Below are 71,746 nucleotides of genomic sequence, written 5' to 3' on the forward strand. Positions count from 1 at the left end.
TCTGATACGGTGTGTGAGTGTGGGATTCATTTCGTATCTGTCAGTCTCTGATTTTGTATCTGTCAGTCTCTGATACTGTCTGTGAGTGTGGGATTCAATCTGTATCTGTCAGTCACTGATACTGTGTGTGGGTGTGGGATTCATTCGTTATCTGTCAGTCTCTGGTACTGTGTGTGAGTTTGGGATTCATTCAGTATCTGTCAGTCTCTGGTACTGTGTGTGAGTTTGGGATTCATTCTGTATCTGTCAGTCGCTGATACTGTGTGTGAGTTTGGGATTCATTCTGTATCTGTCAGTCTCTGGTACTGTGTGTGAGTGTGGGATTCATTCTGTATCTGTCAGTCTCTGATACTGTGTGTGAGTGTGGGATTCATTCTGTATCTGTCAGTCTCTGATACTGTATGTGAGTGTTGGATTCATTCTGTATCTGTCAGTCTCTGATACGGTGTGTGAGTGTGGGATTCATTCTGTATCTGTCAGTCTCTGATATTGTATGTGAGTGTAGGATTCATTCTGTATCTGTCAGTCTCTGATACGGTGTGTGAGTGTGGGATTCATACTGTGTCTGCAAGTCTCTGATACTGTATGTGAGTGCAGGATTCATTCTGTATCTGTCAATCTCTGGTGCTGTGTGTGAGTGTGTGATTCATTCTGTATCTGTCAGTCTCTGGTCCTGTGTGTGAGTGTGGGATTCATACTGTGTCTGCAAGTCTCTGATACTGTGTGTGAGTGTGGGATTCATTCTGTATCTGTCAATCTCTGGTGCTGTGTGTGAGTGTGGGATTCATTCTGTATCTGTCTGTCTCTGGTCCTGTGTGTGAGTGTGGGATTCATTCTGTATCTGTCAGTCTCTGGTACTGTGTGTGAGTGTGGGATTCATTCTGTATCTGTCAATCTCTGGTACTGTGTGTGAGTGTGGGATTCATTCTGTATCTGTCAGTCTCTGGTGTTGTGTGTGAGTGTGGGATTCATTCTGCATCTGTCAGTCTCTGATACTGTATGTGAGTGTGGGATTCATTCTGTATCTGTCAGTCTCTGGTACTGTGTGTGAGTGTGGGATTCATTCTGCATCTGTCAGTCTCTGATACTGTGTGTGAGTGTGGGATTCATTCTGTATCTGTCAGTCTCTGGTACTGTGTGTGAGTGTGGGATTCATTCAGTATCTGTCAGTCTCTGGTACTGTGTGTGATTTTGGTATTCATTCTGTATCTGTCAGTCTCTGGTACTGTGCGTGAGTGAGATTCATTCTGTTCCTGATACTGTGTGTGAGTGTGGGATTCATTCTGCATCTGTCAGTCTCTGGTACTGTGTGTGAGTGTGGGATTCATTCTGTATCTGTCAGTCTCTGGTACTGTGTGTGAGTGTGGGATTCATTCTGCATCTGTCAGTCTCTGATACTGTGTGTGAGTGTGGGATTCATTCTGCATCTGTCAGTCTCTGGTACTGTGTGTGAGTGTGGGATTCATTCTGTATCTGTCAGTCTCTGATACTGTGTGTGAGTGTGGGATTCATTCTGTATCTGTCAGTCTCTGATACTGTATGTGAGTGTAGGATTCATTCTCTATCTGTCAGTCTCTGATACGGTGTGTGAGTGTGGGATTCATTTCGTATCTGTCAGTCTCTGATTTTGTATCTGTCAGTCTCTGATACTGTCTGTGAGTGTGGGATTCAATCTGTATCTGTCAGTCACTGATACTGTGTGTGAGTGTGGGATTCATTCGTTATCTGTCAGTCTCTGGTACTGTGTGTGAGTTTGGGATTCATTCAGTATCTGTCAGTCTCTGGTACTGTGTGTGAGTTTGGGATTCATTCTGTATCTGTCAGTCGCTGATACTGTGTGTGAGTGTGGGATTCATTCTGTATCTGTCAGTCTCTGGTACTGTGTGTGAGTGTGGGATTCATTCTGTATCTGTCAGTCTCTGATACTGTGTGTGAGTGTGGGATTCATTCTGTATCTGTCAGTCTCTGATACTGTATGTGAGTGTAGGATTCATTCTGTATCTGTCAGTCTCTGATACGGTGTGTGAGTGTGGGATTCATTCTGTATCTGTCAGTCTCTGATATTGTATGTGAGTGTCGGATTCATTCTGTATCTGTCAGTCTCTGATACGGTGTGTGAGTGTGGGATTCATACTGTGTCTGCAAGTCTCTGATACTGTATGTGAGTGCAGGATTCATTCTGTATCTGTCAATCTCTGGTGCTGTGTGTGAGTGTGTGATTCATTCTGTATCTGTCAGTCTCTGGTCCTGTGTGTGAGTGTGGGATTCATACCGTGTCTGCAAGTCTCTGATACTGTGTGTGAGTGTGGGATTCATTCTGTATCTGTCAATCTCTGGTGCTGTGTGTGAGTGTGGGATTCATTCTGTATCTGTCTGTCTCTGGTCCTGTGTGTGAGTGTGGGATTCATTCTGTATCTGTCAGTATCTGGTACTGTGTGTGAGTGTGGGATTCATTCTGCATCTGTCAGTCTCTGATACTGTATGTGAGTGTGGGATTCATTCTGTATCTGTCAATCTCTGGTACTGTGTGTGAGTGTGGGATTCATTCTGTATCTGTCAGTCTCTGGTGTTGTGTGTGAGTGTGGGATTCATTCTGCATCTGTCAGTCTCTGATACTGTATGTGAGTGTGGGATTCATTCTGTATCTGTCAGTCTCTGGTACTGTGTGTGAGTGTGGGATTCATTCTGCATCTGTCAGTCTCTGATACTGTGTGTGAGTGTGGGATTCATTCTGTATCTGTCAGTCTCTGGTACTGTGTGTGAGTGTGGGATTCATTCAGTATCTGTCAGTCTCTGGTACTGTGTGTGAGTTTGGTATTCATTCTGTATCTGTCAGTCTCTGGTACTGTGCGTGAGTGAGATTCATTCTGTTCCTGATACTGTGTGTGAGTGTGGGATTCATTCTGCATCTGTCAGTCTCTGGTACTGTGTGTGAGTGTGGGATTCATTCTGTATCTGTCAGTCTCTGGTACTGTGTGTGAGTGTGGGATTCATTCTGCATCTGTCAGTCTCTGATACTGTGTGTGAGTGTGGGATTCATTCTGTATCTGTCAGTCTCTGGTACTGTGTGTGAGTGTGGGACTCATTCAGTATCTGTCAGTCTCTGGTACTGTGTGTGAGTTTGGGATTCATTCTGTATCTGTCAGTCTCTGGTACTGTGTGTGAGTGTGGGATTCATTCTGTATCTGTCAGTCTCTGGTACTTTGTGTGAGTGTGGGATTCATTCAGTATCTGTCAGTCTCTGGTACTGTGTGTGAGTTTGGGATTCATTCTGTATCTGTCAGTCTCTGGTACTGTGTGTGAGTGTGGGATTCATTCTGTATCTGTCTGTCTCTGGTACTGTGTGTGAGTGTGGGATTCATTCAGTATCTGTCAGTCTCTGGTACTGTGTGTTAGTTTGGGATTCATTCAGTATCTGTCAGTCTCTGGTACTGTGTGTGAGTTTGGGATTCATTCTGTATCTGTCAGTCGCTGATACTGTGTGTGAGTGTGGGATTCATTCTGTATCTGTCAGTCTCTGGTACTGTGTGTGAGTGTGGGATTCATTCTGTATCTGTCAGTCTCTGATACTGTGTGTGAGTGTGGGATTCATTCTGTATCTGTCAGTCTCTGATACTGTATGTGAGTGTAGGATTCATTCTGTATCTGTCAGTCTCTGATACGGTGTGTGAGTGTGGGATTCATTCAGTATCTGTCAGTCTCTGGTACTGTGTGTGAGTTTGGGATTAAATCTGTATCTGTCAGTCGCTGATATTGTGTGTGAGTGTGGGATTCATTCTGCATCTGTCAGTCTCTGGTACTGTGTGTGAGTGTGGGATTCATTCTGTATCTGTCAGTCTCTGATACTGTGTGTGAGTGTGGGATTCATTCTGTATCTGTCAGTCTCTGATACTGTATGTGAGTGTAGGATTCATTCTGTATCTGTCAGTCTCTGATACGGTGTGTGAGTGTCAGATTCATTTCGTATCTGTCAGTCTCTGATTTTGTATCTGTCAGTTTCTGATACTGTCTGTGAGTGTGGGATTCAATCTGTATCTGTCAGTCACTGATACTGTGTTTGAGTGTGGGATTCATTCTGTATCTGTCAGTCTCTGGAACTGTGTGTGAGTGTGGGATTCATTCTGTATCTGTCAGTCTCTGGTGCTGTGTGTGAGTGTGGGATTCATTCTGTATCTGTCAGTCTCTGATTCTGTATCTGTCAGTCTCTGATACTGTGTGTGAGTGTGGGATTAATTCTGCATCTGTCAGTCTCTGATACTGTGTCTGATTGTGGGATTCATTCTGTATCTGTCAGTCTCTGATACTGTGTGTGAGTGTGGGATTCATTCTGTATCTGTCAGTCTCGGGTACTGTTTGTGAGTGTGAGATTCATTCTGTATCTGTCAGTCTCTGGTCCTGTGTGTGAGTGTGGGATTCATACTGTATCTGTCAGTCTCTGGTACTGTGTGTAAGTGTGGGATTCATTCTGTATCTGTCAATCTCTGGTACTGTGTGTGAGTGTGGGATTCATTCTGTATCTGTCAGTCTCTGGTGTTGTGTGTGAGTGTGGGATTCATTCTGTATCTGTCAATCTCTGGTAGTGTGTGTGAATGTGGGATTGATTCTGCATCTGTCAGTCTCTGGTACTGCATGTGCATGTAAGATTCATTCAGTATCTGTCAGTCTCTGGTACTGTGTGTGAGTTTGGGATTCATTCTGTATCTGTCAGTCTCTGAGACTGTATGTGAGTTTGGGATTCATTCTGCATCTGTCAGTCTCTGATACTGTATGTGAGTGTAGGATTCATTCTGTATCTGTCAGTCTCTGATACGGTGTGTGAGTGTGGGATTCATTTCGTATCTGTCAGTCTCTGATTCTGTATCTGTCAGTCTCTGATACTGTGTGTGAGTGTGGGATTCAATGTGTATGTCAGTCTCTGATACTGTATGTGCGTGTAGGATTCATTCTGTATCTGTCAGTCTCTGGTACTGTATGTGAGTGTGGGATTCATTTCGTATCTGTCAGTCTCTGATACGGTGTGTGAGTGTGGGATTCATTTCGTATCTGTCAGTCTCTGATACTGTGTGTGAGTGTGGGATTCATTCTGTATCTGTCAGTCTCTGCTACTGCATGTGAGTGTGGGATTCATTCTGTATCTGTCAGTCTCTGGTGCTGTATGTGAGTGTGGGATTCATTCTGTATCTGTCAGTCTCTGGTACTGTGTGTGAGTTTGGGATTCATTCTGTATCTGTCAGTCTCTGATACTGTGTGTGAGTGTAGGATTCATTCTGTATCTGTCAGTCTCTGATACTGTGTGTGAGTGTGGGATTCATTCTGTATCTGTCAGTCTCTTATACTGCATGTGAGTGTGGGATTCATTCTGTATCTGTCAGTCTCTGGTACTGTGTGTGAGTTTGGGATTCATTCTGTATCTGTCAGTCTCTGATACTGTGTGTGAGTGTGGGATTCATTCTGTATCTGTCAGTCTCTGATACTGTGTGTGAATGTGGGATTCATTCTGTATCTGTCAGTCTCTGGTACTGTGTGTGAGTTTGGGATTCATTCTGTATCTGTCAGTCTCTGATACTGTGTGTGAGTGTGGGATTAATTCTGTATCTGTCAGTCTCTGGTACTGTGTGTGAGTGTGGGATTCATTGTGTGTCTGTCAATCTCTGGTACTGGATGTGAGTGTGGGATTCATTCTGTATCTGTCAGTCTCTGGTACTGTGCGTGAGTGAGATTCATTCTGTTCCTGATACTGTGTGTGAGTGTGGGATTCATTCTGCATCTGACAGTCTCTGGTACTGTGTGTGAGTGTGGGATTCATTCTGCATCTGTCAGTCTCTGATACTGTGTGTGAGTGTGGGATTCATTCTGTATCTGTCAGTCTCTGGTACTGTGTGTGAGTGTGGGATTCATTCAGTATCTGTCAGTCTCTGGTACTGTGTGTGAGTTTGGGATTCATTCTGTATCTGTCAGTCTCTGGTACTGTGTGTGAGTGTGGGATTCATTCTGTATCTGTCAGTCTCTGGTACTGTGTGTGAGTGTGGGATTCATTCTGTATCTGTCAGTCTCTGGTACTGTGTGTGAGTGTGGGATTCATTCAGTATCTGTCAGTCTCTGGTACTGTGTGTGAGTTTGGGATTCATTCTGTATCTGTCAGTCTCTGGTACTGTGTGTGAGTGTGGGATTCATTCTGTATCTGTCAGTCTCTGGTACTGTGTGTGAGTGTGGGATTCATTCAGTATCTGTCAGTCTCTGGTACTGTGTGTGAGTTTGGGATTCATTCTGTATCTGTCAGTCTCTGGTACTGTGTGTGAGTGTGGGATTCATTCTGTATCTGTCAGTCTCTGGTACTGTGTGTGAGTGTGGGATTCATTCAGTATCTGTCAGTCTCTGGTACTGTGTGTGAGTTTGGGATTCATTCAGTATCTGTCAGTCTCTGGTGCTGTGTGTGAGTTTGGGATTCATTCTGTATCTGTCAGTCGCTGATACTGTGTGTGAGTGTGGGATTCATTCTGTATCTGTCAGTCTCTGATACTGTATGTGAGTGTAGGATTCATTCTGTATCTGTCAGTCTCTGATACGGTGTGTGAGTGTGGGATTCATTTCGTATCTGTCAGTCTCTGATACTGTGCGTGAGTGTGGGATTCATTCTGCATCTGTCAGTCTCTAATACTGTGTGTGAGTGTGGGATTCATTCAGTATCTGTCAGTCTCTGGTACTGTGTGTGAGTTTGGGATTCATTCTGTATCTGTCAGTCGCTGATACTGTGTGTGAGTGTGGGATTCATTCTGCATCTGTCAGTCTCTGGTACTGTGTGTGAGTGTGGGATTCATTCTGTATCTGTCAGTCTCTGATACTGTGTGTGAGTGTGGGATTCATTCTGTATCTGTCAGTCTCTGATACTGTATGTGAGTGTAGGATTCATTCTGTATCTGTCAGTCTCTGATACGGTGTGTGAGTGTGGGATTCATTTCGTATCTGTCAGTCTCTGATTTTGTATCTGTCAGTCTCTGATACTGTCTGTGAGTGTGGGATTCAATCTGTATCTGTCAGTCTCTGATACTGTGTGTGAGTGTGGGATTCATTCTGTATCTGTCAGTCTCTGGTACTGTGTGTGAGTGTGGGATTCATTCTGTATCTGTCAGTCTCTGGTGCTGTGTGTGAGTGTGGGATTCATTCTGTATCTGTCAGTCTCTGATTCTGTATCTGTCAGTCTCTGATACTGTGTGTGAGTGTGGGATTAATTCTGCATCTGTCAGTCTCTGATACTGTGTCTGATTGTGGGATTCATTCTGTATCTGTCAGTCTCTGATACTGTGTGTGAGTGTGGGATTCATTCTGTATCTGTCAGTCTCTGGTACTGTTTGTGAGTGTGAGATTCATTCTGTATCTGTCAGTCTCTGGTCCTGTGTGTGAGTGTGGGATTCATACTGTATCTGTCAGTCTCTGGTACTGTGTGTAAGTGTGGGATTCATTCTGTATCTGTCAATCTCTGGTACTGTGTGTGAGTGTGGGATTCATTCTGTATCTGTCAGTCTCTGGTGTTGTGTGTGAGTGTGGGATTCATTCTGTATCTGTCAATGTCTGGTAGTGTGTGTGAGTGTGGGATTGATTCTGTATATGTCAGTCTCTGGTACTGCATGTGCATGTAAGATTCATTCAGTATCTGTCAGTCTCTGGTACTGTGTGTGAGTTTGGGATTCATTCTGTATCTGTCAGTCTCTGAGACTGTATGTGAGTTTGGGATTCATTCTGCATCTGTCAGTCTCTGATACTGTATGTGAGTGTAGGATTCATTCTGTGTCTGTCAGTCTCTGATACGGTGTGTGAGTGTGGGATTCATTTCTTATCTGTCTGTCTCTGATTCTGTATCTGTCAGTCTCTGATACTGTGTGTGAGTGTGGGATTCAATGTGTATGTCAGTCTCTGATACTGTATGTGCGTGTAGGATTCATTCTGTATCTGTCAGTCTCTGGTACTGTATGTGAGTGTGGGATTCATTTCGTATCTGTCAGTCTCTGATACGGTGTGTGAGTGTGGGATTCATTTCGTATCTGTCAGTCTCTGATACTGTGTGTGAGTTTGGGATTCATTCTGTATCTGTCAGTCTCTGGTGTTGTGTGTGAGTGTGGGATTCATTCTGTATCTGTCAGTCTCTGGTGCTGTATGTGAGTGTGGGATTCATTCTGTATCTGTCAGTCTCTGGTACTTTGTGTGAGTTTGGGATTCATTCTGTATCTGTCAGTCTCTGATAGTGTGTGTGAGTGTAGGATTCATTCTGTATCTGTCAGTCTCTGATACTGTGTGTGAGTGTGGGATTCATTCTGTATCTGTCAGTCTCTGATACTGCATGTGAGTGTGGGATTCATTCTGTATCTGTCAGTCTCTGGTGCTGTGTGTGAGTTTGGGATTCATTCTGTATCTGTCAGTCTCTGATACTGTGTGTGAGTGTGGGATTCATTCTGTATCTGTCAATCTCTGATACTGTGTGTGAGTGTGGGATTCATTCTGTATCTGTCAGTCTCTGGTACTGTGTGTGAGTTTGGGATTCATTCTGTATCTGTCAGTCTCTGATACTGTGTGTGAGTGTGGGATTCATTCTGTATCTGTCAGTCTCTGGTACTGTGTGTGAGTGTGGGATTCATTGTGTGTCTGTCAATCTCTGGTACTGGATGTGAGTGTGGGATTCATTCTGTATCTGTCAGTCTCTGGTACTGTACGTGAGTGAGATTCATTCTGTTCCTGATACTGTGTGTGAGTGTGGGATTCATTCTGCATCTGACAGTCTCTGGTACTGTGTGTGAGTGTGGGATTCATTCTGCATCTGTCAGTCTCTGATACTGTGTGTGAGTGTGGGATTCATTCTGTATCTGTCAGTCTCTGGTACTGTGTGTGAGTGTGGGATTCATTCAGTATCTGTCAGTCTCTGGTACTGTATGTGAGTGTAGGATTCATTCTGTATCTGTCAGTCTCTGATACGGTGTGTGAGTGTGGGATTCATTTCGTATCTGTCAGTCTCTGATTTTGTATGTGTCAGTCTCTGATACTGTCTGTGAGTTTGGGATTCATTCTGTATCTGTCAGTCTCTGGTACTGTGTGTGAGTGTGGGATTCATTCTGTATCTGTCAGTCTCTGGTACTGTGTGTGAGTGTGGGATTCATTCAGTATCTGTCAGTCTCTGGCACTGTGTGTGAGTTTGGGATTCATTCTGTATCTGTCAGTCTCTGGTACTGTGTGTGAGTGTGGGATTCATTCTGTATCTGTCAGTCTCTGGTACTGTGTGTGAGTGTGGGATTCATTCTGTATCTGTCAGTCTCTGATACTGTATGTGAGTTTGGGATTCATTCAGTATCTGTCAGTCTCTGGTACTGTGTGTGAGTTTGGGATTCATTCTGTATCTGTCAGTCGCTGATACTGTGTGTGAGTGTGGGATTCATTCTGTATCTGTCAGTCTCTGGTACTGTGTGTGAGTGTGGGATTCATTCTGTATCTGTCAGTCTCTGATACTGTGTGTGAGTGTGGGATTCATTCTGTATCTGTCAGTCTCTGATACTGTATGTGAGTGTAGGATTCATTCTGCATCTGTCAGTCTCTGATACGGTGTGTGAGTGTGGGATTCATTTCGTATCTGTCAGTCTCTCATACTGTGCGTGAGTGTGGGATTCATTCTGCATCTGTCAGATTCTGATACTGTGTGTGAGTGTGGGATTCATTCAGTATCTGTCAGTCTCTGGTACTGTGTGTGAGTTTGGGATTCATTCTGTATCTGTCAATCTCTGGTACTGTGTGTGAGTGTGGGATTCGTTCTGTATCTGTCAGTCTCTGGTGTTGTGTGTGAGTGTGGGATTCATTCTGTATCTGTCAATCTCTGGTAGTGTGTGTGAGTGTGGGATTCATTCTGCATCTGTCCGTCTCTGGTATTGTGTGTGAGTGTGGGATTCATACTGTATCTGTCAGTCTCTGGTGCTGTGTGTGAGTGTGGGATTCATTCTGTATCTGTCAGTCTCTGGTACTGTTTGTGAGAGTGGGATTCATTCTGTATCTGTCAGCCTCTGGTACTGTGTGTGAGTGTGGGATTCATTCTGTATCTGTCAATCTCTGGTACTGTGTGTGAGTGTGAGATTCGTTCTGTGTCTGTCAGTTCCTGATACTGTGTGTGAGTGTGGGATTCATTCTGTATCTGTCAGCCTCTGGTACTGTGTGTGAGTGTGGGATTCATTCCGTATCTGTCAGTCTCTGATTCTGTATCTGTCAGTCTCTGATACTGTGTGTGAGTGTGAGATTTATTCTGTATCTGTCAGTCTCTGATACTGTGTGTGAGTGTGAGATTCGTTCTGTGTCTGTCAGTTCCTGATACTGTGTGTGAGTGTGGGATTCATTCTGTATCTGTCAGCCTCTGGTACTGTGTGTGAGTGTGGGATTCATTCCGTATCTGTCAGTCTCTGATTCTGTATCTGTCAGTCTCTGATACTGTGCGTGAGTGTGGGATTCATTCTGCATCTGTCAGTCTCTGATACTGCATGTGCATGTAGGATTAATTCAGTATCTGTCAGTCTCTGGTACTGTGTGTGAGTGTGGGATTCATTCTGTATCTGTCAGTCGCTGATACTGTATGTGAGTGTGGGATTCATTCTGGATCTGTCAGTCTCTGATACTGTGTGTGAGTGTGGGATTCATTCTGTATCTGTCAGTCTCTGATACTGTATGTGAGTGTAGGATTCATTCTGGATCTGTCAGTCTCTGATACGGTGTGTGAGTGTGGGATTCATTTCGTATCTGTCAGTCTCTGATTTTGTATCTGTCAGTCTCTGATGCTGTGTGTGAGTGTGGGATTCATACTGTATCTGTCAGTCTCTGATACTGTATGTGAGTGTGGGATTCATTCTGCATCTGTCAGTCTCTGGTATTGTGTGTGAGTGTGGGATTCATTCTGTATCTGTCAATCTCTGGTACTGTGTGTGAGTGTGGGATTCATTCTGCATCTGTCAGTCTCTGGTATTGTGTGTGAGTGTGGGATTCATTCTGTATCTGTCAATCTCTGGTACTGTGTGTGAGTGTGGGATTCATTCTGCATCTGTCAGTCTCTGGTATTGTGTGTGAGTGTGGGATTCATACTGTATCTGTCAGTCTCTGATACTGTATGTGAGTGTGGGATTCAATCTGTATCTGTCAGTCTCTGATACTGTATGTGAGTGCAGGATTCATTCTGTATCTGTCAATCTCTGGTGCTGTGTGTGAGTGTGTGATTCATTCTATATCTGTCAGTCTCTGGTACTGTGTGTGAGTGTGGGATTCATTCTGTATCTGTCAGTCTCTGGTACTGTGTGTGAGTGTGGGATTCATTGTGTGTCTGTCAATCTCTGGTACTGGATGTGAGTGTGGGATTCATTCTGTATCTGTCAGTCTCTGGTGCTGTGTGTGAGTGTGGGATTCATTCTGTATCTGTCAGTCTCTGATACTGTGTGTGAGTGTGGGATTCAATCTGTATCTGTCTGTCTCTGGTACTGTGTGTGAGTGTGGGATTCAATCTGTATCTGTCAGTCTCTGGTACTGTTTGTGAGTGTGGGATTCATTCTGTATCTGTCAGCCTCTGGTGCTGTGTGTGAGTGTGAGATTCATTCTGTATCTGCCAGTCTCTGGTACTGTTTGTGAGTGTGGGATTCATTCTGTATCTGTCAGTCTCTGGTACTGTTTGTGAGTGTGGTATTCATTCTGTATCTGTCAGCCTCTGGTACTGTGTTTGAGTGTGAGATTCATTCTGTATCTGTCAGTCTCTGATACTGTGTGTGAGTGTGAGATTCGTTCTGTGTCAGTCAGTCCCTGGTGCTGTGCGTGAGTGAGATTCATTCTGTTCCTGATACTGTGTGTGAGTGTGGGATTCATTCTGTATCTGTCAGCCTCTGGTACTGTGTGTGAGTGTGGGATTCATTCTGTATCTGTCAGTCTCTGGTACTGCATGTGCATGTAAGATTCATTCTGTATCTGTCAGTCTCTGGTACTGCATGTGCATGTCAGATTCATTCAGTATCTGTCAATCTCTGGTCGTGTGTGTGAGTGTGGGATTCATTCTGTATCTGTCAGTCTCTGAGACTGTATGTGAGTGTGGGATTCATTCTGCATCTGTCAGTCTCTGATACTGTATGTGAGTGTAGGATTCATTCTGTATCTGTCAGTCTCTGATACGGTGTGTGAGTGTGGGATTCATTCTGTATCTGTCAGTCTCTGGTACTGTGTGTGAGTTTGGGATTCATTCTGTATCTGTCAGTCTCTGATACTGTGTGTGAGTGTGGGATTCATTCTGTATCTGTCAGTCTCTGATACTGTGTGTGAGTGTGGGATTCATTCTGTATCTGTCAGTCTCTGGTACTGTGTGTGAGTTTGGGATTCATTCTGTATCTGTCAGTCTCTGATACTGTGTGTGAGTGTGGGATTCATTCTGTATCTGTCAGTCTCTGGTACTGTGCGTGAGTGAGATTCATTATGTTCCTGATACTGTGTGTGAGTGTGGGATTCATTCTGCATCTGTCAGTCTCTGGTACTGTGTGTGAGTGTGGGATTCATTTCGTATCTGTCAGTCTCTGATTCTGTATCTGTCATTCTCTGATACTGTGTGTGAGTGTGGGATTCATTCTGTATCTGTCAGTCTCTGGTACTGTGTGTGAGTTTGGGATTCATTCTGTATCTGTCAGTCTCTGATACTGTGTGTGAGTGTGGGATTCATTCTGTATCTGTCAGTCTCTGATACTGTGTGTGAGTGTGGGATTCATTCTGTATCTGTCAGTCTCTGGTACTGTGTGTGAGTTTGGGATTCATTCTGTATCTGTCAGTCTCTGATACTGTGTGTGAGTGTGGGATTCATTCTGTATCTGTCAGTCTCTGGTACTGTGTGTGGGTGTGGGATTCATTCTGTATCTGTCAGTCTCTGGTACTGTGCGTGAGTGAGATTCATTATGTTCCTGATACTGTGTGTGAGTGTGGGATTCATTCTGCATCTGTCAGTCTCTGGTACTGTGTGTGAGTGTGGGATTCATTCTGTATCTGTCAGTCTCTGATACTGTGTGTGAGTGTGGGATTCATTCTGTATCTGTCAGTCTCTGGTACTGTGTGTGAGTGTGGGATTCAGTCAGTGTCTGTCAATCTCTGGTACTGTGTGTGAGTGTGGGATTCATTCTGTATCTGTCAATCTCTGGTACTGTGTGTGAGTGTGGGATTCATTCTGTATCTGTCAGTCTCTGGTACTGTGTGTGAGTGTGGGATTCATTCAGTATCTGTCAGTCTCTGGTACTGTGTGTGAGTTTGGGATTCATTCTGTATCTGTCAGTCTCTGGTACTGTGTGTGAGTGTGGGATTCATTCTGTATCTGTCAGTCACTGGTACTGAGTGTGAATGTGGGATTCATTCAGTATCTGTCAGTCTCTGGTACTGTGTGTGAGTTTGGGATTCATTCTGTATCTGTCAGTCTCTGGTACTGTGTGTGAGTGTGGGATTCATTCTGTATCTGTCAGTCTCTGGTATTGTGTGTGAGTGTGGGATTCATTCAGTATCTGTCAGTCTCTGGTATTGTGTGTGAGTTTGGGATTCATTCTGTATCTGTCAGTCTCTGGTACTGTGTGTGAGTTTGGGATTCATTCAGTATCTGTCAGTCTCTGGTACTGTGTGTGAGTTTGGGATTCATTCTGTATCTGTCAGTCGCTGATACTGTGTGTGAGTGTGGGATTCATTCTGTATCTGTCAGTCTCTGGTACTGTGTGTGAGTGTGGGATTCATTCTGTATCTGTCAGTCTCTGATACTGTGTGTGAGTGTGGGATTCATTCTGTATCTGTCAGTCTCTGATACTGTATGTGAGTGTAGGATTCATTCTGTATCTGTCAGTCTCTGATACGGTGTGTGAGTGTGGGATTCATTTTGTATCTGTCAGTCTCTGATACTGTGCGTGAGTGTGGGATTCATTCTGCATCTGTCAGTCTCTGATACTGTGTGTGAGTGTGGGATTCATTCAGTATCTGTCAGTCTCTGGTACTGTGTGTGAGTTTGGGATTCATTCTGTATCTGTCAGTCTCTGATACTGTGTGTGAGTGTGGGATTCATTCTGCATCTGTCAGTCTCTGGTACTGTGTGTGAGTGTGGGATTCATTCTGTATCTGTCAGTCTCTGATACTGTATGTGAGTGTAGGATTCATTCTGTATCTGTCAGTCTCTGATACGGTGTGTGAGTGTGGGATTCATACTGTGTCTGCAAGTCTCTGATACTGTATGTGAGTGCAGGATTCATTCTGTATCTGTCAATCTCTGGTGCTGTGTGTGAGTGTGGGATTCATTCTGTATCTGTCAGTCTCTGGTCCTGTGTGTGAGTGTGGGATTCATACTGTGTCTGCAAGTCTCTGATACTGCATGTGAGTGCAGGATTCATTCTGTATCTGTCAATCTCTGGTGCTGTGTGTGAGTGTGGGATTCATTCTGTATCTGTCAGTCTCTGGTCCTGTGTGTGAGTGTGGGATTCATTCTGTATCTGTCAGTCTCTGGTACTGTGTGTGAGTGTGGGATTCATTCTGTATCTGTCAGTCTCTGGTGCTGTGTGTGAGTGTGGGATTCATTCTGTATCTGTCAGTCTCTGGTGCTGTGTGTGAGTGTGGGATTCATTCTGTATCTGTCAGTCTCTGATTCTGTGTCTGTCAGTCTCTGATAATGTGTGTGAGTGTGGGATGAATTCTGCATCTGTCAGTCTCTGATACTGTGTGTGAGTGTGGGATTCATTCTGTATCTGTCAGTCTCTGGTACTGTGTGTAAGTGTGGGATTCATTCTGTATCTGTCAATCTCTGGTACTGTGTGTGAGTGTGGGATTCATTCTGTATCTGTCAGTCTCTGGTGTTGTGTGTGAGTGTGGGATTCATTCTGCATCTGTCAGTCTCTGATACTGTATGTGAGTGTCGGATTCATTCTGTATCTGTCAGTCTCTGATACGGTGTGTGAGTGTGGGATTCATTTCGTATCTGTCAGTCTCTGATTCTGTATCTGTCAGTCTCTGATACTGTGTGTGAGTGTGGGATTCATTCTGTGTCTGTCACTCTCTGATACTGTGTGTGAGTGTGGGATTCATTCTGTATCTGTCAGTCTCTGGTACTGTGTGTGAGTTTGGGATTCATTCTGTATCTGTCAGTCTCTGGTACTGTGTGTGAGTTTGGGATTCATTCTGTATCTGTCAATCTCTGGTACTGGATGTGAGTGTGGGATTCATTCTGTATCTGTCATTCTCTGGTACTGTGCGTGAGTGAGATTCATTCTGTTCCTGATACTGTGTGTGAGTGTGGGATTCATTCTGCATCTGTCAGTCTCTGGTACTGTGTGTGAGTGTGGGATTCATTCTGCATCTGTCAGTCTCTGATACTGTGTGTGAGTGTGGGATTCATTCTGTATCTGTCAGTCTCTGGTACTGTGTGTGAGTGTGGGATTCATTCAGTATCTGTCAGTCTCTGGTACTGTGTGTGAGTTTGGGATTCATTCTGTATCTGTCAGTCTCTGGTACTGTGTGTGAGTGTGGGATTCATTCTGTATCTGTCAGTCTCTGATACTGTGTGTGAGTGTGGGATTCATTCTGTGTCTGTCAGTCTCTGATACTGTGTGTGAGTGTGGGATTCAATCTGTATCTGTCAGTCTCTCGTACTGTGTGTGAGTGTGGGATTCATTGTGTGTCTGTCAATCTCTGGTACTGGATGTGAGTGTGGGATTCATTCTGTATCTGTCAGTCTCTGGTACTGTGCGTGAGTGAGATTCATTCTGTTCCTGATACTGTGTGTGAGTGTGGGATTCATTCTGCATCTGTCAGTCTCTGGTACTGTGTGTGACTGTGGGATTCATTCTGCATCAGTCAGTCTCTGATACTGTGTGTGAGTGTGGGATTCATTCTGTATCTGTCAGTCTCTGGTACTGTGTGTGAGTGTGGGATTCATTCAGTATCTGTCAGTCTCTGGTACTGTGTGTGAGTTTGGGATTCATTCTGTATCTGTCAGTCTCTGGTACTGTGTGTGAGTGTGGGATTCATTCTGTATCTGTCAGTCTCTGGTACTGTGTGTGAGTGTGGGATTCATTCAGTAGCTGTCAGTCTCTGGTACTGTGTGTGAGTTTGGGATTCATTCTGTATCTGTCAGTCTCTGGTATTGTGTGTGAGTGTGGGATTCATTCTGTATCTGTCAGTCTCTGGTACTGTGTGTGAGTGCGGGATTCATTCAGTATCTGTCAGTCTCTGGTACTGTGTGTGAGTTTGGGATTCATTCAGTATCTGTCAGTCTCTGGTACTGTGTGTGAGTTTGGGATTCATTCTGTATCTGCCAGTCGCTGATACTGTGTGTGAGTGTGGGATTCATTCTGTATCTGTCAGTCTCTGGTACTGTGTGTGAGTGTGGGATTCATTCTGTATCTGTCAGTCTCTGATACTGTGTGTGAGTGTGGGATTCATTCTGTATCTGTCAGTCTCTGATACTGTATGTGAGTGTAGGATTCATTCTGTATCTGTCAGTCTCTGATACGGTGTGTGAGTGTGGGATTCATTACGTATCTGTCAGTCTCTGATACTGTGCGTGAGTGTGGGATTCATTCTGCTTCTGTCAGTCTCTAATACTGTGTGTGAGTGTGGGATTCATTCAGTATCTGTCAGTCTCTGTTACTGTGAGTGAGTTTGGGATTCATTCTGTATCTGTCAGTCGCTGATACTGTGTGTGAGTGTGGGATTCATTCTGCATCTGTCAGTCTCTGGTACTGTGTGTGAGTGTGGGATTCATTCTGTATCTGTCACTCTCTGGTACTGTGTGTGAGTTTGGGATTCATTCTGTATCTGTCAGTCGCTGATTACTGTGTGTGAGTGTGGGATTCATTCTGTATCTGTCAGTCCCTGATACTGTGTGTGAGTGTGGGATTCATTCTGTATCTGTCAGTCTCTGATACTGTATGTGAGTGTAGGATTCATTCTGTATCTGTCAGTCTCTGATACGGTGTGTGAGTGTGGGATTCATTTCGTATCTGTCAGTCTCTGATTTTGTATCTGTCAGTCTCTGATACTGTCTGTGAGTGTGGGATTCAATCTATATCTGTCAGTCTCTGATAATGTGTGTGAGTGTGGGATTCATACTGTGTCTGCAAGTCTCTGATACTGTATGTGAGTGCAGGATTCATTCTGTATCTGTCAATCTCTGGTGCTGTGTGTGAGTGTGGGATTCATTCTGTATCTGTCAGTCTCTGGTCCTGTGTGTGAGTGTGGGATTCATTCTGTATCTGTCAGTCTGTGGTACTGTGTGTGAGTGTGGGATTCATTCTGTATCTGTCAGTCTCTGGTGCTGTGTGTGAGTGTGAGATTCATTCTGTATCTGTCAGTCTCTGGTGCTGTGTGTGAGTGTGGGATTCATTCTGTATCTGTCAGTCTCTGATTCTGTATCTGTCAGTCTCTGATACTGTGTGTGATTGTGGGATTAATTCTGCATCTGTCAGTCTCTGATACTGTGTCTGATTGTGGGATTCATTCTGTATCTGTCAGTCTCTGATACTGTGTGTGAGTGTGGGATTCATTCTGTATCTGTCAGTCTCTGGTACTGTTTGTGAGTGTGAGATTCATTCTCTATCTGTCAGTCTCTGATTCTGTATCTGTAAGTCTCTGATACTGTGTCTGATTGTGGGATTCATTCTGTATCTGTCAGTCTCTGATACTGTGTCTGATTGTGGGATTCATTCTGTATCTGTCAGTCTCTGATACTGTGCGTGAGTGTGGGATTCATACTGTATCTGTCAGTCTCTGGTACTGTGTATAAGTGTAGGATTCATTCTGTATCTGTCAATCTCTGGTACTGTGTGTGAGTGTGGGATTCATTCTGTATCTGTCAGTCTCTGGTGTTGTGTGTGAGTGTGGGATTCATTCTGTATCTGTCAATCTCTGGTAGTGTGTGTGAGTGTGGGATTGATTCTGTATCTGTCAGTCTCTGGTACTGCATGTGCATGTAAGATTCATTCAGTATCTGTCAGTCTCTGGTACTGTGTGTGAGTTTGGGATTCATTCTGTATCTGTCAGTCTCTGAGACTGTATGTGAGTGTGGGATTCATTCTGTATCTGTCAGTCTCTGATACTGTGTGTGAGTGTGGGATTCATTCTGCATCTGTCAGTCTCTGATACTGTATGTGAGTGTAGGATTCATTCTGTATCTGTCAGTCTCTGATACGGTGTGTGAGTGTGGGATTCATTTCGTATCTGTCAGTCTCTGATTCTGTATCTGTCAGTCTCTGATACTGTGTGTGAGTTTGGGATTCAATGTGTATGTCAGTCTCTGATACTGTATGTGCGTGTAGGATTCATTCTGTATCTGTCAGTCTCTGGTACTGTATGTGAGTGTGGGATTCATTTCGTATCTGTCAGTCTCTGATACGGTGTGTGAGTGTGGGATTCATTTCGTATCTGTCAGTCTCTGATTCTGTGTCTGTCAGTCTCTGATACTGTGTGTGAGTTTGGGATTCATTCTGTATCTGTCAGTATCTGGTGTTGTGTGTGAGTGTGGGATTCATTCTGTATCTGTCAGTCTCTGGTGCTGTATGTGAGTGTGGGATTCATTCTGTATCTGTCAGTCTCTGGTACTGTGTGTGAGTTTGGGATTCATTCTGTATCTGTCAGTCTCTGATACTGTGTGTGAGTGTAGGATTCATTCTGTATCTGTCAGTCTCTGATACTGTGTGTGAGTGTGGGATTCATTCTGTATCTGTCAGTCTCTGATACTGCATGTGAGTGTGGGATTCATTCTGTATCTGTCAGTCTCTGGTACTGTATGTGAGTGTGGGATTCATTCTGTATCTGTCAGTCTCTGGTACTGTGTGTGAGTTTTGGATTCATTCTGTATTTTTCAGTCTCTGATGTGAGTGTGGGATTCATTCTGTATCTGTCAGTCTCTGGTACTGTGTGTGAGTGTGGGATTTATTGTGTGTCTGTCAATCTCTGGTACTGGATGTGAGTGTGGGATTCATTCTGTATCTGTCAGTCTCTGGTACTGTGCGTGAGTGAGATTCATTCTGTTCCTGATACTGTGTGTGAGTGTGGGATTCATTCTGCATCTGTCAGTCTCTGGTACTGTGTGTGAGTGTGGGATTCATTCTGCATCTGTCAGTCTCTGATACTGTGTGTGAGTGTGGGATTCATTCAGTATCTGTCAGTCTCTGGTACTGTATGTGAGTGCAGGATTCATTCTGTATCTGTCAGTCTCTGATACGGTGTGTGAGTGTGGGATTCATTTCGTATCTGTCAGTCTCTGATTTTGTATGTGTCAGTCTCTGATACTGTCTGTGAGTTTGGGATTCATTCTGTATCTGTCAGTCTCTGATACTGTATGTGAGTGTAGGATTCATTCTGTATCTGTCAGTCTCTGATACTGTGTGTGAGTGTGGGATTCATTTCGTATCTGTCAGTCTCTGATACGGTGTGTGAGTGTGGGATTCATTTCGTATCTGTCAGTCTCTGATACGGTGTGTGAGTGTGGGATTCATTTCGTATCTGTCAGTCTCTGATTCTGTGTCTGTCAGTCTCTGATACTGTGTGTGAGTTTGGGATTCATTCTGTATCTGTCAGTCTCTGGTGTTGTGTGTGAGTGTGGGATTCATTCTGTATCTGTCAGTCTCTGGTGCTGTATGTGAGTGTGGGATTCATTCTGTATCTGTCAGTCTCTGGTACTGTGTGTGAGTTTGGGATTCATTCTGTATCTGTCAGTCTCTGATACTGTGTGTGAGTGTAGGATTCATTCTGTTTCTGTCAGTCTCTGATACTGTGTGTGAGTGTGGGATTCATTCTGTATCTGTCAGTCTCTGATACTGCATGTGAGTGTGGGATTCATTCTGTATCTGTCAGTCTCTGGTACTGTATGTGAGTGTGGGATTCATTCTGTATCTGTCAGTCTCTGGTACTGTGTGTGAGTTTGGGATTCATTCTGTATTTTTCAGTCTCTGATACTGTGTGTGAGTGTGGGATTCATTCTGTATCTGTCAGTCTCTGGTACTGTGTGTGAGTGTGGGATTCATTGTGTGTCTGTCAATCTCTGGTACTGGATGTGAGTGTGGGATTCATTCTGTATCTGTCAGTCTCTGGTACTATGCGTGAGTGAGATTCATTCTGTTCCTGATACTGTGTGTGAGTGTGGGATTCATTCTGCATCTGTCAGTCTCTGGTACTGTGTGTGAGTGTGGGATTCATTCTGCATCTGTCAGTCTCTGATACTGTGTGTGAGTGTGGGATTCATTCTGTATCTGTCAGTCTCTGGTACTGTGTGTGAGTGTGGGATTCATTCAGTATCTGTCAGTCTCTGGTACTGTATGTGAGTGCAGGATTCATTCTGTATCTGTCAGTCTCTGATACGGTGTGTGAGTGTGGGATTCATTTCGTATCTGTCAGTCTCTGATTTTGTATGTGTCAGTCTCTGATACTGTCTGTGAGTTTGGGATTCATTCTGTATCTGTCAGTCTCTGGTACTGTGTGTGAGTGTGGGATTCATTCTGTATCTGTCAGTCTCTGATACTGTGTGTGAGTGTGGGATTCATTTCGTATCTGTCAGTCTCTGATTTTGTATCTTTCAGTCTCTGATGCTGTCTGTGAGTGTGGGATTCAATCTGTATCTGTCAGTCTCTGATACTGTGTGTGAGTGTGGGATTCATACTGTTTCTGCAAGTCTCTGATACTGTATGTGAGTGTGGGATTCATTCTGTATCTGTCAGTCTCTGATACGGTGTGTGAGTGTGGGATTCATTTCGTTTCTGTCAGTCTCTGATTTTGTATCTGTCAGTCTCTGATACTGTGTGTGAGTGTGGGATTCAATCTGTATCTGTCAGTCTCTGATACTGTGTGTGAGTGTGGGATTCATACTGTGTCTGCAAGTCTCTGATACTGTATGTGAGTGCATGATTCATTCTGTATCTGTCAATCTCTGGTGCTGTGTGTGAGTGTGGGATTCATTCTGTATCTGTCAGTCTCTGGACCTGTGTGTGAGTGTGGGATTCATTCTGTATCTGTCAGTCTCTGGTACTGTGTGTGAGTGTGGGATTCATTCTCTATCTGTCAGTCTCTGGTGTTGTGTGTGAGTGTGGGATTCATTCTGTATCTGTCAGTCTCTGGTGCTGTGTGTGAGTGTGGGATTCATTCTGTATCTGTCAGTCTGTGATTCTGTATCTGTCAGTCTCTGATACTGTGTGTGAGTGTGGAATTAATTCTGCATCTGTCAGTCTCTGATACTGTGTCTGATTGTGGGATTCATTCTGTATCTGTCAGTCTCTGATACTGTATGTGAGTGTGGGTTTCATACTGTATCTGTCAGTCTCTGGTACTGTGTGTAAGTGTGGGTTTTCATTCTGTATCTGTCAATCTCTGGTACTGTGTGTGAGTGTGGGATTCATTCTGTATCTGTCAGTCTCTGGTGTTGTGTGTGAGTGTGGGATTCATTCTGTATCTGTCAATCTCTGGTAGTGTGTGTGAGTGTGGGATTGATTCTGCATCTGTCAGTCTCTGGTACTGTGTGTGAGTTTGGGATTCATTCTGTATCTGTCAGTCTCTGAGACTGTATGTGAGTGTGGGATTCATTCTGTATCTGTCAGTCTCTGATACTGTGTGTGAGTGTGGGATTCATTCTGCATCTGTCAGTCTCTGATACTGTATGTGAGTGCAGGATTCATTCTGTATCTGTCAGTCTCTGATACTGTATGTGAGTGTGGGATTCATTCTGTATCTGTCAGTCTCTGATACTGCATGTGAGTGTGGGATTCATTCTGTATCTGTCAATCTCTGGTGCTGTGTGTGAGAGTGGGATTCATTCTGTATCTGTCAGTCTCTGGTACTGTGTGTGAGTGTGGGATTCATTCTGCGTCTGTCAGTCTCTGATCCTGTGTGTGAGTGTGGGATTCATTCTGTATCTGTCAGTCTCTGATACTGTCTGTGAGTGTGGGATTCAATCTGTATCTGTCAGTCTCTGATACTGTGTGTGCGTGTCGGATTCATTCTGCATCTGTCAGTCTCTGATACTGTGTGTGAGTGTGGGATTCATACTGTATCTGTCAGTCTCTGATACTGTATGTGAGTGCAGGATTCATTCTGTATCTGTCAATCTCTGGTGCTGTGTGTGAGTGTGGGATTCATTCTGTATCTGTCAGTCTCTGGTACTGTGTGTGAGTGTGGGATTCATTCTGTATCTGTCAGTCTCTGGTACTGTGTGTGAGTGTGGGATTCATTGTGTGTCTGTCAATCTCTGGTACTGGATGTGAGTGTGGGATTCATTCTGTTTCTGTCAATCTCTGGTACTGTGTGTGAGTGTGGGATTCATTCCGTATCTGTCAGTCTCTGATTCTGTATCTGTCAGTCTCTGATACTGTGCGTGAGTGTGGGATTCATTCTGCATCTGTCAGTCTCTGATACTGTGTGTGGGTGTGGGATTCATTCAGTATCTGTCAGTCTCTGGTACTGTGTGTGAGCTTGGGATTCATTCTGTATCTGTCAGTCGCTGATACTGTGTGTGAGTGTGGGATTCATTCTGTATCTGTCAGTCTCTGGTACTGTGTGTGAGTGTGGGATTCATTCTGTATCTGTCAGTCTCTGATACTGTGCGTGAGTGTGGGATTCATTCAGTATCTGTCAGTCTCTGGTACTGTGTGTGAGTTTGGGATTCATTCTGTATCTGTCAGTCGCTGATACTGTGTGTGAGTGTGGGATTCATTCTGTATCTGTCAGTCTCTGGTACTGTGTGTGAGTGTGGGATTCATTCTGTATCTGTCAGTCTCTGATACTGTGTGTGAGTGTGGGATTCATTCTGCATCTGTCAGTCTCTGATACTGTGTGTGAGTGTGGGATTCATTCAGTACCTGTCAGTCGCTGATACTGTGTGTGAGTGTGGGATTCATTCTGTATCTGTCAGTCCCTGGTGCTGTGCGTGAGTGAGATTCATTCTGTTCCTGATACTGTGTGTGAGTGTGGGATTCATTCTGTATCTGTCAGTCTCTGGTACTGTGTGTGAGTGTGGGATTCATTCTGTATCTGTCAATCTCTGGTAGTGTGTGTGAGTGTGGGATTCATTCTGTATCTGTCAGTCTCTGATACTGTATGTGAGTGTGGGATTCATTCTGTATCTGTCAGTCTCTGATACTGCATGTGAGTGTGGGATTCATTCTGTATCTGTCAATCTCTGGTGCTGTGTGTGAGAGTGGGATTCATTCTGTATCTGTCAGTCTCTGGTACTGTGTGTGAGTGTGGGATTCATTCTGCGTCTGTCAGTCTCTGATCCTGTGTGTGAGTTTGGGATTCATTCTGTATCTGTCAGTCTCTGACACTGTGTGTGAGTGTGGGATTCATTCTGTGTCTGTCAGTCTCTGATCCTGTGTGTGAGTGTGGGATTCATTCTGTATCTGTCAGTCTCTGATACTGTCTGTGAGTGTGGGATTCAATCTGTATCTGTCCGTCTCTGATACTGTGTGTGCGTGTCGGATTCATTCTGCATCTGTCAGTCTCTGATATTGTATGTGAGTGCAGGATTCATTCTGTATCTGTCAATCTCTGGTTCTGTGTGTGAGTGTGGGATTCATTCTGTATCTGTCAGTCTCTGGTACTGTGTGTGAGTGTGGGATTCATTCTGTATCTGTCAGTCTCTGGTACTGTGTGTGAGTGTGGGATTCATTGTGTGTCTGTCAATCTCTGGTACTGGATGTGAGTGTGGGATTCATTCTGTATCTGTCAGTCTCTGGTACTGTGTGTGAGTGTGGGATTCATTGTGTGTCTGTCAATCTCTGGTACTGTGTGTGAGTGTGGGATTCATACTGTATCTGTCAGTTTCTGATACTGTATGTGAGTGCAGGATTCATTCTGTATCTGTCAATCTCTGGTGCTGTGTGTGAGTGTGGGATTCATTCTGTATCTGTCAGTCTCTGATACTGTCTGTGAGTGTGGGATTCAATCTGTATCTGTCAGTCTCTGATACTGTGTGTGAGTGTGGGATTCATTCTGCGTCTGTCAGTCTCTGATCCTGTGTGTGAGTGTCGGATTCATTCTGTATCTGTCAGTCTCTGATACTGTGTGTGAGTGTGGGATTCATTCTGTGTCTGTCAGTCTCTGATCCTGTGTGTGAGTGTGGGATTCATTCTGTATCTGTCAGTCTCTGATACTGTCTGTGAGTGTGGGATTCAATCTGTATCTGTCAGTCTCTGATACTGTGTGTGCGTGTCGGATTCATTCTGCATCTGTCAGTCTCTGATACTGTATGTGAGTGCAGGATTCATTCTGTATCTGTCAATCTCTGGTGCTGTGTGTGAGTGTGGAATTCATTCTGTATCTGTCAGTCTCTGGTACTGTGTGTGAGTGTGGGATTCATTCTGTATCTGTCAGTCTCTGGTACTGTGTGTGAGTGTGGGATTCATTCTGTGTCTGTCAGTCTCTGATCCTGTGTGTGAGTGTGGGATTCATTCTGTATCTGTCAGTCTCTGATACTGTCTGTGAGTGTGGGATTCAATCTGTATCTGTCAGTCTCTGATACTGTGTGTGCGTGTCGGATTCATTCTGCATCTGTCAGTCTCTGATACTGTATGTGAGTGCAGGATTCATTCTGTATCTGTCAATCTCTGGTGCTGTGTGTGAGTGTGGGATTCATTCTGTATCTGTCAGTCTCTGGTACTGTGTGTGAGTGTGGGATTCATTCTGTATCTGTCAGTCTCTGGTGCTGTGTGTGAGTGTGGGATTCATTGTGTGTCTGTCAATCTCTGGTACTGGATGTGAGTGTGGGATTCATTCTGTATCTGTCAGTCTCTGGTACTGTGTGTGAGTGTGGGATTCATTGTGTGTCTGTCAATCTCTGGTACTGGATGTGAGTGTGGGATTCAATCTGTATCTGTCAGTCTCTGATACTGTGTGTGCGTGTCGGATTCATTCTGCATCTGTCAGTCTCTGATACTGTGTGTGAGTGTGGGATTCATACTGTATCTGTCAGTTTCTGATACTGTATGTGAGTGCAGGATTCATTCTGTATCTGTCAATCTCTGGTGCTGTGTGTGAGTGTGGGATTCATTCTGTATCTGTCAGTCTCTGATACTGTCTGTGAGTGTGGGATTCAATCTGTATCTGTCAGTCTCTGATACTGTGTGTGCGTGTCGGATTCATTCTGCATCTGTCAGTCTCTGATACTGTGTGTGAGTGTGGGATTCATACTGTATCTGTCAGTCTTTGATATTGTATGTGAGTGCAGGATTCATTCTGTATCTGTCAATCTCTGGTGCTGTGTGTGAGTGTGGGATTCATTCTTTATCTGTCAGTCTCTGGTACTGTGTGTGAGTGTGGGATTCATTCTGTATCTGTCAATCTCTGGTACTGTGTGTGAGTATGGGATTCATTCCGTATCTGTCAGTCTCTGATTCTGTATCTGTCAGTCTCTGATAGTGTGCGTGAGTGTGGGATTCATTCTGCATCTGTCAGTCTCTGATACTGTGTTTTGAGTGTGGGATTCATTCAGTATCTGTCAGTCTCTGGTACTGTGTGTGAGTTTGGGATTCATTCTTTATCTGTCAGTCGCTGAAACTGTGTGTGAGTGTGGGATTCATTCTGTATCTGTCAGTCTCTGGTACTGTGTGTGAGTGTGGGATTCATTCTGTATCTGTCAGTCTCTGATACTGTGCGTGAGTGCGGGATTCATTCTGCATCTGTCAGTCTCTGATACTGTCTGTGAGTGTGGGATTCATTCAGTATCTGTCAGTCTCTGGTACTGTGTGTGAGTTTGGGATTCATTCTGTATCTGTCAGTCGCTGATACTGTGTGTGAGTGTGGGATTCATTCTGTATCTGTCAGTCTCTGGTACTGTGTGTGAGTGTGGGATTCATTCTGCATCTGTCAGTCTCTGATACTGTGTGTGAGTGTGGGATTCATTCTGTATCTGTCAGTCTCTGGTACTGTGTGTGAGTGTGGGATTCATTCAGTATCTGTCAGTCTCTGGTACTGTATGTGAGTGCAGGATTCATTCTGTATCTGTCAGTCTCTGATACGGTGTGTGAGTGTGGGATTCATTTCGTATCTGTCAGTCTCTGATTTTGTATGTGTCAGTCTCTGATACTGTCTGTGAGTTTGGGATTCATTCTGTATCTGTCAGTCTCTGGTACTGTGTGTGAGTGTGGGATTCATTCTGTATCTGTCAGTCTCTGATACTGTGTGTGAGTGTGGGATTCATTTCGTATCTGTCAGTCTCTGATTTTGTATCTTTCAGTCTCTGATGCTGTCTGTGAGTGTGGGATTCAATCTGTATCTGTCAGTCTCTGATACTGTGTGTGAGTGTGGGATTCATACTGTGTCTGCAAGTCTCTGATACTGTATGTGAGTGTGGGATTCATTCTGTATCTGTCAGTCTCTGATACGGTGTGTGAGTGTGGGATTCATTTCGTTTCTGTCAGTCTCTGATTTTGTATCTGTCAGTCTCTGATACTGTGTGTGAGTGTGGGATTCAATCTGTATCTGTCAGTCTCTGATACTGTGTGTGAGTGTGGGATTCATACTGTGTCTGCAAGTCTCTGATACTGTATGTGAGTGCATGATTCATTCTGTATCTGTCAATCTCTGGTGCTGTGTGTGAGTGTGGGATTCATTCTGTATCTGTCAGTCTCTGGACCTGTGTGTGAGTGTGGGATTCATTCTGTATCTGTCAGTCTCTGGTACTGTGTGTGAGTGTGGGATTCATTCTCTATCTGTCAGTCTCTGGTGCTGTGTGTGAGTGTGGGATTCATTCTGTATCTGTCAGTCTCTGGTGCTGTGTGTGAGTGTGGGATTCATTCTGTATCTGTCAGTCTGTGATTCTGTATCTGTCAGTCTCTGATACTGTGTGTGAGTGTGGAATAAATTCTGCATCTGTCAGTCTCTGATACTGTGTCTGATTGTGGGATTCATTCTGTATCTGTCAGTCTCTGATACTGTATGTGAGTGTGGGTTTCATACTGTATCTGTCAGTCTCTGGTACTGTGTGTAAGTGTGGGTTTTCATTCTGTATCTGTCAATCTCTGGTACTGTGTGTGAGTGTGGGATTCATTCTGTATCTGTCAGTCTCTGGTGTTGTGTGTGAGTGTGGGATTCATTCTGTATCTGTCAATCTCTGGTAGTGTGTGTGAGTGTGGGATTGATTCTGCATCTGTCAGTCTCTGGTACTGTGTGTGAGTTTGGGATTCATTCTGTATCTGTCAGTCTCTGAGACTGTATGTGAGTGTGGGATTCATTCTGTATCTGTCAGTCTCTGATACTGTGTGTGAGTGTGGGATTCATTCTGCATCTGTCAGTCTCTGATACTGTATGTGAGTGTAGGATTCATTCTGTATCTGTCAGTCTCTGATACTGCATGTGAGTGTGGGATTCATTCTGTATCTGTCAATCTCTGGTGCTGTGTGTGAGAGTGGGATTCATTCTGTATCTGTCAGTCTCTGGTACTGTGTGTGAGTGTGGGATTCATTCTGCGTCTGTCAGTCTCTGATCCTGTGTGTGAGTGTGGGATTCATTCTGTATCTGTCAGTCTCTGATACTGTCTGTGAGTGTGGGATTCAATCTGTATCTGTCAGTCTCTGATACTGTGTATGCGTGTCGGATTCATTCTGCATCTGTCAGTCTCTGATACTGTGTGTGAGTGTGGGATTCATACTGTATCTGTCAGTCTCTGATACTGTATGTGAGTGCAGGATTCATTCTGTATCTGTCAATCTCTGGTGCTGTGTGTGAGTGTGGGATTCATTCTGTATCTGTCAGTCTCTGGTACTGTGTGTGAGTGTGGGATTCATTCTGTATCTGTCAGTCTCTGGTACTGTGTGTGAGTGTGGGATTCATTGTGTGTCTGTCAATCTCTGGTACTGGATGTGAGTGTGGGATTCATTCTGTTTCTGTCAATCTCTGGTACTGTGTGTGAGTGTGGGATTCATTCCGTATCTGTCAGTCTCTGATTCTGTATCTGTCAGTCTCTGATACTGTGCGTGAGTGTGGGATTCATTCTGCATCTGTCAGTCTCTGATACTGTGTGTGGGTGTGGGATTCATTCAGTATCTGTCAGTCTCTGGTACTGTGTGTGAGCTTGGGATTCATTCTGTATCTGTCAGTCGCTGATACTGTGTGTGAGTGTGGGATTCATTCTGTATCTGTCAGTCTCTGGTACTGTGTGTGAGTGTGGGATTCATTCTGTATCTGTCAGTCTCTGATACTGTGCGTGAGTGTGGGATTCATTCAGTATCTGTCAGTCTCTGGTACTGTGTGTGAGTTTGGGATTCATTCTGTATCTGTCAGTCGCTGATACTGTGTGTGAGTGTGGGATTCATTCTGTATCTGTCAGTCTCTGGTACTGTGTGTGAGTGTGGGATTCATTCTGTATCTGTCAGTCTCTGATACTGTGTGTGAGTGTGGGATTCATTCTGCATCTGTCAGTCTCTGATACTGTGTGTGAGTGTGGGATTCATTCAGTACCTGTCAGTCGCTGATACTGTGTGTGAGTGTGGGATTCATTCTGTATCTGTCAGTCCCTGGTGCTGTGCGTGAGTGAGATTCATTCTGTTCCTGATACTGTGTGTGAGTGTGGGATTCATTCTGTATCTGTCAGTCTCTGGTACTGTGTGTGAGTGTGGGATTCATTCTGTATCTGTCAATCTCTGGTAGTGTGTGTGAGTGTGGGATTCATTCTGTATCTGTCAGTCTCTGATACTGTATGTGAGTGTGGGATTCATTCTGTATCTGTCAGTCTCTGATACTGCATGTGAGTGTGGGATTCATTCTGTATCTGTCAATCTCTGGTGCTGTGTGTGAGAGTGGGATTCATTCTGTATCTGTCAGTCTCTGGTACTGTGTGTGAGTGTGGGATTCATTCTGCGTCTGTCAGTCTCTGATCCTGTGTGTGAGTTTGGGATTCATTCTGTATCTGTCAGTCTCTGACACTGTGTGTGAGTGTGGGATTCATTCTGTGTCTGTCAGTCTCTGATCCTGTGTGTGAGTGTGGGATTCATTCTGTATCTGTCAGTCTCTGATACTGTCTGTGAGTGTGGGATTCAATCTGTATCTGTCCGTCTCTGATACTGTGTGTGCGTGTCGGATTCATTCTGCATCTGTCAGTCTCTGATATTGTATGTGAGTGCAGGATTCATTCTGTATCTGTCAATCTCTGGTGCTGTGTGTGAGTGTGGGATTCATTCTGTATCTGTCAGTCTCTGGTACTGTGTGTGAGTGTGGGATTCATTCTGTATCTGTCAGTCTCTGGTACTGTGTGTGAGTGTGGGATTCATTGTGTGTCTGTCAATCTCTGGTACTGGATGTGAGTGTGGGATTCATTCTGTATCTGTCAGTCTCTGGTACTGTGTGTGAGTGTGGGATTCATTGTGTGTCTGTCAATCTCTGGTACTGTGTGTGAGTGTGGGATTCATACTGTATCTGTCAGTTTCTGATACTGTATGTGAGTGCAGGATTCATTCTGTATCTGTCAATCTCTGGTGCTGTGTGTGAGTGTGGGATTCATTCTGTATCTGTCAGTCTCTGATACTGTCTGTGAGTGTGGGATTCAATCTGTATCTGTCAGTCTCTGATACTGTGTGTGAGTGTGGGATTCATTCTGCGTCTGTCAGTCTCTGATCCTGTGTGTGAGTGTCGGATTCATTCTGTATCTGTCAGTCTCTGATACTGTGTGTGAGTGTGGGATTCATTCTGTGTCTGTCAGTCTCTGATCCTGTGTGTGAGTGTGGGATTCATTCTGTATCTGTCAGTCTCTGATACTGTCTGTGAGTGTGGGATTCAATCTGTATCTGTCAGTCTCTGATACTGTGTGTGCGTGTCGGATTCATTCTGCATCTGTCAGTCTCTGATACTGTATGTGAGTGCAGGATTCATTCTGTATCTGTCAATCTCTGGTGCTGTGTGTGAGTGTGGGATTCATTCTGTATCTGTCAGTCTCTGGTACTGTGTGTGAGTGTGGGATTCATTCTGTATCTGTCAGTCTCTGGTACTGTGTGTGAGTGTGGGATTCATTCTGTGTCTGTCAGTCTCTGATCCTGTGTGTGAGTGTGGGTTTCATTCTGTATCTGTCAGTCTCTGATACTGTCTGTGAGTGTGGGATTCAATCTGTATCTGTCAGTCTCTGATACTGTGTGTGCGTGTCGGATTCATTCTGCATCTGTCAGTCTCTGATACTGTATGTGAGTGCAGGATTCATTCTGTATCTGTCAATCTCTGGTGCTGTGTGTGAGTGTGGGATTCATTCTGTATCTGTCAGTCTCTGGTACTGTGTGTGAGTGTGGGATTCATTCTGTATCTGTCAGTCTCTGGTGCTGTGTGTGAGTGTGGGATTCATTGTGTGTCTGTCAATCTCTGGTACTGGATGTGAGTGTGGGATTCATTCTGTATCTGTCAGTCTATGGTACTGTGTGTGAGTGTGGGATTCATTGTGTGTCTGTCAATCTCTGGTACTGGATGTGAGTGTGGGATTCAATCTGTATCTGTCAGTCTCTGATACTGTGTGTGCGTGTCGGATTCATTCTGCATCTGTCAGTCTCTGATACTGTGTGTGAGTGTGGGATTCATACTGTATCTGTCAGTTTCTGATACTGTATGTGAGTGCAGGATTCATTCTGTATCTGTCAATCTCTGGTGCTGTGTGTGAGTGTGGGATTCATTCTGTATCTGTCAGTCTCTGATACTGTCTGTGAGTGTGGGATTCAATCTGTATCTGTTAGTCTCTGATACTGTGTGTGCGTGTCGGATTCATTCTGCATCTGTCAGTCTCTGATACTGTGTGTGAGTGTGGGATTCATACTGTATCTGTCAGTCTTTGATATTGTATGTGAGTGCAGGATTCATTCTGTATCTGTCAATCTCTGGTGCTGTGTGTGAGTGTGGGATTCATTCTTTATCTGTCAGTCTCTGGTACTGTGTGTGAGTGTGGGATTCATTCTGTATCTGTCAATCTCTGGTACTGTGTGTGAGTATGGGATTCATTCCGTATCTGTCAGTCTCTGATTCTGTATCTGTCAGTCTCTGATAGTGTGCGTGAGTGTGGGATTCATTCTGCATCTGTCAGTCTCTGATACTGTGTTTTGAGTGTGGGATTCATTCAGTATCTGTCAGTCTCTGGTACTGTGTGTGAGTTTGGGATTCATTCTTTATCTGTCAGTCGCTGAAACTGTGTGTGAGTGTGGGATTCATTCTGTATCTGTCAGTCTCTGGTACTGTGTGTGAGTGTGGGATTCATTCTGTATCTGTCAGTCTCTGATACTGTGCGTGAGTGCGGGATTCATTCTGCATCTGTCAGTCTCTGATACTGTCTGTGAGTGTGGGATTCATTCAGTATCTGTCAGTCTCTGGTACTGTGTGTGAGTTTGGGATTCATTCTGTATCTGTCAGTCGCTGATACTGTGTGTGAGTGTGGGATTCATTCTGTATCTGTCAGTCTCTGGTACTGTGTGTGAGTGTGGGATTCATTCTGTATCTGTCAGTCTCTGGTACTGTGTGTGAGTGTGGGATTCATTCTGGATCTGTCAGTCTCTGATTCTGCATCTGTCAGTCTCTGGTCCTGTGTGTGAGTGTGGGATTCATTCTGTATCTGTCAGTCTCTGATACTGTGTGTGAGTGTGGGGTTCATTCTGTATCTGTCAGTCTCTGGTACTGTGTGTGATTGTGGGATTCATTCTGTATCTGTCAGTCTCTGATACTGTGTGTGAGTGTGGGATTCATTCTGTATCTGTCAATCTCTGGTACTGTGTGTGAGTGTGGGATTCATTCTGTATCTGTCAGTCTCTGGTACTGTGTGTGAGTGTGGGATTCATTCTGTATCTGTCAGTCTCTGGTACTGTGTGTGAGTGTGGGATTCATTCTGTATCTGTCAGTCTCTGGTACTGTTTGTGAGTGTGAGATTCGTTCTGTATCAGTCAGTCTCTGGTACTGTTTGTGAGCGTGAGATTCGTTCTGTATCTGACAGTCCCTGGTGCTGTGTGTGAGTGTGAGATTCGTTCTGTATCTGTCAGTCCCTGGTGCTGTGCGTGAGTGAGATTCATTCTGTTCCTGATACTGTGTGTGAGTGTGGGATTCATTCTGTATCTGTCAGTCTCTGGTACTGTGTGTGAGTGTGGGATTCATTCTGTATCTGTCAATCTCTGGTAGTGTGTGTGAGTGTGGGATTCATTCTGTTTCTGTCAGTCTCTGGTACTGTGTGGGAGTGTGGGATTCATTCTGTATCTGTCAATCTCTGGTACTGTGTGTGAGTGTGGGATTCATTCTGTATCTGTCAATCTCTGGTACTGTGTGTGAGTGTGGGATTCATTCCGTATCTGTCAGTCTCTGATTCTGTGTGTGAGTGTGGGATTCATTTTGTATCTGTCAGTCTCTGATTCTGTGTCTGTCAGTCTCTGATACTGTGTGTGAGTGCAGGATTCATTCAGTATCTGTCAGTCTCTGGTACTGTGTGTGAGTTTGGGATTCATTCTGTATCTGTCAGTCTCTGAGACTGTATGTGAGTGTGGGATTCATTCTGTATCTGTCAGTCTCTGATACGGTGTGTGAGTGTGGGATTCATTTCGTATCTGTCAGTCTCTGATTCTGTGTCTGTCAGTCTCTGATACTGTGTGTGAGTGTGGGATTCATTCTGTATCTGTCAGTCTCTGATACTGCATGTGAGTGCAGGATTCATTCTGTATCTGTCAATCTCTGGTGCTGTGTGTGAGTGTGGGATTCATTTCGTATCTGTCAGTCTCTGATTCTGTGTCTGTCAGTCTCTGATACTGTGTGTGAGTGCAGGATTCATTCAGTATCTGTCAGTCTCTGGTACTGTGTGTGAGTGTGGGATTCATTCTGTATCTGTCAGTCTCTGATACTGTGTGTGAGTGTGGGATTCATTCTGTATCTGTCAGTCTCTGATACTGCATGTGAGTGCAGGATTCATTCAGTATCTGTCAGTCTCTGGTACTGTGTGTGAGTTTGGGATTCATTCTGTATCTGTCAGTCTCTGAGACTGTATGTGAATATGGGATTCATTCTGTATTTGTCAGTCTCTGACACGGTTTGTGAGTGTGGGATTCATTTCGTATCTGTCAGTCTCTGATTCTGTGTCTGTCAGTCTCTGATACTGTGTGTGAGTGTGGGATTCATTCTGTATCTGTCAGTCTCTGATACTGCATGTGAGTGTGGGATTCATTCTACATCTGTCAATCTCTGGTGCTGTGTGTGAGTGTGGGATTCATTCTGTATCTGTCAGTCTCTGGTCCTGTATGTGAGTGTGGGATTCATTCTGTGTCTGTCAGTCTCTGGTACTGTGTGTGAGTGTGGGATTCATTCTGTATCTGTCAATCTCTGGTACTGTATGTGAGTGTGGGATTCATTCTGCATCTGTCAGTCTCTGGTGCTGTGTGTGAGTGTGGGATTCAATCTGTATCTGTCAGTCTCTGGGACTGTGTGTGAGTGTGGGATTCATTCTGCATCTGTCAGTCTCTGATCCTGTATCTGTCAGTCTCTAATACTATGTGTGAGTGTGGGATTCATTCTGTATCTGTCAGTGGCTGATACTGTGTGTGAGTGTGAGATTCATTCTGTGTCTGTCAATCTCTGGTACTGTGTGTGATTGTGGGATTCATTCTGTATCTGTCAATCTCTGGTACTGTGTGTGAGTGTGGGATTCATTTCGTATCTGTCAGTCTCTGATTCTGTGTCTGTCAGTCTCTGATACTGTGTGTGAGTGTGGGATTCAATCTGTATCTGTCAGTCTCTGATACTGTATGTGCGTGTAGGATTAATTCTGTATCTGTCAGTCTCTGATACTGTGTGTGAATGTGGGATTCATTCTGCATCTGTCAGTCTCTGGTGCTGTGTGTGAGTGTGGGATTCAATCTGTATCTGTCAGTCTCTGGGACTGTTTGTGAGTGTGGGATTCATTCTGCATCTGTCAGTCTCTGATCCTGTATCTGTCAGTCTCTGATACTATGTGTGAGTGTGGGATTCAATCTGTATCTGTCAGTCTCTGATACTGTATGTGAGTGTGGTATTCATTCTGTATCTGTCAGTCTCTTTTACTGTGTGTGAGTGTGGGATTCATTCTGTATCTGTCAGTCTCTCATACTGTCTGTGAGTGTGGGATTCATTCTGTGTCTGTCATTCTCTGATACTGTGTGTGAGTGTGGGATTCATTCTGTATCTGTCAGTCTCTGATACTGTGTGTGAGAGTGGGATTCATTCTGTGTCTGTCAGTCTCTGATACTGTGTGTGAGTGTGGGATTCATTCTGCATCTGTCAGTCTCTGGTACTGTGTTTGAGTGTGGGATTCATTCCGTATCTGTCAGTCTCCGGTACTGTGTGTGAGTGTGGGATTCATTCTGTATCTGTCAGTCTCTGGTACTGTGTGTGAGTGTGGGATTCATTCTGTATCTGTCAGTCTCTGGTACTGTGTGTGAGTGTGGGATTCATTCTGCATCTGTCAGTCTCTGATACTGTATGTGAGTGTGGGATTCATTCTGTATCTGTCAGTCTCTGGTACTGTGTGTGAGTGTGGGATTCATTCCGTATCTGTCAGTCTTCGGTACTGTGTGTGAGTGTGGGATTCATTCTGTATCTGTCAGTCTCTGGTACTGTGTGTGAGTGTGGGATTCATTCTGGATCTGTCAGTCTCTGATTCTGTGTCTGTCAGTCTCTGATACTGTGTGTGAGTGCAGGATTCATTCAGTATCTGTCAGTCTCTGGTACTGTGTGTGAGTTTGGGATTCATTCTGTATCTGTCAGTCTCTGAGACTGTATGTGAGTGTGGGATTCATTCTGTATCTGTCAGTCTCTGATACGGTGTGTGAGTGTGGGATTCATTTCGTATCTGTCAGTCTCTGATTCTGTGTCTGTCAGTCTCTGATACTGTGTGTGAGTGTGGGATTCATTCTGTATCTGTCAGTCTCTGATACTGCATGTGAGTGCAGGATTCATTCTGTATCTGTCAATCTCTGGTGCTGTGTGTGAGTGTGGGATTCATTTCGTATCTGTCAGTCTCTGATTCTGTGTCTGTCAGTCTCTGATACTGTGTGTGAGTGCAGGATTCATTCAGTATCTGTCAGTCTCTGGTACTGTGTGTGAGTGTGGGATTCATTCTGTATCTGTCAGTCTCTGATACTGTGTGTGAGTGTGGGATTCATTCTGTATCTGTCAGTCTCTGATACTGCATGTGAGTGCAGGATTCATTCAGTATCTGTCAGTCTCTGGTACTGTGTGTGAGTTTGGGATTCATTCTGTATCTGTCAGTCTCTGAGACTGTATGTGAATATGGGATTCATTCTGTATTTGTCAGTCTCTGACACGGTGTGTGAGTGTGGGATTCATTTCGTATCTGTCAGTCTCTGATTCTGTGTCTGTCAGTCTCTGATACTGTGTGTGAGTGTGGGATTCATTCTGTATCTGTCAGTCTCTGATACTGCATGTGAGTGTGGGATTCATTCTACATCTGTCAATCTCTGGTGCTGTGTGTGAGTGTGGGATTCATTCTGTATCTGTCAGTCTCTGGTCCTGTATGTGAGTGTGGGATTCATTCTGTGTCTGTCAGTCTCTGGTACTGTGTGTGAGTGTGGGATTCATTCTGTATCTGTCAATCTCTGGTACTGTATGTGAGTGTGGGATTCATTCTGCATCTGTCAGTCTCTGGTGCTGTGTGTGAGTGTGGGATTCAATCTGTATCTGTCAGTCTCTGGGACTGTGTGTGAGTGTGGGATTCATTCTGCATCTGTCAGTCTCTGATCCTGTATCTGTCAGTCTCTGATACTATGTGTGAGTGTGGGATTCATTCTGTATCTGTCAGTGGCTGATACTGTGTGTGAGTGTGAGATTCATTCTGTGTCTGTCAATCTCTGGTACTGTGTGTGAGTGTGGGATTCATTCTGTGTCTGTCAATCTCTGGTACTGTGTGTGATTGTGGGATTCATTCTGTATCTGTCAATCTCTGGTACTGTGTGTGAGTGTGGGATTCATTTCGTATCTGTCAGTCTCTGATTCTGTGTCTGTCAGTCTCTGATACTGTGTGTGAGTGTGGGATTCAATCTGTATCTGTCAGTCTCTGATACTGTATGTGCGTGTAGGATTCATTCTGTATCTGTCAGTCTCTGATACTGTGTGTGAATGTGGGATTCATTCTGCATCTGTCAGTCTCTGGTGCTGTGTGTGAGTGTGGGATTCAATCTGTATCTGTCAGTCTCTGGGACTGTTTGTGAGTGTGGGATTCATTCTGCATCTGTCAGTCTCTGATCCTGTATCTGTCAGTCTCTGATACTATGTGTGAGTGTGGGATTCAATCTGTATCTGTCAGTCTCTGATACTGTATGTGAGTGTGGTATTCATTCTGTATCTGTCAGTCTCTTTTACTGTGTGTGAGTGTGGGATTCATTCTGTATCTGTCAGTCTCTCATACTGTCTGTGAGTGTGGGATTCATTCTGTGTCTGTCATTCTCTGATACTGTGTGTGAGTGTGGGATTCATTCTGTATCTGTCAGTCTCTGATACTGTGTGTGAGAGTGGGATTCATTCTGTGTCTGTCAGTCTCTGATACTGTGTGTGAGTGTGGGATTCATTCTGCATCTGTCAGTCTCTGGTACTGTGTTTGAGTGTGGAATTCATTCCGTATCTGTCAGTCTCCGGTACTGTGTGTGAGTGTGGGATTCATTCTGTATCTGTCAGTCTCTGGTACTGTGTGTGAGTGTGGGATTCATTCTGTATCTGTCAGTCTCTGGTACTGTATGTGAGTGTGGGATTCATTCTGCATCTGTCAGTCTCTGATACTGTATGTGAGTGTGGGATTCATTCTGTATCTGTCAGTCTCTGGTACTGTGTGTGAGTGTGGGATTCATTCCGTGTCTGTCAGTCTTCGGTACTGTGTGTGAGTGTGGGATTCATTCTGTATCTGTCAGTCTCTGGTACTGTGTGTGAGTGTGGGATTCATTCTGTATCTGTCAGTCTCTGGTACTGTATGTGAGTGTGGGATTCATTCTGTGTCTGTCAGTCTCTGATACTGTGTGTGAGTGTGGGATTCATTCTGTATCTGTCAGTCTCTGGTACTGTGTGTGAGAGTGGGATTCATTCTGTATCTGTCAGTCTCTGATACTGTGTGTGAGAGTGGGATTCATTCTGTGTCTGTCAGTCTCTGATACTGTGTGTGAGTGTGGGATTCATTCTGCATCTGTCAGTCTCTGGTACTGTGTTTGAGTGTGGGATTCATTCCGTATCTGTCAGTCTCCGGTACTGTGTGTGAGTGTGGGATTCATTCTGTATCTGTCAGTCTCTGGTACTGTGTGTGAGTGTGGGATTCATTCTCTATCTGTCAGTCTCTGGTACTGTATGTGAGTGTGGGATTCATTCTGCATCTGTCAGTCTCTGATACTGTGTGTGAGTGTGGGATTCATTCTGTATCTGTCAGTCTCTGAGACAGTTTGTGAGTGTAGGATTCATTCTGTGTCTGTCAATCTCTGGTACTGTGTGTGAGTGTGGGATTCATTCTGTATCTGTCAATCTCTGGTACTGTGTGTGAGTGTGGGATTCATTCTGTATCTGTCAGTCTCTTTTACTGTGTGTGAGTGTGGGATTCATTCTGTATCTGTCAGTCTCTGACACGGTGTGTGAGTGTGGGATTCATTTCGTATCTGTCAGTCTCTGATTCTGTGTCTGTCAGTCTCTGATACTGTGTGTGAGTGTGGGATTCACTCGTATCTGTCAGTCTCTGATACTGTATGTGAGTGTGGTATTCATTCTGTATCTGTCAGTCTCTTTTACTGTGTGTGAGTGTGGAATTCATTCTGTATCTGTCAGTCTCTCATACTGTCTGTGAGTGTGGGATTCATTCTGTGTCTGTCATTCTCTGATACTGTGTGTGAGTGAGGGATTCATTCTGTATCTGTCAGTCTCTGATACTGTGTGTGAGAGTGGGATTCATTCTGTGTCTGTCAGTCTCTGATACTGTGTGTGAGTGTGGGATTCATTCTGCATCTGTCAGTCTCTGGTACTGTGTTTGAGTGTGGGATTCATTCCGTATCTGTCAGTCTCCGGTACTGTGTGTGAGTGTGGGATTCATTCTGTATCTGTCAGTCTCTGGTACTGTGTGTGAGTGTGGGATTCATTCTGTATCTGTCAGTCTCTGGTACTGTATGTGAGTGTGGGATTCATTCTGCATCTTTCAGTCTCTGATACTGGATGTGAGTGTGGGATTCATTCTGTATCTGTCAGTCTCTGGTACTGTGTGTGAGTGTGGGATTCATTCCGTATCTGTCAGTCTCCGGTACTGTGTGTGAGTGTGGGATTCATTCTGTATCTGTCAGTCTCTGGTACTGTGTGTGAGTGTGGGATTCATTCTGTATCTGTCAGTCTCTGGTACTGTATGTGAGTTTGGGATTCATTCTGTGTCTGTCAGTCTCTGATACTGTGTGTGAGTGTGGGATTCATTCTGTATCTGTCAGTCTCTGGTACTGTGTGTGAGAGTGGGATTCATTCTGTATCTGTCAGTCTCTGATACTGTGTGTGAGAGTGGGATTCATTCTGTGTCTGTCAGTCTCTGATACTGTGTGTGAGTGTGGGATTCATTCTGCATCTGTCAGTCTCTGGTACTGTGTTTGAGTGTGGGATTCATTCCGTATCTGTCAGTCTGCGGTACTGTGTGTGAGTTTGGGATTCATTCTGTATCTGTCAGTCTCTGGTACTGTGTGTGAGTGTGGGATTCATTCTGTATCTGTCAGTCTCTGGTACTGTATGTGAGTGTGGGATTCATTCTGCATCTGTCAGTCTCTGATACTGTATGTGAGTGTGGTATTCATTCTGTGTCTGTCAGTCTCTGATACTGTGTGTGAGTGTGGGATTCATTCTGTATCTGTCAGTCTCTGGTACTGTGTGTGAGTGTGGGATTCATTCGATATCTGTCAGTCTCTGATAATGGATGTGAGTGTGGGATTCATTCTGTATCTGTCAGTCTCTTTTACTGTGTGTGAGTGTGGGATTCATTCTGTATCTGTCAGTCTCTCATACTGTCTGTGAGTGTGGGATTCATTCTGTATCTGTCAGTCTCTGATACTGTGTGTGAGTGTGGAATTCATTCTGTATCTGTCAGTCTCTGGTACTGCATGTGAGTGTGGGATTCATTCTGTATCTGTCAGTCTCTGATACTGTGTGTGACTGTGGTATTCATTCCGTATCTGTCAGTCACTGATACTGTGTGTGAGTGTGGGATTCATCCTGTATCTGTCAGTCTATGATGCTGTGTGTGAGTGTGGGATTCATTCTGTATCTGTCAGTCTCTGGTACTGTGTGTGAGTGTGCGATTCATTCTGTATCTGTCAGTCTCTGATACTGCATGTGAGTGTGGGAATCATTCTGAATCTGTCAGTCTCTGGTACTGTGTGTGAGTGTTGGATTCATTCTGTATCTGTCAGTCTCTGGTACGATGTGTGAGTGTGGGATTCATTCTGTATCTGTCAGTCTCTGGTACTGGGTGTGATTGTGGGATTCATTCTGTATCTGTCAGTCTCTGGTGCTGTGTGTGACTGTGGGATTCATTCTGTATCTGTCAGTCTCTGGTGCTGTGTGCGAGTGTGGGATTCATTCTGGATCTGTCAGTCTCTGCAACTGTATGTGAGTGTGGGATTCATTCCGTATCTGTCAGTCTCTGATACTGTGTGTGAGTGTGGGATTCATTCTGTATCTGTCAGTCTCTGAGACAGTTTGTGAGTGTAGGATTCATTCTGTGTCTGTCAGTCTCTGCAACTGTGTGTGAGCATGCGATTCATTCTGCATCTGTCAGTCTCTGATACTGTGTGTGAGTTTGGGATTCATTCTGTATCTGTCAGTCTCTGATACTGTATGTGCGTGCAGGATTCATTCTATATCTGTCAGTCTCTGATACTGTATGTGAGTGTGGGATTCATTCTGTATCTGTCAGTCTCTGGTACTGTGTGTGAGTGTGGGATTCATTCCGTATCTGTCAGTCTCTGATTATGTATCTGTCAGTCTCTGATACTGTGTGTGAGTGTGGGATTCATTCCGTATCTGTCAGTCTCTGATTCTGTATCTGTCAGTCTCTGGTACTGTGTGTGAGTGTGGGATTCATCCTGTATCTTTCAGTCTCTGATACTGTTTGTGACTGTGGGATTCATTCTATATCTGTCAGTCTCTGATACTGTGTGTGATTGTGGGATTCATTCTTTATCTGTCAGTCTCTGATACTGTGTGTGAGTGTGGGATTCATTCTGGATCTGTCATTCTCTGATACTGTGTGTGAGTGTGGGATTCATTCCGTATCTGTCAGTCTCTGATACTGTGTGTGAGTGTGGGATTCATTCTGTATCTGTCAGTCTCTGATGCTGTATGTGAGTTTTGGATTCATTCTGTACCTGTCAGTCTCTGATAATATATGTGAGTGTGGCATTCATTCTGTATCTGTCAGTCTCTGATACGGTGTGTGAGTGTGGGAATCATTCTGTATCTGTCAGTCTCTGGTACTGTGTGTGAGTGTGGGATTCATTCTGTTTCTGTCAGTCTCTGGTACTGTGTGTGAGTGTGGGATTCATTCTGTATCTGTCAGTCTCTGATACTGAATGTGAGTGTGGGATTCATTCCGTATCTGTCAGTCTCTGATTCTGTATCTGTCAGTCTCTGATACTGTATGTGCATGTGGGATTCATTCTGTATCTGTCAGTCTCTGATACTGTGTGTGAGTGTGGGATTCATTCTGTGTCTGTCAGTCTCTGGTGCTGTGTGTGAGTGTGGGATTCATTCTATGTCTGTCAGTCTCTGATACTGTGTGTAAGTGTGGGATTCATTCTGTATCTGTCAGTCTCTGATAATATATGTGAGTGTGGGATTCATTCTGCATCTGTCAGTCTCTGATAATAGATGTGAGTGTGGGATTCATTCTGTATCTGTCAGTCTCTGGTGCTGTGTGCGAGTGTGGGATTCATTCTGGATCTGTCAGTCTCTGCTCCTGTCTGTGAGTGTGGGATTCATTCCGTATCTGTCAGTCTCTGATACTGTGTGTGAGTGTGGGATTCATTCTGCATCTGTCAGTCTCTGATACTGTGTGTGAGTGTGGGATTCATTCTGTATCTGTCAGTATCTGAGACAGTTTGTGAGTGTAGGATTCATTCTGTGTCTGTCAGTCTCTGGTACTGTGTGTGAGCATGCGATTCATTCTGCATCTGTCAGTCTCTGATACTGTGTGTGAGTTTGGGATTCATTCTGTATCTGTCAGTCTCTGATACTGTATGTGCGTGCAGGATTCATTCTATATCTGTCAGTCTCTGATCCTGTATGTGAGTGTGGGATTCATTCTGTATCTGTCAGTCTCTGGTACTGTGTGTGAGTGTGGGATTCATTCCGTATCTGTCAGTCTCTGATTATGTATCTGTCAGTCTCTGGTACTGTGTGTGAGTGTGGGATTCATTCCGTATCTGTCAGTCTCTGATTCTGTATCTGTCAGTCTCTGGTACTGTGTGTGAGTGTGGGATTCATCCTGTATCTATCAGTCTCTGATACTGTGTGTGACTGTGGAATTCATTCTATATCTGTCAGTCTCTGATACTGTGTGTGATTGTGGGATTCATTCTGTATCTGTCATTCTCTGATACTGTGTGTGAGTGTGGGATTCATTCTGGATCTGTCATTCTCTGATACTGTGTGTGAGTGTGGGATTCATTCCGTATCTGTCAGTCTCTGATACTGTGTGTGAGTGTGGGATTCATTCTGTATCTATTATTCTCTGATGCTGTATGTGAGTGTGGCATTCATTCTGTATCTGTCAGTCTCTGATACGGTGTGTGAGTGTGGGATTCATTCTGTATCTGTCAGTCTCTGGTACTGTGTGTGAGTGTGGGATTCATTCTGTTTCTGTCAGTCTCTGGTACTGTGTGTGAGTGTGGGATTCATTCTGTATCTGTCAGTCTCTGATACTGAATGTGAGTGTGGGATTCATCCCGTATCTGTCAGTCTCTGATTCTGTATCTGTCAGTCTCTGATACTGTATGTGCATGTGGGATTCATTCTGCATCTGTCAGTCTCTGATACTGTGTGTGAGTGTGGGATTCATTCTGTATCTGTCAGTCTCTGATACTGTATGTGAGTGCAGGATTCATTCAGTATATGTCAGTCTCTGGTGCTGTGTGTCAGTTTGGGATTCATTCAGTTTCTGTCAGTCTCTGATAATATTTGTGAGTGTGGGATTCATTCTGTATCTGTCAGTCTCTGGTACTGTGTGTGAGTGTGGCATTCATTCTGTATCTGTCAGTCGCTGATACTGTGTGTGATTGTGGGATTCATTCTGTATCTGTCAGTCTCTGGTACTGTGTGTGAGTGTGGGATTCATTCTGTGTCTGTCAGTCTCTGGTGCTGTGTGTGAGTGTGGGATTCATTCTATGTCTGTCAGTCTCTGATAATGTGTGTGATTGTGGGATTCATTCTGTATCTGTCATTCTCTGATACTGTGTGTGAGTGTGGGATTCATTCTGGATCTGTCATTCTCTGATACTGTGTGTGAGTGTGGGATTCATTCCGTATCTGTCAGTCTCTGATACTGTGTGTGAGTGTGGGATTCATTCTGTATCTGTTATTCTCTGATGCTGTATGTGAGTGTGACATTCATTCTGTATCTGTCAGTCTCTGATACGGTGTGTGAGTGTGGGATTCATTCTGTTTCTGTCAGTCTCTGGTACTGTGTGTGAGTGTGGGATTCATTCTGTATCTGTCAGTCTCTGATACTGAATGTGAGTGTGGGATTCATCCCGTATCTGTCAGTCTCTGATTCTGTATCTGTCAGTCTCTGATACTGTATGTGCATGTGGGATTCATTCTGTATCTGTCAGTCTCTGATACTGTGTGTGAGTGTGGGATTCATTCTGTATCTGTCAGTCTCTGATACTGTATGTGAGTGCAGGATTCATTCAGTATATGTCAGTCTCTGGTGCTGTGTGTCAGTTTGGGATTCATTCAGTTTCTGTCAGTCTCTGATAATATTTGTGAGTGTGGGATTCATTCTGTATCTGTCAGTCTCTGGTACTGTGTGTGAGTGTGGGATTCATTCTGTATCTGTCAGTCTCTGGTACTGTGTGTGAGTGTGGGATTCATTCTGTGTCTGTCAGTCTCTGGTGCTGTGTGTGAGTGTGGGATTCATTCTATGTCTGTCAGTCTCTGATAATGTGTGTGAGTGTGGGATTCATTCTGCATCTGTCAGTCTCTGATAATAGATGTGAGTGTGGGATTCATTCTATATCTGTCAGTCTCTGATACTGTGTGTGAGTGTGGGTTTCACTCTGTATCTGTCAGTCTCTGATACTGTATGTGAGTGTGGTATTCATTCTGTATCTGTCAGTCTATTTTACTGTGTGTGAGTGTGGGATTCAATCTGTGTCTGTCAGTCTCTGGTACTGTGTGTGAGTGTGGGATTCATTCTATATCTGTCAATCTCTGGTACTGAATGTCAGTGTGGGATTCATTCTGTATCTGTCAGTCTCTGATACTGTATGTGAGTGTGGGAATCATTCTGAATCTGTCAGTCTCTGATACTGAGTGTGAGTGTGGGAATCATTCTGAATCTGTCAGTCTCTGATACTGTGTGTGAGTGTGGGATTCACTCTGTATCTGTCAGTCTCTGATACTGTATGTGAGTGTGGTATTCATTCTGTATCTGTCAGTCTGATACTGTGTGTGAGTGTGGGATTCACTCATATCTGTCAGTCTCTGATACTGTATGTGAGTGTGGTATTCATTCTGTATCTGTCAGTCTCTTTTACTGTGTGTGAGTGTGGGATTCAATCTGTGTCTGTCAGTCTCTGGTACTGTGTGTGAGTGTGGGATTCATTCCGTATCTGTCAGTCTCTGATTCTGTATCTGTCAGTCTCTGATACGGTGTGTGAGTGTGGGATTCATTCTGTATCTGTCAGTCTCTCATACTGTCTGTGAGTGTGGGATTCATTCTGTATCTGACAGTCTCTGGTACTGTATGTGAGTGTGGGATTCATTCTGTATCTGTCAGTCTCTGGTGCTGTGTGTGAGTGTGGGATTCATTCTGTATCTGTCAGTCTCTGGTCCTGTGTGTGAGTGTGGGATTCATTCAGTATCTGTCAGTCTCTGGTACTGTGTGTCAGTTTGGGATTCATTCTGTTACTGTCAGTCTCTGATAATATTTGTGAGTGTGGGATTCATTCTGTATCTGTCAGTCTCTGGTACTGTGTGTGAGTGTGGCATTCATTCTGTGTCTGTCAGTCTCTGGTGCTGTGTGTGAGTGTGGGATTCATTCTATGTCTGTCAGTCTCTGATACTGTGTGTAAGTGTGGGATTCATTCTGTATCTGTCAGTCTCTGATAATAGATGTGAGTGTGGGATTCATTCTGTATCTGTCAGTCTCTGGTGCTGTGTGCGAGTGTGGGATTCATTCTGGATCTGTCAGTCTCTGCTACTGTCTGTGAGTGTGGGATTCATTCCGTATCTGTCAGTCTCTGATACTGTGTGTGAGTGTGGGATTCATTCTGCATCTGTCAGTCTCTGATACTGTGTGTGAGTGTGGGATTCATTCTGTATCTGTCAGTCTCTGATACTGTGTGTGAGTGTGGGATTCATTCCGTATCTGTCAGTCTCTGATTATGTATCTGTCAGTCTCTGATACTGTGTGTGAGTGTGGGATTCATTCCGTATCTGTCAGTCTCTGATTCTGTATCTGTCAGTCTCTGGTACTGTGTGTGAGTGTGGGATTCATCCTGTATCTATCAGTCTCTGATACTGTGTGTGACTGTGGAATTCATTCTATATCTGTCAGTCTCTGATACTGTGTGTGATTGTGGGATTCATTCTGTATCTGTCATTCTCTGATACTGTGTGTGAGTGTGGGATTCATTCTGGATCTGTCATTCTCTGATACTGTGTGTGAGTGTGGGATTCATTCCGTATCTGTCAGTCTCTGATACTGTGTGTGAGTGTGGGATTCATTCTGTATCTGTTATTCTCTGATGCTGTATGTGAGTGTGGCATTCATTCTGTATCTGTCAGTCTCTGATACGGTGTGTGAGTGTGGGATTCATTCTGTATCTGTCAGTCTCTGGTACTGTGTGTGAGTGTGGGATTCATTCTGTTTCTGTCAGTCTCTGGTACTGTGTGTGAGTGTGGGATTCATTCTGTATCTGTCAGTCTCTGATACTGAATGTCAGTGTGGGATTCATCCCGTATCTGTCAGTCTCTGATTCTGTATCTGTCAGTCTCTGATACTGTATGTGCATGTGGGATTCATTCTGTATCTGTCAGTCTCTGATACTGTGTGTGAGTGTGGGATTCATTCTGTATCTGTCAGTCTCTGATACTGTATGTGAGTGCAGGATTCATTCAGTATATGTCAGTCTCTGGTGCTGTGTGTCAGTTTGGGATTCATTCAGTTTCTGTCAGTCTCTGATAATATTTGTGAGTGTGGGATTCATTCTGTATCTGTCAGTCTCTGGTACTGTGTGTGAGTGTGGCATTCATTCTGTATCTGTCAGTCTCTGATACTGTGTGTGATTGTGGGATTCATTCTGTATCTGTCAGTCTCTGGTACTGTGTGTGAGTGTGGGATTCATTCTGTGTCTGTCAGTCTCTGGTGCTGTGTGTGAGTGTGGGATTCATTCTATGTCTGTCAGTCTCTGATAATGTGTGTGATTGTGGGATTAATTCTGTATCTGTCATTCTCTGATACTGTGTGTGAGTGTGGGATTCATTCTGGATCTGTCATTCTCTGATACTGTGTGTGAGTGTGGGATTCATTCCGTATCTGTCAGTCTCTGATACTGTGTGTGAGTGTGGGATTCATTCTGTATCTGTTATTCTCTGATGCTGTATGTGAGTGTGACATTCATTCTGTATCTGTCAGTCTCTGATACGGTGTGTGAGTGTGGGATTCATTCTGTATCTGTCAGTCTCTGGTACTGTGTGTGAGTGTGGGATTCATTCTGTTTCTGTCAGTCTCTGGTACTGTGTGTGAGTGTGGGATTCATTCTGTATCTGTCAGTCTCTGATACTGAATGTGAGTGTGGGATTCATCCCGTATCTGTCAGTCTCTGATTCTGTATCTGTCAGTCTCTGATACTGTGTGTGAGTGTGGGATTCATTCTGTATCTGTCAGTCTCTGATCCTGTATGTGAGTGCAGGATTCATTCAGTATATGTCAGTCTCTGGTGCTGTGTGTCAGTTTGGGATTCATTCAGTTTCTGTCAGTCTCTGATAATATTTGTGAGTGTGGGATTCATTCTGTATCTGTCAGTCTCTGGTACTGTGTGTGAGTGTGGGATTCATTCTGTATCTGTCAGTCTCTGGTACTGTGTGTGAGTGTGGGATTCATTCTGTGTCTGTCAGTCTCTGGTGCTGTGTGTGAGTGTGGGATTCATTCTATGTCTGTCAGTCTCTGATAATGTGTGTGAGTGTGGGATTCATTCTGCATCTGTCAGTCTCTGATAATAGATGTGAGTGTGGGATTCATTCTATATCTGTCAGTCTCTGATACTGTGTGTGATTGTGGGTTTCACTCTGTATCTGTCAGTCTCTGATACTGTATGTGAGTGTGGTATTCATTCTGTATCTGTCAGTCTATTTTACTGTGTGTGAGTGTGGGATTCAATCTGTGTCTGTCAGTCTCTGGTACTGTGTGTGAGTGTGGGATTCATTCTATATCTGTCAATCTCTGGTACTGAATGTCAGTGTGGGATTCATTCTGTATCTGTCAGTCTCTGATACTGTATGTGAGTGTGGGAATCATTCTGAATCTGTCAGTCACTGATACTGAGTGTGAGTGTGGGAATCATTCTGAATCTGTCAGTCTCTGATACTGTGTGTGAGTGTGGGATTCACTCTGTATCTGTCAGTCTCTGATACTGTATGTGAGTGTGGTATTCATTCTGTATCTGTCAGTCTCTTTTACTGTGTGTGAGTGTGGGATTCAATCTGTGTCTGTCAGTCTCTGGTACTGTGTGTGAGTGTGGGATTCATTCCGTATCTGTCAGTCTCTGATTCTGTATCTGTCAGTCTCTGATACGGTGTGTGAGTGTGGGATTCATTCTGTATCTGTCAGTCTCTCATACTGTCTGTGAGTGTGGGATTCATTCTGTATCTGACAGTCTCTGGTACTGTATGTGAGTGTGGGATTCATTCTGTATCTGTCAGTCTCTGGTGCTGTGTGTGAGTGTGGGATTCATTCTGTATCTGTCAGTCTCTGGTCCTGTGTGTGAGTGTGGGAATCATTCTGAATCTGTCAGTCTCTGATAATGTATGTGAGTGTGGGATTCATTCTGTCTCTGTCAGTCTCTGGTACTGTGTGTGAGTGTGGGATTCATTCTGTATCTGTCCGTCTCTGATACTGTGTGTGAGTGTGGGATTCATTCTGTGTCTGTCATTCTCTGATACTGTGTGTGAGTGTGGGATTCATTCTGTATCTGTCAGTCTCTGATACTGTGTGTGAGAGTGGGATTCATTCTGTATCTGTCAGTCTCTGGTGCTGTGTGCGAGTGTGGGATTCATTCTGGATCTGTCAGTCTCTGCTACTGTATGTGAGTGTGGGATTCATTCTGTATCTGTCAGTCTCTGATACTGTATGTGCGTGCAGGATTCATTCTATATCTGTCAGTCTCTGATACTGTATGTGAGTGTGGGATTCATTCTGTATCTGTCAGTCTCTGGTACTGTGTGTGAGCGTGGGATTCATTCCGTATCTGTCAGTCTCTGATTATGTATCTGTCAGTCTCTGATACTGTGTGTGAGTGTGGGATTCATTCCGTATCTGTCAGTCTCTGATTCTGTATCTGTCAGTCTCTGGTACTGTGTGTGAGTGTGGGATTCATCCTGTATCTGTCAGTCTCTGATACTGTGTGTGACTGTGGGATTCATTCTATATCTGTCAGTCTCTGATACTGTGTGTGATTGTGGGATTCATTCTGTATCTGTCAGTCTCTGATACTGTGTGTGAGAGTGGGATTCATTCTGGATCTGTCATTCTCTGATACTGTGTGTGAGTGTGGGATTCATTCCGTATCTGTCAGTCTCTGATACTGTGTGTGAGTGTGGGATTCATTCTGTATCTGTCAGTCTCTGATGCTGTATGTGAGTTTTGGATTCATTCTGTACCTGTCAGTCTCTGATACTGTATGTGCATGTGGGATTCATTCTGTATCTGTCAGTCTCTGATACTGTGTGTGAGTGTGGGATTCATTCTGCATCTGTCAGTCTCTGATAATAGATGTGAGTGTGGGATTCATTCTATATCTGTCAGTCTCTGATACTGTGTGTGATTGTGGGTTTCACTCTGTATCTGTCAGTCTCTGATACTGTATGTGAGTGTGGTATTCATTCTGTATCTGTCAGTCTATTTTACTGTGTGTGAGTGTGGGATTCAATCTGTGTCTGTCAGTCTCTGGTACTGTGTGTGAGTGTGGGATTCATTCTATATCTGTCAATCTCTGGTACTGAATGTCAGTGTGGGATTCATTCTGTATCTGTCAGTCTCTGATACTGTATGTGAGTGTGGGAATCATTCTGAATCTGTCAGTCTCTGATACTGAGTGTGAGTGTGGGAATCATTCTGAATCTGTCAGTCTCTGATACTGTGTGTGAGTGTGGGATTCACTCTGTATCTGTCAGTCTCTGATACTGTATGTGAGTGTGGTATTCATTCTGTATCTGTCAGTCTCTTTTACTGTGTGTGAGTGTGGGATTCAATCTGTGTCTGTCAGTCTCTGGTACTGTGTGTGAGTGTGGGATTCATTCCGTATCTGTCAGTCTCTGATTCTGTATCTGTCAGTCTCTGATACGGTGTGTGAGTGTGGGATTCATTCTGTATCTGTCAGTCTCTCATACTGTCTGTGAGTGTGGGATTCATTCTGTATCTGACAGTCTCTGGTACTGTATGTGAGTGTGGGATTCATTCTGTATCTGTCAGTCTCTGGTGCTGTGTGTGAGTGTGGGATTCATTCTGTATCTGTCAGTCTCTGGTCCTGTGTGTGAGTGTGGGAATCATTCTGAATCTGTCAGTCTCTGATAATGTATGTGAGTGTGGGATTCATTCTGTCTCTGTCAGTCTCTGGTACTGTGTGTGAGTGTGGGATTCATTCTGTATCTGTCCGTCTCTGATACTGTGTGTGAGTGTGGGATTCATTCTGTGTCTGTCATTCTCTGATACTGTGTGTGAGTGTGGGATTCATTCTGTATCTGTCAGTCTCTGATACTGTGTGTGAGAGTGGGATTCATTCTGTATCTGTCAGTCTCTGGTGCTGTGTGCGAGTGTGGGATTCATTCTGGATCTGTCAGTCTCTGCTACTGTATGTGAGTGTGGGATTCATTCTGTATCTGTCAGTCTCTGATACTGTATGTGCGTGCAGGATTCATTCTATATCTGTCAGTCTCTGATACTGTATGTGAGTGTGGGATTCATTCTGTATCTGTCAGTCTCTGGTACTGTGTGTGAGCGTGGGATTCATTCCGTATCTGTCAGTCTCTGATTATGTATCTGTCAGTCTCTGATACTGTGTGTGAGTGTGGGATTCATTCCGTATCTGTCAGTCTCTGATTCTGTATCTGTCAGTCTCTGGTACTGTGTGTGAGTGTGGGATTCATCCTGTATCTGTCAGTCTCTGATACTGTGTGTGACTGTGGGATTCATTCTATATCTGTCAGTCTCTGATACTGTGTGTGATTGTGGGATTCATTCTGTATCTGTCAGTCTCTGATACTGTGTGTGAGAGTGGGATTCATTCTGGATCTGTCATTCTCTGATACTGTGTGTGAGTGTGGGATTCATTCCGTATCTGTCAGTCTCTGATACTGTGTGTGAGTGTGGGATTCATTCTGTATCTGTCAGTCTCTGATGCTGTATGTGAGTTTTGGATTCATTCTGTACCTGTCAGTCTCTGATAATATATGTGAGTGTGGCATTCATTCTGTATCTGTCAGTCTCTGATACGGTGTGTGAGTGTGGGATTCATTCTGTATCTGTCAGTCTCTGGTACTGTGTGTGAGTGTGGGATTCATTCTGTTTCTGTCAGTCTCTGGTACTGTGTGTGAGTGTGGGATTCATTCTGTATCTGTCAGTCTCTGATACTGTATGTGAGTGCAGGATTCATTCAGTATCTGTCAGTCTCTGGTACTGTGTGTCAGTTTGGGATTCATTCTGTTAATGTCAGTCTCTGATAATATTTGTGAGTGTGGGATTCATTCTGTATCTGTCAGTCTCTGGTACTGTGTGTGAGTGTGGCATTCATTCTGTATCTGTCAGTCTCTGATACTGTGTGTGATTGTGGGATTCATTCTGTATCTGTCAGTCTCTGGTACGGTGTGTGAGTGTGGGATTCATTCTGTGTCTGTCAGTCTCTGGTGCTGTGTGTGAGTGTGGGATTCATTCTATGTCTGTCAGTCTCTGATACTGTGTGCAAGTGTGGGATTCATTCTGTATCTGTCAGTCTCTGATAATATATGTGAGTGTGGGATTCATTCTGCATCTGTCAGTCTCTGATAATAGATGTGAGTGTGGGATTCATTCTGTATCTGTCAGTCTCTGGTGCTGTGTGCGAGTGTGGGATTCATTCTGGATCTGTCAGTCTCTGCTACTGTATGTGAGTGTGGGATTCATTCCGTATCTGTCAGTCTCTGATACTGTGTGTGAGTGTGGGATTCATTCTGCATCTGTCAGTCTCTGATACTGTGTGTGAGTGTGGGATTCATTCTGTATCTGTCAGTCTCTGAGACAGTTTGTGAGTGTAGGATTCATTCTGTGTCTGTCAGTCTCTGGTACTGTGTGTGAGCATGCGATTCATTCTGCATCTGTCAGTCTCTGATACTGTGTGTGAGTTTGGGATTCATTCTGTATCTGTCAGTCTCTGATACTGTATGTGCGTGCAGGATTCATTCTGTATCTGTCAGTCTCTGATACTGTGCGTGAGTGTGGGATTCATTCAGTATCTGTCAGTCTCTGGTACTGTGTGTGAGTTTGGGATTCATTCTGTATCTGTCAGTCGCTGATACTGTGTGTGAGTGTGGGATTCATTCTGTATCTGTCAGTCTCTGGTACTGTGTGTGAGTGTGGGATTCATTCTGTATCTGTCAGTCTCTGATACTGTGTGTGAGTGTGGGATTCATTCTGCATCTGTCAGTCTCTGATACTGTGTGTGAGTGTGGGATTCATTCAGTACCTGTCAGTCGCTGATACTGTGTGTGAGTGTGGGATTCATTCTGTATCTGTCAGTCCCTGGTGCTGTGCGTGAGTGAGATTCATTCTGTTCCTGATACTGTGTGTGAGTGTGGGATTCATTCTGTATCTGTCAGTCTCTGATACTGTGTGTGAGTTTGGGATTCATTCAGTATCTGTCAGTCTCTGGTACTGTGTGTGAGTGTGGGATTCATTCTGTATCTGTCAGTCTCTGGTACTGTGTGTGAGTGTGGGATTCATTCTGTATCTGTCAGTCTCTGATACTGTGTGTGGGTGTGGGATTCATTCTGTATCTGTCAGTCTCTGATACTGTATGTGAGTGTGGGATTCATTCTGTATCTGTCAGTCTCTGGTACTGTGTGTGAGTGTGGGATTCATTCTGTATCTGTCAGTCTCTGATATTGTATGTGAGTGTAGGATTCATTCTGTATCTGTCAGTCTCTGATACGGTGTGTGAGTGTGGGATTCATGCTGTGTCTGCAAGTCTCTGATACTGTATGTGAGTGCAGGATTCATTCTGTATCTGTCAATCTCTGGTGCTGTGTGTGAGTGTGTGATTCATTCTGTATCTGTCAGTCTCTGGTCCTGTGTGTGAGTGTGGGATTCATACTGTGTCTGCAAGTCTCTGATACTGTGTGTGAGTGTGGGATTCATTCTGTATCTGTCAATCTCTGGTGCTGTGTGTGAGTGTGGGATTCATTCTGTATCTGTCTGTCTCTGGTCCTGTGTGTGAGTGTGGGATTCATTCTGTATCTGTCAGTCTCTGGTACTGTGTGTGAGTGTGGGATTCATTCTGTATCTGTCAATCTCTGGTACTGTGTGTGAGTGTGGGATTCATTCTGTATCTGTCAGTCTCTGGTGTTGTGTGTGAGTGTGGGATTCAATCTGTATCTGTCAGTCTCTGATACTGTGTGTGAGTGTGGGATTCATTCTGCGTCTGTCAGTCTCTGATCCTGTGTGTGAGTGTCGGATTCATTCTGTATCTGTCAGTCTCTGATACTGTGTGTGAGTGTGGGATTCATTCTGTGTCTGTCAGTCTCTGATCCTGTGTGTGAGTGTGGGATTCATTCTGTATCTGTCAGTCTCTGATACTGTCTGTGAGTGTGGGATTCAATCTGTATCTGTCAGTCTCTGATACTGTGTGTGCGTGTCGGATTCATTCTGCATCTGTCAGTCTCTGATACTGTATGTGAGTGCAGGATTCATTCTGTATCTGTCAATCTCTGGTGCTGTGTGTGAGTGTGGGATTCATTCTGTATCTGTCAGTCTCTGGTACTGTGTGTGAGTGTGGGATTCATTCTGTATCTGTCAGTCTCTGGTACTGTGTGTGAGTGTGGGATTCATTCTGTGTCTGTCAGTCTCTGATCCTGTGTGTGAGTGTGGGATTCATTCTGTATCTGTCAGTCTCTGATACTGTCTGTGAGTGTGGGATTCAATCTGTATCTGTCAGTCTCTGATACTGTGTGTGCGTGTCGGATTCATTCTGCATCTGTCAGTCTCTGATACTGTATGTGAGTGCAGGATTCATTCTGTATCTGTCAATCTCTGGTGCTGTGTGTGAGTGTGGGATTCATTCTGTATCTGTCAGTCTCTGGTACTGTGTGTGAGTGTGGGATTCATTCTGTATCTGTCAGTCTCTGGTGCTGTGTGTGAGTGTGGGATTCATTGTGTGTCTGTCAATCTCTGGTACTGGATGTGAGTGTGGGATTCATTCTGTATCTGTCAGTCTCTGGTACTGTGTGTGAGTGTGGGATTCATTGTGTGTCTGTCAATCTCTGGTCCTGGATGTGAGTGTGGGATTCAATCTGTATCTGTCAGTCTCTGATACTGTGTGTGCGTGTCGGATTCATTCTGCATCTGTCAGTCTCTGATACTGTGTGTGAGTGTGGGATTCATACTGTATCTGTCAGTTTCTGATACTGTATGTGAGTGCAGGATTCATTCTGTATCTGTCAATCTCTGGTGCTGTGTGTGAGTGTGGGATTCATTCTGTATCTGTCAGTCTCTGATACTGTCTGTGAGTGTGGGATTCAATCTGTATCTGTCAGTCTCTGATACTGTGTGTGCGTGTCGGATTCATTCTGCATCTGTCAGTCTCTGATACTGTGTGTGAGTGTGGGATTCATACTGTATCTGTCAGTCTTTGATATTGTATGTGAGTGCAGGATTCATTCTGTATCTGTCAATCTCTGGTGCTGTGTGTGAGTGTGGGATTCATTCTTTATCTGTCAGTCTCTGGTACTGTGTGTGAGTGTGGGATTCATTCTGTATCTGTCAATCTCTGGTACTGTGTGTGAGTATGGGATTCATTCCGTATCTGTCAGTCTCTGATTCTGTATCTGTCAGTCTCTGATAGTGTGCGTGAGTGTGGGATTCATTCTGCATCTGTCAGTCTCTGATACTGTCTGTGAGTGTGGGATTCATTCAGTATCTGTCAGTCTCTGGTACTGTGTGTGAGTTTGGGATTCATTCTGTATCTGTCAGTCGCTGATACTGTGTGTGAGTGTGGGATTCATTCTGTATCTGTCAGTCTCTGGTACTGTGTGTGAGTGTGGGATTCATTCTGCATCTGTCAGTCTCTGATACTGTGTGTGAGTGTGGGATTCATTCTGTATCTGTCAGTCTCTGGTACTGTGTGTGAGTGTGGGATTCATTCAGTATCTGTCAGTCTCTGGTACTGTATGTGAGTGCAGGATTCATTCTGTATCTGTCAGTCTCTGATACGGTGTGTGAGTGTGGGATTCATTTCGTATCTGTCAGTCTCTGATTTTGTATGTGTCAGTCTCTGATACTGTCTGTGAGTTTGGGATTCATTCTGTATCTGTCAGTCTCTGGTACTGTGTGTGAGTGTGGGATTCATTCTGTATCTGTCAGTCTCTGATACTGTGTGTGAGTGTGGGATTCATTTCGTATCTGTCAGTCTCTGATTTTGTATCTTTCAGTCTCTGATGCTGTCTGTGAGTGTGGGATTCAATCTGTATCTGTCAGTCTCTGATACTGTGTGTGAGTGTGGGATTCATAATGTGTCTGCAAGTCTCTGATACTGTATGTGAGTGTGGGATTCATTCTGTATCTGTCAGTCTCTGATACGGTGTGTGAGTGTGGGATTCATTTCGTTTCTGTCAGTCTCTGATTTTGTATCTGTCAGTCTCTGATACTGTGTGTGAGTGTGGGATTCAATCTGTATCTGTCAGTCTCTGATACTGTGTGTGAGTGTGGGATTCATACTGTGTCTGCAAGTCTCTGATACTGTATGTGAGTGCATGATTCATTCTGTATCTGTCAATCTCTGGTGCTGTGTGTGAGTGTGGGATTCATTCTGTATCTGTCAGTCTCTGGACCTGTGTGTGAGTGTGGGATTCATTCTGTATCTGTCAGTCTCTGGTACTGTGTGTGAGTGTGGGATTCATTCTCTATCTGTCAGTCTCTGGTGCTGTGTGTGAGTGTGGGATTCATTCTGTATCTGTCAGTCTCTGGTGCTGTGTGTGAGTGTGGGATTCATTCTGTATCTGTCAGTCTGTGATTCTGTATCTGTCAGTCTCTGATACTGTGTGTGAGTGTGGAATTAATTCTGCATCTGTCAGTCTCTGATACTGTGTCTGATTGTGGGATTCATTCTGTATCTGTCAGTCTCTGATACTGTATGTGAGTGTGGGTTTCATACTGTATCTGTCAGTCTCTGGTACTGTGTGTAAGTGTGGGTTTTCATTCTGTATCTGTCAATCTCTGGTACTGTGTGTGAGTGTGGGATTCATTCTGTATCTGTCAGTCTCTGGTGTTGTGTGTGAGTGTGGGATTCATTCTGTATCTGTCAATCTCTGGTAGTGTGTGTGAGTGTGGGATTGATTCTGCATCTGTCAGTCTCTGGTACTGTGTGTGAGTTTGGGATTCATTCTGTATCTGTCAGTCTCTGAGACTGTATGTGAGTGTGGGATTCATTCTGTATCTGTCAGTCTCTGATACTGTGTGTGAGTGTGGGATTCATTCTGCATCTGTCAGTCTCTGATACTGTATGTGAGTGTAGGATTCATTCTGTATCTGTCAGTCTCTGATACTGTATGTGAGTGTGGGATTCATTCTGTATCTGTCAGTCTCTGATACTGCATGTGAGTGTGGGATTCATTCTGTATCTGTCAATCTCTGGTGCTGTGTGTGAGAGTGGGATTCATTCTGTATCTGTCAGTCTCTGGTACTGTGTGTGAGTGTGGGATTCATTCTGCGTCTGTCAGTCTCTGATCCTGTGTGTGAGTGTGGGATTCATTCTGTATCTGTCAGTCTCTGATACTGTCTGTGAGTGTGGGATTCAATCTGTATCTGTCAGTCTCTGATACTGTGTGTGCGTGTCGGATTCATTCTGCATCTGTCAGTCTCTGATACTGTGTGTGAGTGTGGGATTCATACTGTATCTGTCAGTCTCTGATACTGTATGTGAGTGCAGGATTCATTCTGTATCTGTCAATCTCTGGTGCTGTGTGTGAGTGTGGGATTCATTCTGTATCTGTCAGTCTCTGGTACTGTGTGTGAGTGTGGGATTCATTCTGTATCTGTCAGTCTCTGGTACTGTGTGTGAGTGTGGGATTCATTGTGTGTCTGTCAATCTCTGGTACTGGATGTGAGTGTGGGATTCATTCTGTTTCTGTCAATCTCTGGTACTGTGTGTGAGTGTGGGATTCATTCTGTATCTGTCAGTCTGTGATTCTGTATCTGTCAGTCTCTGATACTGTGCGTGAGTGTGGAATTCATTCTGCATCTGTCAGTCTCTGATACTGTGTGTGGGTGTGGGATTCATTCAGTATCTGTCAGTCTCTGGTACTGTGTGTGAGCTTGGGATTCATTCTGTATCTGTCAGTCGCTGATACTGTGTGTGAGTGTGGGATTCATTCTGTATCTGTCAGTCTCTGGTACTGTGTGTGAGTGTGGGATTTATTCTGTATCTGTCAGTCTCTGATACTGTGCGTGAGTGTGGGATTCATTCAGTATCTGTCAGTCTCTGGTACTGTGTGTGAGTTTGGGATTCATTCTGTATCTGTCAGTCGCTGATACTGTGTGTGAGTGTGGGATTCATTCTGTATCTGTCAGTCTCTGGTACTGTGTGTGAGTGTGGGATTCATTCTGTATCTGTCAGTCTCTGATACTGTGTGTGAGTGTGGGATTCATTCTGCATCTGTCAGTCTCTGATACTGTGTGTGAGTGTGGGATTCATTCAGTACCTGTCAGTCGCTGATACTGTGTGTGAGTGTGGGATTCATTCTGTATCTGTCAGTCCCTGGTGCTGTGCGTGAGTGAGATTCATTCTGTTCCTGATACTGTGTGTGAGTGTGGGATTCATTCTGTATCTGTCAGTCTCTGGTACTGTGTGTGAGTGTGGGATTCATTCTGTATCTGTCAATCTCTGGTAGTGTGTGTGAGTGTGGGATTCATTCTGTATCTGTCAGTCTCTGATACTGTATGTGAGTGTGGGATTCATTCTGTATCTGTCTGTCTCTGATACTGCATGTGAGTGTGGGATTCATTCTGTATCTGTCAATCTCTGGTGCTGTGTGTGAGAGTGGGATTCATTCTGTATCTGTCAGTCTCTGGTACTGTGTGTGAGTGTGGGATTCATTCTGCGTCTGTCAGTCTCTGATCCTGTGTGTGAGTTTGGGATTCATTCTGTATCTGTCAGTCTCTGACACTGTGTGTGAGTGTGGGATTCATTCTGTGTCTGTCAGTCTCTGATCCTGTGTGTGAGTGTGGGATTCATTCTGTATCTGTCAGTCTCTGATACTGTCTGTGAGTGTGGGATTCAATCTGTATCTGTCCGTCTCTGATACTGTGTGTGCGTGTCGGATTCATTCTGCATCTGTCAGTCTCTGATATTGTATGTGAGTGCAGGATTCATTCTGTATCTGTCAATCTCTGGTGCTGTGTGTGAGTGTGGGATTCATTCTGTATCTGTCAGTCTCTGGTACTGTGTGTGAGTGTGGGATTCATTCTGTATCTGTCAGTCTCTGGTACTGTGTGTGAGTGTGGGATTCATTGTGTGTCTGTCAATCTCTGGTACTGGATGTGAGTGTGGGATTCATTCTGTATCTGTCAGTCTCTGGTACTGTGTGTGAGTGTGGGATTCATTGTGTGTCTGTCAATCTCTGGTACTGTGTGTGAGTGTGGGATTCATACTGTATCTGTCATTCTCTGATACTGTGTGTGAGTGTGGGATTCATTCTGTATCTGTCAGTCTCTGATACTGTGTGTGAGAGTGGGATTCATTCTGTATCTGTCAGTCTCTGGTGCTGTGTGCGAGTGTGGGATTCATTCTGGATCTGTCAGTCTCTGCTACTGTATGTGAGTGTGGGATTCATTCTGTATCTGTCAGTCTCTGATACTGTATGTGCGTGCAGGATTCATTCTATATCTGTCAGTCTCTGATACTGTATGTGAGTGTGGGATTCATTCTGTATCTGTCAGTCTCTGGTACTGTGTGTGAGCGTGGGATTCATTCCGTATCTGTCAGTCTCTGATTATGTATCTGTCAGTCTCTGATACTGTGTGTGAGTGTGGGATTCATTCCGTATCTGTCAGTCTCTGATTCTGTATCTGTCAGTCTCTGGTACTGTGTGTGAGTGTGGGATTCATCCTGTATCTGTCAGTCTCTGATACTGTGTGTGACTGTGGGATTCATTCTATATCTGTCAGTCTCTGATACTGTGTGTGATTGTGGGATTCATTCTGTATCTGTCAGTCTCTGATACTGTGTGTGAGAGTGGGATTCATTCTGGATCTGTCATTCTCTGATACTGTGTGTGAGTGTGGGATTCATTCCGTATCTGTCAGTCTCTGATACTGTGTGTGAGTGTGGGATTCATTCTGTATCTGTCAGTCTCTGATGCTGTATGTGAGTTTTGGATTCATTCTGTACCTGTCAGTCTCTGATAATATATGTGAGTGTGGCATTCATTCTGTATCTGTCAGTCTCTGATACGGTGTGTGAGTGTGGGATTCATTCTGTATCTGTCAGTCTCTGGTACTGTGTGTGAGTGTGGGATTCATTCTGTTTCTGTCAGTCTCTGGTACTGTGTGTGAGTGTGGGATTCATTCTGTATCTGTCAGTCTCTGATACTGTATGTGAGTGCAGGATTCATTCAGTATCTGTCAGTCTCTGGTACTGTGTGTCAGTTTGGGATTCATTCTGTTAATGTCAGTCTCTGATAATATTTGTGAGTGTGGGATTCATTCTGTATCTGTCAGTCTCTGGTACTGTGTGTGAGTGTGGCATTCATTCTGTATCTGTCAGTCTCTGATACTGTGTGTGATTGTGGGATTCATTCTGTATCTGTCAGTCTCTGGTACGGTGTGTGAGTGTGGGATTCATTCTGTGTCTGTCAGTCTCTGGTGCTGTGTGTGAGTGTGGGATTCATTCTATGTCTGTCAGTCTCTGATACTGTGTGCAAGTGTGGGATTCATTCTGTATCTGTCAGTCTCTGATAATATATGTGAGTGTGGGATTCATTCTGCATCTGTCAGTCTCTGATAATAGATGTGAGTGTGGGATTCATTCTGTATCTGTCAGTCTCTGGTGCTGTGTGCGAGTGTGGGATTCATTCTGGATCTGTCAGTCTCTGCTACTGTATGTGAGTGTGGGATTCATTCCGTATCTGTCAGTCTCTGATACTGTGTGTGAGTGTGGGATTCATTCTGCATCTGTCAGTCTCTGATACTGTGTGTGAGTGTGGGATTCATTCTGTATCTGTCAGTCTCTGAGACAGTTTGTGAGTGTAGGATTCATTCTGTGTCTGTCAGTCTCTGGTACTGTGTGTGAGCATGCGATTCATTCTGCATCTGTCAGTCTCTGATACTGTGTGTGAGTTTGGGATTCATTCTGTATCTGTCAGTCTCTGATACTGTATGTGCGTGCAGGATTCATTCTGTATCTGTCAGTCTCTGATACTGTGCGTGAGTGTGGGATTCATTCAGTATCTGTCAGTCTCTGGTACTGTGTGTGAGTTTGGGATTCATTCTGTATCTGTCAGTCGCTGATACTGTGTGTGAGTGTGGGATTCATTCTGTATCTGTCAGTCTCTGGTACTGTGTGTGAGTGTGGGATTCATTCTGTATCTGTCAGTCTCTGATACTGTGTGTGAGTGTGGGATTCATTCTGCATCTGTCAGTCTCTGATACTGTGTGTGAGTGTGGGATTCATTCAGTACCTGTCAGTCGCTGATACTGTGTGTGAGTGTGGGATTCATTCTGTATCTGTCAGTCCCTGGTGCTGTGCGTGAGTGAGATTCATTCTGTTCCTGATACTGTGTGTGAGTGTGGGATTCATTCTGTATCTGTCAGTCTCTGATACTGTGTGTGAGTTTGGGATTCATTCAGTATCTGTCAGTCTCTGGTACTGTGTGTGAGTGTGGGATTCATTCTGTATCTGTCAGTCTCTGGTACTGTGTGTGAGTGTGGGATTCATTCTGTATCTGTCAGTCTCTGATACTGTGTGTGGGTGTGGGATTCATTCTGTATCTGTCAGTCTCTGATACTGTATGTGAGTGTGGGATTCATTCTGTATCTGTCAGTCTCTGGTACTGTGTGTGAGTGTGGGATTCATTCTGTATCTGTCAGTCTCTGATATTGTATGTGAGTGTAGGATTCATTCTGTATCTGTCAGTCTCTGATACGGTGTGTGAGTGTGGGATTCATGCTGTGTCTGCAAGTCTCTGATACTGTATGTGAGTGCAGGATTCATTCTGTATCTGTCAATCTCTGGTGCTGTGTGTGAGTGTGTGATTCATTCTGTATCTGTCAGTCTCTGGTCCTGTGTGTGAGTGTGGGATTCATACTGTGTCTGCAAGTCTCTGATACTGTGTGTGAGTGTGGGATTCATTCTGTATCTGTCAATCTCTGGTGCTGTGTGTGAGTGTGGGATTCATTCTGTATCTGTCTGTCTCTGGTCCTGTGTGTGAGTGTGGGATTCATTCTGTATCTGTCAGTCTCTGGTACTGTGTGTGAGTGTGGGATTCATTCTGTATCTGTCAATCTCTGGTACTGTGTGTGAGTGTGGGATTCATTCTGTATCTGTCAGTCTCTGGTGTTGTGTGTGAGTGTGGGATTCAATCTGTATCTGTCAGTCTCTGATACTGTGTGTGAGTGTGGGATTCATTCTGCGTCTGTCAGTCTCTGATCCTGTGTGTGAGTGTCGGATTCATTCTGTATCTGTCAGTCTCTGATACTGTGTGTGAGTGTGGGATTCATTCTGTGTCTGTCAGTCTCTGATCCTGTGTGTGAGTGTGGGATTCATTCTGTATCTGTCAGTCTCTGATACTGTCTGTGAGTGTGGGATTCAATCTGTATCTGTCAGTCTCTGATACTGTGTGTGCGTGTCGGATTCATTCTGCATCTGTCAGTCTCTGATACTGTATGTGAGTGCAGGATTCATTCTGTATCTGTCAATCTCTGGTGCTGTGTGTGAGTGTGGGATTCATTCTGTATCTGTCAGTCTCTGGTACTGTGTGTGAGTGTGGGATTCATTCTGTATCTGTCAGTCTCTGGTACTGTGTGTGAGTGTGGGATTCATTCTGTGTCTGTCAGTCTCTGATCCTGTGTGTGAGTGTGGGATTCATTCTGTATCTGTCAGTCTCTGATACTGTCTGTGAGTGTGGGATTCAATCTGTATCTGTCAGTCTCTGATACTGTGTGTGCGTGTCGGATTCATTCTGCATCTGTCAGTCTCTGATACTGTATGTGAGTGCAGGATTCATTCTGTATCTGTCAATCTCTGGTGCTGTGTGTGAGTGTGGGATTCATTCTGTATCTGTCAGTCTCTGGTACTGTGTGTGAGTGTGGGATTCATTCTGTATCTGTCAGTCTCTGGTGCTGTGTGTGAGTGTGGGATTCATTGTGTGTCTGTCAATCTCTGGTACTGGATGTGAGTGTGGGATTCATTCTGTATCTGTCAGTCTCTGGTACTGTGTGTGAGTGTGGGATTCATTGTGTGTCTGTCAATCTCTGGTCCTGGATGTGAGTGTGGGATTCAATCTGTATCTGTCAGTCTCTGATACTGTGTGTGCGTGTCGGATTCATTCTGCATCTGTCAGTCTCTGATACTGTGTGTGAGTGTGGGATTCATACTGTATCTGTCAGTTTCTGATACTGTATGTGAGTGCAGGATTCATTCTGTATCTGTCAATCTCTGGTGCTGTGTGTGAGTGTGGGATTCATTCTGTATCTGTCAGTCTCTGATACTGTCTGTGAGTGTGGGATTCAATCTGTATCTGTCAGTCTCTGATACTGTGTGTGCGTGTCGGATTCATTCTGCATCTGTCAGTCTCTGATACTGTGTGTGAGTGTGGGATTCATACTGTATCTGTCAGTCTTTGATATTGTATGTGAGTGCAGGATTCATTCTGTATCTGTCAATCTCTGGTGCTGTGTGTGAGTGTGGGATTCATTCTTTATCTGTCAGTCTCTGGTACTGTGTGTGAGTGTGGGATTCATTCTGTATCTGTCAATCTCTGGTACTGTGTGTGAGTATGGGATTCATTCCGTATCTGTCAGTCTCTGATTCTGTATCTGTCAGTCTCTGATAGTGTGCGTGAGTGTGGGATTCATTCTGCATCTGTCAGTCTCTGATACTGTCTGTGAGTGTGGGATTCATTCAGTATCTGTCAGTCTCTGGTACTGTGTGTGAGTTTGGGATTCATTCTGTATCTGTCAGTCGCTGATACTGTGTGTGAGTGTGGGATTCATTCTGTATCTGTCAGTCTCTGGTACTGTGTGTGAGTGTGGGATTCATTCTGCATCTGTCAGTCTCTGATACTGTGTGTGAGTGTGGGATTCATTCTGTATCTGTCAGTCTCTGGTACTGTGTGTGAGTGTGGGATTCATTCAGTATCTGTCAGTCTCTGGTACTGTATGTGAGTGCAGGATTCATTCTGTATCTGTCAGTCTCTGATACGGTGTGTGAGTGTGGGATTCATTTCGTATCTGTCAGTCTCTGATTTTGTATGTGTCAGTCTCTGATACTGTCTGTGAGTTTGGGATTCATTCTGTATCTGTCAGTCTCTGGTACTGTGTGTGAGTGTGGGATTCATTCTGTATCTGTCAGTCTCTGATACTGTGTGTGAGTGTGGGATTCATTTCGTATCTGTCAGTCTCTGATTTTGTATCTTTCAGTCTCTGATGCTGTCTGTGAGTGTGGGATTCAATCTGTATCTGTCAGTCTCTGATACTGTGTGTGAGTGTGGGATTCATAATGTGTCTGCAAGTCTCTGATACTGTATGTGAGTGTGGGATTCATTCTGTATCTGTCAGTCTCTGATACGGTGTGTGAGTGTGGGATTCATTTCGTTTCTGTCAGTCTCTGATTTTGTATCTGTCAGTCTCTGATACTGTGTGTGAGTGTGGGATTCAATCTGTATCTGTCAGTCTCTGATACTGTGTGTGAGTGTGGGATTCATACTGTGTCTGCAAGTCTCTGATACTGTATGTGAGTGCATGATTCATTCTGTATCTGTCAATCTCTGGTGCTGTGTGTGAGTGTGGGATTCATTCTGTATCTGTCAGTCTCTGGACCTGTGTGTGAGTGTGGGATTCATTCTGTATCTGTCAGTCTCTGGTACTGTGTGTGAGTGTGGGATTCATTCTCTATCTGTCAGTCTCTGGTGCTGTGTGTGAGTGTGGGATTCATTCTGTATCTGTCAGTCTCTGGTGCTGTGTGTGAGTGTGGGATTCATTCTGTATCTGTCAGTCTGTGATTCTGTATCTGTCAGTCTCTGATACTGTGTGTGAGTGTGGAATTAATTCTGCATCTGTCAGTCTCTGATACTGTGTCTGATTGTGGGATTCATTCTGTATCTGTCAGTCTCTGATACTGTATGTGAGTGTGGGTTTCATACTGTATCTGTCAGTCTCTGGTACTGTGTGTAAGTGTGGGTTTTCATTCTGTATCTGTCAATCTCTGGTACTGTGTGTGAGTGTGGGATTCATTCTGTATCTGTCAGTCTCTGGTGTTGTGTGTGAGTGTGGGATTCATTCTGTATCTGTCAATCTCTGGTAGTGTGTGTGAGTGTGGGATTGATTCTGCATCTGTCAGTCTCTGGTACTGTGTGTGAGTTTGGGATTCATTCTGTATCTGTCAGTCTCTGAGACTGTATGTGAGTGTGGGATTCATTCTGTATCTGTCAGTCTCTGATACTGTGTGTGAGTGTGGGATTCATTCTGCATCTGTCAGTCTCTGATACTGTATGTGAGTGTAGGATTCATTCTGTATCTGTCAGTCTCTGATACTGTATGTGAGTGTGGGATTCATTCTGTATCTGTCAGTCTCTGATACTGCATGTGAGTGTGGGATTCATTCTGTATCTGTCAATCTCTGGTGCTGTGTGTGAGAGTGGGATTCATTCTGTATCTGTCAGTCTCTGGTACTGTGTGTGAGTGTGGGATTCATTCTGCGTCTGTCAGTCTCCGATCCTGTGTGTGAGTGTGGGATTCATTCTGTATCTGTCAGTCTCTGATACTGTCTGTGAGTGTGGGATTCAATCTGTATCTGTCAGTCTCTGATACTGTGTGTGCGTGTCGGATTCATTCTGCATCTGTCAGTCTCTGATACTGTGTGTGAGTGTGGGATTCATACTGTATCTGTCAGTCTCTGATACTGTATGTGAGTGCAGGATTCATTCTGTATCTGTCAATCTCTGGTGCTGTGTGTGAGTGTGGGATTCATTCTGTATCTGTCAGTCTCTGGTACTGTGTGTGAGTGTGGGATTCATTCTGTATCTGTCAGTCTCTGGTACTGTGTGTGAGTGTGGGATTCATTGTGTGTCTGTCAATCTCTGGTACTGGATGTGAGTGTGGGATTCATTCTGTTTCTGTCAATCTCTGGTACTGTGTGTGAGTGTGGGATTCATTCTGTATCTGTCAGTCTGTGATTCTGTATCTGTCAGTCTCTGATACTGTGCGTGAGTGTGGAATTCATTCTGCATCTGTCAGTCTCTGATACTGTGTGTGGGTGTGGGATTCATTCAGTATCTGTCAGTCTCTGGTACTGTGTGTGAGCTTGGGATTCATTCTGTATCTGTCAGTCGCTGATACTGTGTGTGAGTGTGGGATTCATTCTGTATCTGTCAGTCTCTGGTACTGTGTGTGAGTGTGGGATTTATTCTGTATCTGTCAGTCTCTGATACTGTGCGTGAGTGTGGGATTCATTCAGTATCTGTCAGTCTCTGGTACTGTGTGTGAGTTTGGGATTCATTCTGTATCTGTCAGTCGCTGATACTGTGTGTGAGTGTGGGATTCATTCTGTATCTGTCAGTCTCTGGTACTGTGTGTGAGTGTGGGATTCATTCTGTATCTGTCAGTCTCTGATACTGTGTGTGAGTGTGGGATTCATTCTGCATCTGTCAGTCTCTGATACTGTGTGTGAGTGTGGGATTCATTCAGTACCTGTCAGTCGCTGATACTGTGTGTGAGTGTGGGATTCATTCTGTATCTGTCAGTCCCTGGTGCTGTGCGTGAGTGAGATTCATTCTGTTCCTGATACTGTGTGTGAGTGTGGGATTCATTCTGTATCTGTCAGTCTCTGGTACTGTGTGTGAGTGTGGGATTCATTCTGTATCTGTCAATCTCTGGTAGTGTGTGTGAGTGTGGGATTCATTCTGTATCTGTCAGTCTCTGATACTGTATGTGAGTGTGGGATTCATTCTGTATCTGTCAGTCTCTGATACTGCATGTGAGTGTGGGATTCATTCTGTATCTGTCAATCTCTGGTGCTGTGTGTGAGAGTGGGATTCATTCTGTATCTGTCAGTCTCTGGTACTGTGTGTGAGTGTGGGATTCATTCTGCGTCTGTCAGTCTCTGATCCTGTGTGTGAGTTTGGGATTCATTCTGTATCTGTCAGTCTCTGACACTGTGTGTGAGTGTGGGATTCATTCTGTGTCTGTCAGTCTCTGATCCTGTGTGTGAGTGTGGGATTCATTCTGTATCTGTCAGTCTCTGATACTGTCTGTGAGTGTGGGATTCAATCTGTATCTGTCCGTCTCTGATACTGTGTGTGCGTGTCGGATTCATTCTGCATCTGTCAGTCTCTGATATTGTATGTGAGTGCAGGATTCATTCTGTATCTGTCAATCTCTGGTGCTGTGTGTGAGTGTGGGATTCATTCTGTATCTGTCAGTCTCTGGTACTGTGTGTGAGTGTGGGATTCATTCTGTATCTGTCAGTCTCTGGTACTGTGTGTGAGTGTGGGATTCATTGTGTGTCTGTCAATCTCTGGTACTGGATGTGAGTGTGGGATTCATTCTGTATCTGTCAGTCTCTGGTACTGTGTGTGAGTGTGGGATTCATTGTGTGTCTGTCAATCTCTGGTACTGTGTGTGAGTGTGGGATTCATACTGTATCTGTCAGTTTCTGATACTGTATGTGAGTGCAGGATTCATTCTGTATCTGTCAATCTCTGGTGCTGTGTGTGAGTGTGGGATTCATTCTGTATCTGTCAGTCTCTGATACTGTCTGTGAGTGTGGGATTCAATCTGTATCTGTCAGTCTCTGATACTGTGTGTGAGTGTGGGATTCATTCTGCGTCTGTCAGTCTCTGATCCTGTGTGTGAGTGTCGGATTCATTCTGTATCTGTCAGTCTCTGATACTGTGTGTGAGTGTGGGATTCATTCTGTGTCTGTCAGTCTCTGATCCTGTGTGTGAGTGTGGGATTCATTCTGTATCTGTCAGTCTCTGATACTGTCTGTGAGTGTGGGATTCAATCTGTATCTGTCAGTCTCTGATACTGTGTGTGCGTGTCGGATTCATTCTGCATCTGTCAGTCTCTGATACTGTATGTGAGTGCAGGATTCATTCTGTATCTGTCAATCTCTGGTGCTGTGTGTGAGTGTGGGATTCATTCTGTATCTGTCAGTCTCTGGTACTGTGTGTGAGTGTGGGATTCATTCTGTATCTGTCAGTCTCTGGTACTGTGTGTGAGTGTGGGATTCATTCTGTGTCTGTCAGTCTCTGATGATGTGTGTGAGTGTGGGATTCATTCTGTATCTGTCAGTCTCTGATACTGTCTGTGAGTGTGGGATTCAATCTGTATCTGTCAGTCTCTGATACTGTGTGTGCGTGTCGGATTCATTCTGCATCTGTCAGTCTCTGATACTGTATGTGAGTGCAGGATTCATTCTGTATCTGTCAATCTCTGGTGCTGTGTGTGAGTGTGGGATTCATTCTGTATCTGTCAGTCTCTGGTACTGTGTGTGAGTGTGGGATTCATTCTGTATCTGTCAGTCTCTGGTGCTGTGTGTGAGTGTGGGATTCATTGTGTGTCTGTCAATATCTGGTACTGGATGTGAGTGTGGGATTCATTCTGTATCTGTCAGTCTCTGGTACTGTGTGTGAGTGTGGGATTCATTGTGTGTCTGTCAATCTCTGGTACTGGATGTGAGTGTGGGATTCAATCTGTATCTGTCAGTCTCTGATACTGTGTGTGCGTGTCGGATTCATTCTGCATCTGTCAGTCTCTGATACTGTGTGTGAGTGTGGGATTCATACTGTATCTGTCAGTTTCTGATACTGTATGTGAGTGCAGGATTCATTCTGTATCTGTCAATCTCTGGTGCTGTGTGTGAGTGTGGGATTCATTCTGTATCTGTCAGTCTCTGATACTGTCTGTGAGTGTGGGATTCAATCTGTATCTGTCAGTCTCTGATACTGTGTGTGCGTGTCGGATTCATTCTGCATCTGTCAGTCTCTGATACTGTGTGTGAGTGTGGGATTCATACTGTATCTGTCAGTCTTTGATATTGTATGTGAGTGCAGGATTCATTCTGTATCTGTCAATCTCTGGTGCTGTGTGTGAGTGTGGGATTCATTCTTTATCTGTCAGTCTCTGGTACTGTGTGTGAGTGTGGGATTCATTCTGTATCTGTCAATCTCTGGTACTGTGTGTGAGTATGGGATTCATTCCGTATCTGTCAGTCTCTGATTCTGTATCTGTCAGTCTCTGATAGTGTGCGTGAGTGTGGGATTCATTCTGCATCTGTCAGTCTCTGATACTGTGTTTTGAGTGTGGGATTCATTCAGCATCTGTCAGTCTCTGGTACTGTGTGTGAGTTTGGGATTCATTCTTTATCTGTCAGTCGCTGAAACTGTGTGTGAGTGTGGGATTCATTCTGTATCTGTCAGTCTCTGGTACTGTGTGTGAGTGTGGGATTCATTCTGTATCTGTCAGTCTCTGATACTGTGCGTGAGTGCGGGATTCATTCTGCATCTGTCAGTCTCTGATACTGTCTGTGAGTGTGGGATTCATTCAGTATCTGTCAGTCTCTGGTACTGTGTGTGAGTTTGGGATTCATTCTGTATCTGTCAGTCGCTGATACTGTGTGTGAGTGTGGGATTCATTCTGTATCTGTCAGTCTCTGGTACTGTGTGTGAGTGTGGGATTCATTCTGTATCTGTCAGTCTCTGGTACTGTGTGTGAGTGTGGGATTCATTCTGGATCTGTCAGTCTCTGATTCTGCATCTGTCAGTCTCTGGTCCTGTGTGTGAGTGTGGGATTCATTCTGTATCTGTCAGTCTCTGATACTGTGTGTGAGTGTGGGGTTCATTCTGTATCTGTCAGTCTCTGGTACTGTGTGTGATTGTGGGATTCATTCTGTATCTGTCAGTCTCTGATACTGTGTGTGAGTGTGGGATTCATTCTGTATCTGTCAATCTCTGGTACTGTGTGTGAGTGTGGGATTCATTCTGTATCTGTCAGTCTCTGGTACTGTGTGTGAGTGTGGGATTCATTCTGTATCTGTCAGTCTCTGGTACTGTGTGTGAGTGTGGGATTCATTCTGTATCTGTCAGTCTCTGGTACTGTTTGTGAGTGTGAGATTCGTTCTGTATCAGTCAGTCTCTGGTACTGTTTGTGAGCGTGAGATTCGTTCTGTATCTGACAGTCCCTGGTGCTGTGTGTGAGTGTGAGATTCGTTCTGTATCTGTCAGTCCCTGGTGCTGTGCGTGAGTGAGATTCATTCTGTTCCTGATACTGTGTGTGAGTGTGGGATTCATTCTGTATCTGTCAGTCTCTGGTACTGTGTGTGAGTGTGGGATTCATTCTGTATCTGTCAATCTCTGGTAGTGTGTGTGAGTGTGGGATTCATTCTGTTTCTGTCAGTCTCTGGTACTGTGTGGGAGTGTGGGATTCATTCTGTATCTGTCAATCTCTGGTACTGTGTGTGAGTGTGGGATTCATTCTGTATCTGTCAATCTCTGGTACTGTGTGTGAGTGTGGGATTCATTCCGTATCTGTCAGTCTCTGATTCTGTGTGTGAGTGTGGGATTCATTTTGTATCTGTCAGTCTCTGATTCTGTGTCTGTCAGTCTCTGATACTGTGTGTGAGTGCAGGATTCATTCAGTATCTGTCAGTCTCTGGTACTGTGTGTGAGTTTGGGATTCATTCTGTATCTGTCAGTCTCTGAGACTGTATGTGAGTGTGGGATTCATTCTGTATCTGTCAGTCTCTGATACTGTGTGTGAGTGTGGGATTCATTCTGTATCTGTCAGTCTCTGGTACTGTGTGTGAGTGTGGGATTCATTCTGTATCTGTCAGTCTCTGGTACTGTGTGTGAGTGTGGGATTCATTCTGGATCTGTCAGTCTCTGATTCAGCATCTGTCAGTCTCTGGTACTGTGTGTGAGTTTGGGATTCATTCTTTATCTGTCAGTCGCTGAAACTGTGTGTGAGTGTGGGATTCATTCTGTATCTGTCAGTCTCTGGTACTGTGTGTGAGTGTGGGATTCATTCTGTATCTGTCAGTCTCTGATACTGTGCGTGAGTGCGGGATTCATTCTGCATCTGTCAGTCTCTGATACTGTCTGTGAGTGTGGGATTCATTCAGTATCTGTCAGTCTCTGGTACTGTGTGTGAGTTTGGGATTCATTCTGTATCTGTCAGTCGCTGATACTGTGTGTGAGTGTGGGATTCATTCTGTATCTGTCAGTCTCTGGTACTGTGTGTGAGTGTGGGATTCATTCTGTATCTGTCAGTCTCTGGTACTGTGTGTGAGTGTGGGATTCATTCTGGATCTGTCAGTCTCTGATTCTGCATCTGTCAGTCTCTGGTCCTGTGTGTGAGTGTGGGATTCATTCTGTATCTGTCAGTCTCTGATACTGTGTGTGAGTGTGGGGTTCATTCTGTATCTGTCAGTCTCTGGTACTGTGTGTGAGTGTGGGATTCATTCTGTATCTGTCAGTCTCTGGTACTGTGTGTGAGTGTGGGATTCATTCTGTATCTGTCAGTCTCTGGTACTGTTTGTGAGTGTGAGATTCGTTCTGTATCAGTCAGTCTCTGGTACTGTTTGTGAGCGTGAGATTCGTTCTGTATCTGACAGTCCCTGGTGCTGTGTGTGAGTGTGAGATTCGTTCTGTATCTGTCAGTCCCTGGTGCTGTGCGTGAGTGAGATTCATTCTGTTCCTGATACTGTGTGTGAGTGTGGGATTCATTCTGTATCTGTCAGTCTCTGGTACTGTGTGTGAGTGTGGGATTCATTCTGTATCTGTCAATCTCTGGTAGTGTGTGTGAGTGTGGGATTCATTCTGTTTCTGTCAGTCTCTGGTACTGTGTGGGAGTGTGGGATTCATTCTGTATCTGTCAATCTCTGGTACTGTGTGTGAGTGTGGGATTCATTCTGTATCTGTCAATCTCTGGTACTGTGTGTGAGTGTGGGATTCATTCCGTATCTGTCAGTCTCTGATTCTGTGTGTGAGTGTGGGATTCATTTTGTATCTGTCAGTCTCTGATTCTGTGTCTGTCAGTCTCTGATACTGTGTGTGAGTGCAGGATTCATTCAGTATCTGTCAGTCTCTGGTACTGTGTGTGAGTTTGGGATTCATTCTGTATCTGTCAGTCTCTGAGACTGTATGTGAGTGTGGGATTCATTCTGTATCTGTCAGTCTCTGATACGGTGTGTGAGTGTGGGATTCATTTCGTATCTGTCAGTCTCTGATTCTGTGTCTGTCAGTCTCTGATACTGTGTGTGAGTGTGGGATTCATTCTGTATCTGTCAGTCTCTGATACTGCATGTGAGTGCAGGATTCATTCTGTATCTGTCAATCTCTGGTGCTGTGTGTGAGTGTGGGATTCATTTCGTATCTGTCAGTCTCTGATTCTGTGTCTGTCAGTCTCTGATACTGTGTGTGAGTGCAGGATTCATTCAGTATCTGTCAGTCTCTGGTACTGTGTGTGAGTGTGGGATTCATTCTGTATCTGTCAGTCTCTGATACTGTGTGTGAGTGTGGGATTCATTCTGTATCTGTCAGTCTCTGATACTGCATGTGAGTGCAGGATTCATTCAGTATCTGTCAGTCTCTGGTACTGTGTGTGAGTTTGGGATTCATTCTGTATCTGTCAGTCTCTGAGACTGTATGTGAATATGGGATTCATTCTGTATTTGTCAGTCTCTGACACGGTGTGTGAGTGTGGGATTCATTTCGTATCTGTCAGTCTCTGATTCTGTGTCTGTCAGTCTCTGATACTGTGTGTGAGTGTGGGATTCATTCTGTATCTGTCAGTCTCTGATACTGCATGTGAGTGTGGGATTCATTCTACATCTGTCAATCTCTGGTGCTGTGTGTGAGTGTGGGATTCATTCTGTATCTGTCAGTCTCTGGTCCTGTATGTGAGTGTGGGATTCATTCTGTGTCTGTCAGTCTCTGGTACTGTGTGTGAGTGTGGGATTCATTCTGTATCTGTCAATCTCTGGTACTGTATGTGAGTGTGGGATTCATTCTGCATCTGTCAGTCTCTGGTGCTGTGTGTGAGTGTGGGATTCAATCTGTATCTGTCAGTCTCTGGGACTGTGTGTGAGTGTGGGATTCATTCTGCATCTGTCAGTCTCTGATCCTGTATCTGTCAGTCTCTGATACTATGTGTGAGTGTGGGATTCATTCTGTATCTGTCAGTGGCTGATACTGTGTGTGAGTGTGAGATTCATTCTGTGTCTGTCAATCTCTGGTACTGTGTGTGAGTGTGGGATTCATTCTGTGTCTGTCAATCTCTGGTACTGTGTGTGATTGTGGGATTCATTCTGTATCTGTCAATCTCTGGTACTGTGTGTGAGTGTGGGATTCATTTCGTATCTGTCAGTCTCTGATTCTGTGTCTGTCAGTCTCTGATACTGTGTGTGAGTGTGGGATTCAATCTGCATCTGTCAGTTTCTGATACTGTATGTGCGTGTCGGATTAATTCTGTATCTGTCAGTCTCTGATACTGTGTGTGAATGTGGGATTCATTCTGCATCTGTCAGTCTCTGGTGCTGTGTGTGAGTGTGGGATTCAATCTGTATCTGTCAGTCTCTGGGACTGTTTGTGAGTGTGGGATTCATTCTGCATCTGTCAGTCTCTGATCCTGTATCTGTCAGTCTCTGATACTATGTGTGAGTGTGGGATTCAATCTGTATCTGTCAGTCTCTGATACTGTATGTGAGTGTGGTATTCATTCTGTATCTGTCAGTCTCTTTTACTGTGTGTGAGTGTGGGATTCATTCTGTATCTGTCAGTCTCTCATACTGTCTGTGAGTGTGGGATTCATTCTGTGTCTGTCATTCTCTGATACTGTGTGTGAGTGTGGGATTCATTCTGTATCTGTCAGTCTCTGATA

This window comes from Heptranchias perlo, chromosome X (genome assembly GCF_035084215.1).
Source record: "Heptranchias perlo isolate sHepPer1 chromosome X, sHepPer1.hap1, whole genome shotgun sequence".
In the NCBI taxonomy this organism is placed as follows: Eukaryota; Metazoa; Chordata; class Chondrichthyes; order Hexanchiformes; family Hexanchidae; genus Heptranchias; species Heptranchias perlo.